Raw genomic sequence first — 72,089 nt, forward strand, 5'->3', positions numbered from 1 at the left:
GCATGACAATTACCCAAAACACCCCACCCAGGCAACTAAGGAGTGGCTCCGTAAGAAGCATTTCAAGGTCCTGGAGTGGCCTAGACAGTCTCCAGACCTCAACCCAATAGAAATCTGTGGAGGAAGTTGAAGGTCCGTGTTGCCCGGCGACAGCCTCAAAACATGACAGATCTAGAGAAGATCTGCATGGAAGAGTGGGCCAAAATACCTGCTACAGTGTATGCAAACCTGGTCAAGAACTACAGGAAACATTTGACCTCTGTAATTGCCAACCGAGGTTATATTACAAAGTATTGAGTTAAACTTTTTGATTGTCCAAATATTTATTTTCCGCAAGAACATACAAATAAATTGTTTAAAAATCATACAATGTGATTTCCTAGTTTTTTTTTTCAGATTCTGTCTCTCACAGTTGAAGTGTACCTATGATGGAAATTATACACTTCTCTCACCTTTTTAAGTGGGTCAACTTGCACAATCGGTGGCTGTCCAAATACTTTTTTGCCCCACTGTATATATAGACATAGATATAGATATATAGCTACAGTATTTAGGATACACGATATACATATAAATATATATATATATATATATATATATACATATGTTTAGGAGTCACAGTATATATAAATATATGTATATATATATATATATATGTATATATGTATGTGCATATATATATATATATATATATATATATATATAGTTGCTTGGGTTTGAAAAATCAAACGGAACCACAGCTAGACATCAACGTTGCAATTTACTGTGAAATTATCATCAGAATACAAAAGAAAAACCAAAAGATCTTTCCTTACATCCCCACCATTGTGTGCTGAGGCGCGCCCGTCCGGCGGCTGTGGCAATAGGAGATGACATCATTGCGTATAGCGCGGTGCACGTCATCGTGTTTACCATCACCATAGTAACCAAATTCGGTGCCCTTAGTACAAGAATAATAAAGTAGCATGAGAGAAAAGAGTACAGGAGAAGAATAATTTATACAAATATACAAATGATGCATAGTAAGAACGCACATAAATATAAATGCACATTAATATAGTGAGATGACACAATTGCACAGGAAAAAGCGAAAATTGTATAAAGACTAATATATGAAGAGCGCTACTGCCCATGTTTATAATGTTCCCTAATAGTGACAATATAACTAAAAAATAGTGCACTATGATTAATGCACAAGGAGTAAGCCAAATGATAGTGGCATACGATAATTAATACTAGTGCCATACATTAATAAAAGGAATAATGGTGAAAAATATGAGGAATACCGAACTCTCCATAAATAGGCCATGTCAAAAGCCAAAGCTAAAATGTTTAAAATAAAGGAGCGCTTGTTATAATTAGTACCGCTTATACCTGTAAAAAAATTGTGGGTTAATAATATATGTTTACAGCCCCTTTCAGAGGTATTTTGTTTAAGATGTGGAAGTGGAGTATGAGGATTCCAAATATGATGCGGTCCGGTACCCGTTACGGGTGATGTTCATGCGGAGCAGTCCCGTCCTAACTATCCCTGCTAACCCTACCTTACAAGGCGCTGACTGCGGCTCGCTTCCGGTGCTGGTTTCCTCGCCGCTTGTTAGCGGTACGTGTGCAGATTGCTCTGCCGGGCGTTCAGTGATGACGTGCGGCTGCACCTCCTTCCTCCGTCTCTCTCTCTCCAACGCGTTTCGGGGTTAAACCCCTTTCTCAAGGATGAGGGAGAACGATTTCCTTTTCCTTTTTATTTGTTAATTATTAAAAAAACGTTCAAAAAACTTTATTGTTCGTTCTGTTTAAAACCGGAAGTGGTCATTCCGGAAGTTGTGTTTTCAGCGGCAACCATGTGCCTAATTAATTTCGTTAAAAATATATTTTTTTTTATGGTATAGCGGTATTTTCATTAACTAAAATTAATATAGTAGATTAAAATTGAGTTTATGTAAATTCTAAACATATTAGGGTTTCAAAAAGGCGTTTATATCTATTTCCACATTTAGACCAGAGGGTTGCAATGTTTGCATAAAATAGATCCATTTGGTTTCTTTTCTTCTAAGATCTAAGCTCAGGTTACCTCCTCTCCAATTTTTTTGAACCTTTTGTATGCCCATAAATTTCAAGCTTGATGGTTCCTGTTGATGGTAATCTTTATAGTGTTTTGATACACTATGAGTCTCCAGGCCTTTTCGTATATTGTAGATGTGTTCTGAGATCCTGATTTTTAGTTTTCTTTTGGTTTGTCCTATGTACTGATATCCGCAAGGACATTCCAGAAGATATATGACTCCTTCTGAGTCACATGTTATTCTTTCTCTGACTTTATATGTTTTACCTGTAATTTTTGATTTAAATTCCGTTATAGGTTGAATGGAGTTTTTACTTGTCGTTTTGCATGCTTTGCAGTTCAAACAGAAAAAATTACCATTATTTTCTGTCCAAGTCTTTCTTTCTTCATGTAAATGGCTCCGTACTAAATTCTGTTTCAGGTTCTTTGCTTTTTTATATATTATTTGTGGTCTTGATTTGATGTATGGTGTCAGTTGTTTGTCCAAAAGTAAAATATGCCAGTGTTTCTGTAAAATGTCCTCTAAATGGTGGAATTGACTATTAAATTGGGTGATAAATGCTGTATTGTAGTTATTGTTGACTGGTTTATGATTGTATTGAATCATACTTTTTCTGTCCATGGTCTTTATTTTTTCTATCTCTTTGTTTAATATTGTTTCATCATATCCTTTCTTCATGAATTGGTCTCTCATGTTTGTACTTTGCTGATGAAAAGTCTCTTCTTGTGTACAGTTTCGTTTGAGACGTCTGAATTGGCCTCCTGGGATGTTTTGGAGCCAATTTTTATGATGATTACTTGTGCGATTTAGCATGTTATTACCACTGACTTTTTTTGTATGATTCCTTGTATGTAGTTGGTTGTTTTGCACGAAAATTTCAAGGTCTAAATATATCACCATTTGTTTACTGACTGTGAACGTGAATTCCAACCCGTAGTTATTATTGTTGATATATTGCAAGAATTCTGTAAGAAGGTAGGTCATCTATATATCTTTTCCACAAGATGAGGCTTTCTTGAAATGGGTTGTTATTCCAAATCTTCTCCTCTTCCCACCTAGCCACAAATAAATTTGCGTAGCTAGGCGCGAAAGAAGAACCCATCGCGGTTCCTTTCACCTGATTGTAATAGACTTCATGATCCCAAAAATAGTTCCTATTGAGTATGTATTGTATACATTCAATAAGAAAGTTTATCTGTGCATTGGGTATCTCTGTACTTGTTGAAAGAAAAAATCTGCTTGCTTCACATCCCAAATCATGATTTATACATGTATAGAGGGATCTTACGTCACAGGTACATAGAATATATTCTTCATGCCATTCAAAGGTATCAATTATCTGTAGAATGTGCAGAGTATCTTTGAGGTAACTCTTCTGTTGTTGAACCAGATCTTTCAGGAAAGAATCAACGTATTGGGAAAGGTTTGATGAAAGTGATCCTATCCCCGACACTATGGGACGGCCGGGGGGGTTAGTTAAATTTTTATGAAGTTTGGGGAGTTGATAGAAGGTGGGAATTCTAGGATGTTCAATGTATATGAATTCCTTTTCTTTCTCTGTCAATATTCCTATGTCTTTACCTTCTTCCAAGAGTTCCAAAAGTTCTTTTTGATATAGTCCCGTTGGGTCTCCTTTTAGAGTCTTGTAATTAACAAATAAAAAGGAAAAGGAAATCGTTCTCCCTCATCCTTGAGAAAGGGGTTTAACCCCAAAACGCGTTGGAGAGAGAGAGACGGAGGAAGGAGGTGCAGCCGCACGTCATCACTGAACGCCCGGCAGAGCAATCTGCACACGTACCGCTAACAAGCGGCGAGGAAACCAGCACCGGAAGCGAGCCGCAGTCAGCGCCTTGTAAGGTAGGGTTAGCAGGGATAGTTAGGACGGGACTGCTCCGCATGAACATCACCCGTAACGGGTACCGGACCGCATCATATTTGGAATCCTCATACTCCACTTCCACATCTTAAACAAAATACCTCTGAAAGGGGCTGTAAACATATATTATTAACCCACAATTTTTTTACAGGTATAAGCGGTACTAATTATAACAAGCGCTCCTTTATTTTAAACATTTTGGCTTTCTTAACATACGGAGCTGCTAATATACACAAGCGCAGTAAATCACATTTAATATCCAAAAGCCAAAGCTAATCAGAAAGAAAGCAAAGCAATACAATATGAAAAACATGCTAGAGGAAGACATCAGTAAGTCCCTTGGGGTTGATTACATTCAATCTCTTGATCCATCTAGCTTCACATCTTAGTAATGCTTGATTTCTATCACCCCCCTCCTTTATCTAGGGGGTATATGATCGATCATACAATATCTGAGGTTTGCTAGATATCTGAGGTTTGCTAGAGTGTGCCTAAATTCCACAAAATGGTGAGCCACTGGTTGTTCACTAGATCCACTGATAAGCGCTGCTCTTATTGCTGATCGAGGAACAGACATCCTTTCCTTAAATTTCCAAATAGTTTTACCTATATAGGATAGGCCACAGGGGCAGATGATCTGATATACGACATGTGTGGATTCACAGGTAAGATGGTGTTGAATCCGGATTTTAAAGCCCAAGTGTGGATGACAGAAAGTATCGCCCTGTCATTAGGTATTTGCAGGTAGTACAGGCACATCTAAAGAAGCCTTCTTTTTTGTTTGAAATGTCTGTCTTGACCAAAATATCCCTAATATTCCTAGATCTCAAATAGCATGGCATTAATTCCGTAACCTGTAAATTTAGATTCCTGTCTGGATGAGATGCCAATTCTGTTTTTTTTTTTTATTAGTAGCCTCTGATGCAACATTGTATTCAGATTACTGTGGTAATTTAGGATGTTTTTTCACTTTATTCTTATTTAGGAGACAAGATATATATATATATATATATATATATATATATATATATATATATAATTTCACATTTGGGCTTCAGACTGCACAGAGCTGAGTGAATACTGCTGGTACCCATAGGACATTGGGATAACTGGTAAAGACTGTCTAAACTAACCATTTAAAGATAGAGTCAGGACTTAATGTCTCAAGAAGTCCATATACTGAGAAATCAGTTTGAAAGAACATGATTCTGAAGAATCTAAATAGGACCATACTATATATTTCAACACAATTGTCTGATATTTCCTTTATTGTACTATACTAATCAGTCATCAATGAATGAAAACTATTTCTGTCATCTAGATATGAGAACTTAATGATTTAAAAAATAACACCCCTGAAGAAGTCGCCATAGACAAAACGCGTTGGACAAAAATGTGTTTATTTGTTCGTTAGTATGCTAACAAAAGTGAATGGGCATAAAAGCCTACAAGTTGTTTGATATCATTTTGGGTAAAAAGATGTTTGTGAAAATGAATTATTAATTAATTGATTGCTAATTGTTTTAAGTATATTTGAATAAAATAATTTTTTAATATATGTTAATACATTGGATGTATCTGTGTATAAGAAAGTAAAAGTTCATCCTCTGTTCACATATGTTCACATATACTTCTCAAAGGGTCCAGTAATAAGACTGAGATATGTCAAATTAGAGCGCTCCTTAGAAAAACCTTCGCAACATTTCATTGTTAGGCCAACATTGGCAAGGGACCTATTTCTGAGGAAGTAGCCCAAGAGAGTAATATTAAATTGGTTAATGCCAAGTGTTGTGGTTTACATTTTCCACAAACAATACATTTGAAGAAAATTACTGTGGTTTAAATCCATTTTACAACAATATAAAATAGCGCATGAAGGAATTTTTAACGTTTATATCTATCTATCTATCTATCTATCTATCTATCTATCTATCTATCTATATATATATATATATTTATTTATTTATTCAGGAGACATTGTATGACAGGGTGACAGGGTGGCGGATGTGGCTCATGCAGTGTATGCTATATTGGTGGTACTAAAACCTCAACAATGTAATTATATGTAAGAAAACAACCAAATTTATGCAGTCTATTGATTGCAATTCTAATTATGCAGTGTATCAATTTTACATGTGGTATCAGAAACATCAGGAGGAAGGTTTGTAATAAAATATATAAAAAAAAAAGTGAATGCCAGTGTGATATAAAAAGATAAAACATACTGTAATATATTTACATACATGAATTTTATTGAGAAACATTACATTATTCCTGTACACATAAAAGTGTATGGCACTGAAAGTGTTAATCGTGGGTGTGACCTTCTCAATCTACTTGCACAGAGGAAGACATACAGTACTGTACCGTACATGACTCTGGATGTTCAATCCTCTCTATTTCTTCCTTTGAAGTCCTCACCATCTGTCTATTGTTTCGTTGTGACCTTCCTGTTGCTGTCATTAATCACTTCCTACTGTAGGTCAGTTTCCTAATGCCATGACAACTTTTGCTGCCTGGCTCATTTATTTCCTATCCTTTGACCTTCCTATGCTCAAACTACAGTAGGTGAGATTAGAGATTATGTCAACATTTCATTGATAACCACACTGTCATCTCAACCTACAACCTGATCCCTCAGTTCTAAAGGAACCCTCTCAGCCTCTCTCTACAACTACCAGTCTATTTTTTATCCTGCCTCCAAACTGCTTGAAAGACTTACTGTTCTGTATGTATAACCACCTATCTTACTTTCAATCCTCTTACTCCCTTCTGGACTCTCTGCATTCAGGATTCTGACCCCAATATTCCTAGATAGTTCTCTTACAAAAGTGATCGATGACCTACTGTACTTACATCAAAGACTAAGGGGACATAACCATCAAAATAATATTTGCGCGCTATCCCCTAAAAACACCTATTTTTAGGTTGGTACTTGCAAATATGAAGCATCCCCTGGGTGTTTGTATGGGGCACCACAGCAGATATTGGAGATATTAGATCTTCAGATGGCATTAGCCATTGTAGTCCATGGGCTACATTACATAAAAGTTTCTGGGAGAGTGATCCATAAGTATCCCTTAGGATATGTTATATGGTCTATTTACGTGTGTGATACAGGATCCCGGCGGTCACATGTCCAACACCAGCATCCCGACAATTATAATGACAACAGTGGATGGGTTAATTATTTTACCCCTCCCCTGTCCCCTACCCTAACCCAAACCACCTGGGGTGGCGGCTAGGGCTAAGATAGTGAGTGTGGCGGCTAGGGCTAAGACTCGGGGGGGTAGGGGGTTTGCAGCTATGGCTAACCCCACTCTAGTTTCTAACACTAACCCCCCCTTCGCCGACATCCGCTTGATCGCATCCCCTATTTATTAATGTTCTATGATGACTTGTTTAATTTTTTTTTAGATTAATTTATTGTGCATATAGTAGATTTCATCTTTATTAACTTGTTGTTTTATGAATATAAAATGTATACAATGCCGTATCAATTTTGGGTGAAAGGTGTGGGTGCACGCAGGCCCGCTAAGGCACACCCTACACCTATTTTTTCAATACTCACCTGTCCAGAGTCCCCTGTCGATGGTAGTAACTCTTCACAAATCACTGGGAAAATGTCCACTGCACTGTGCCATTTCCCTGGAGATCTGCGAATAAGGCAATAGAGTCTGTGCCCCCTAGTGCTCAGAATCTACTGTGCTGCCCATCTGCTGGTTAGAGAGGAGAGGGCCTGGACAGAGGAGGCTATAAACGGGCCTCCTCCTCTATTAATACACCCATGAATGTATCGCCACGCATCTGTGATAAAGTCATTATGTCAACCCCCTTTTCATCTCCTTAGAGGAGGTTTATTAAAATTCTAATTACGTAGTTTTCCTATTTCCCACCTGCAGAATACATAAGTTAAATTTCAGCTTCCTAACATATCGGGAAGTAAGAGAATTAGGAGGACATTTACTAAGCAGTGATAAGCGGAGCGGAGAAGTGAGCCAGTGGAGAAGTTGCCCCATCAACCAATCAGCAGCTCTGTATCATTTTATAGTATGCAAATTATAGATGTTACTTCAGTGTTAATTGGTTGCCGTGGGCAACTTCTCCACTGGCTCACTTCTCCACTCTTATCACTGCTTAGTAAATGTCCCCTTTAGTGATGATTGAGTGAGTGAGTGAGGGCTTTCGCATTTAGATACACTATATACATTACATATGCCTTATTTTCAAGTAATTATTCCATTTCTGATTGAGTAGTACTTTCCAAACCAATTAAATGAACTCATTTTGGAATCTGCATTTTTGGTTCTGCTCTTAGATTTGGCATGATTCATGTTTCTGGACATAGTGGAAAAGCACTGACCTTTGTATAGCCTAACACAAAGTGATGTCTGTCCAGGATTAACTGAACATTATGATTGTGGCAGACAGCCTGTAAATGTTTTACTCTCTTTTTGCAACCAGCTGTACTGTAAGTACAATTTTAATAGTAGTCAATGTTTAATACATATTTAATAGTTTAATATGTAGTAAATACTACATAAACTGCATGATCTTCGTGTGGCTCCTCCTTACTGCTCTATAGTGAATGTACAGCTTTCACCTGTGTGTTGATCGCGTAAACCTGTAAGTTGACTACTAGTTGGAAGGGCAGCTGTGTATAGGAGGACTGGATAGTCCTGATTGCTATTTTAGGTAGATCTGAAATATTTGTAAAATACAGTAAAATATTTTGGAACACTAGACATCCTTGAATGATTTGGAAGGTAACTGGAAGGACTATGGGTAACCAAAAAAGTGAGGCACTGTGAGTGAGGCACTGTGGGGGAACTGTATTCAACCTTTGAGAGAGATAAAGTGGAAAAATAATCTACATTAACCAATCCACTTTTACCAATCATTTATCTAGCGCTGTCTTTGAAATGACAGATGCAAGCTGATTAGTTGCTATGGGCAAATTCTCCACTTTATTTCTTTTGAGGTTTATCCATTCCTGAATCAGTCCTTTGCAGACCACCGACCCTGGTTAGCACATACCTTGGTAATAGGGCTCGTATACCAGAGAAATTGGTCCGAAGGGATATAAAAACCCACCAGTACTGAATGTGGATGACTTGAAAAAATATTAGCGGATGAGGGGTGCAAGGGTGCAATTTAAGATGTCTAGAGTCCTTTTCAAGCCAACCATTCCAGAAAATGCCTCAAAGTCAGTTCATATCACTAGCATGAGGATAGACATAAGTAACAGATACAGGTGCAGATGTATTAATCTGGAGATGGCATAAGGAAGTGATAAACAAGTGATATGTGCAAGGTGATACACGCACCAGCCAATCAGTTCCTAACTGTTAATTTACATATTGGAGCTGATTGGCTGGTGTGTGTATCACCTTGCATTTATCACTGGTTTATCACTTCCTTATGCCTTATCCAGGTTAATACATCTGCCCCTCAGTACTAAGTGCAGAGTCACAAGGAGTCATTTTGACTTAGGCGCAAATAGATGCTACTGTATATTTGCCCCCATAAATCTAATTAATACCCATAGGTGGCATTGAAAATGTAAAAACACAGGACAGTGTCAATATTAAAAGCAGCATTACCTGACTACACTGAATTATCTGGCTGGATACACTTTATAAGTCTGATCTGAGTAACAAGTAGGTCTTTAATCAGTAATTACTCAGTCACCATTGTAAAACCAGATTTAATTAAGGCAGCCAACCTGTTAACAAGTGAAATATGTAAGTTATTAATATAGAGACAGCGCCACAAAATACTGTTAGCAAGATTAACCCCCTATATTAGTGCTAGATGGCAACAAAATCATTTAGTGCAGCAATTGTAAGGATTTAAACATTTTTTTGATGACAAACTGAGATATAGGGCCTAATTCAGACCTGATCGCAGCAGCAAAATTGTTCGCTAATGGGCAAAACCATGTGCACTGCAGGGGAGGCAAATATAACATGTGCAGATAAATTTAGATTTGGGTGGGTTATTTTGTTTCTGTGCAGGGTAAATAGTACTGGCTGCTTTATTTTTACACTGCAATTTAGATTTCAGTTTAAACTAGAGATGAGCGGGTTCGGTTCGTCGAGATCCGAACCCCCCTGAACTTCACCTATTTTACACGGGTCCGAGGCAGCCTCGGATCTTCCCACCTTGCTCGGTTAACCCGAACGCGGCCGAACGTCATCATCCCGCTGTCGGATTCTCGCGAGATTCGTATTCTATATAAAGAGCCGCGCGTCGCCGCCATTTTCACTCGTGCATTGGAGATTGAACAGAGAGGACGTGGCTGCGTTCTCTCCCTGAAAAGCTCCGTAATCTGTGCTCAGTTCGCTGCAAATATCTGTGCTCAGTGTGCTGCAAATATCTACGTTCTCTGCCTGAAAACGCTCCATATCTGTGCTCAGTGTGCTGCAAATATCTGTGCTCAGTGTGCTGCATTGTGGGGACCACCAGTATATAATTATAGTAGTACAGTACAGTAGGCCATTGCTGTATCTTGCAGCTCTGTGTCAAGTATACTATTTCTGTGCTGCATTATTGTGAGCAGTATATAGTAGGACAGTGCAGCATTTTGGTGACCAGCAGTATACATATAGTACAGTACAGTAGGCCATTGCTGTATCTTGCAGCTCTGTGTCAAGTATACTATCTCTGTGCTGCATTATTGTGAGCAGTATATAGTAGGACAGTGGAGCATTTTGGTGACCAGCAGTATACATATAGTACAGTACAGTAGGCCATTGCTGTAATATTGCAGCTCTGTGTCAAGTATACTATCTCTGTGCTGCATTATTGTGAGCAGTATATAGTAGGACAGTGCAGCATTTTGGTGACCACCAGTATACATATACAGTAGTACAGTACAGTAGGCCATTGCTGTATCTTGCATCTCTGTGTCAAGTATACTATCTCTGTGCTGCATTATTGTGAGCAGTATATAGTAGGACAGTGCAGCATTTTGGTGACTAGCAGTATACATATAGTACAGTACAGTAGGCCATTGCTGTGTCTTGCAGCTCTGTGTCAAGTATACTATCCAAATCTGTGCTGCATTGATGTTGTGAGCAGTATATAGTAAGACAGTGCAGCATTGTGATGACCACCAGTATACATATACAGTAGTACAGTACAGTAGGCCATTGCTGTATCTTGCAGCTCCGTATCACTTCAAGTATCCAGATCTGTGCTGCATTGTTGTGAGCAGTATATAGTAGGACAGTGCAGCATTTTTGGTGACCAGCAGTAGTAGTACAGACAGTACAGTAGGCCATTGCTATTGCTATATTACTGGCAAATAATTCCACACATTAAAAAATGGAGAACAAAAATGTGGAGGGTAAAACAGGGAAAGATCAAGATCCACTTCCACCTCGTGCTTAAGCTGCTGCCACTAGTCATGGCCAGTGGCGTAACTAGAAATTTTTCTCCCTCAAGCCAAAAAATCCTTCGGCGCCCCCCCCTCTCCATACACCCCGTAATTGGCACTAGCAAAGGTAGAAAAATGCGCGTGCCGCAGGCGCGCGCTGGCAAAAAGGGTGTGTGGCTTTGTCGAAATGGGCGTGGATGGCGTGGCATTGCAGGAAAAGACTACCTTATACCCCAGTTTTGCAACCTGCACGCCCAGACGTTGGCCACCACAGGAAAGAAAAATAATCCTGATTCATGCCCCTTACATTATTTGTCATTTTTCCTCCTTATAGTAATGCCCAGTATACATTATGCCACATACTGCAATGGTCCTTAGACATTATTCCACACACAATCAGTGATCGCGCTGAGCCAAAAAAAAAGTGGGTCCCAGGGACCCTTCACTTTTAAAAATTGGGGTCCTACCGGTCGTTTTCTGGGTCCCATCGGAATGAAGGTTCTTATTAATTTTAATCTTGTTTGGACACTACAAAAGTGTTGCAAGATGGGGGGGATGGGGTGACAATGCTGCTGGGCTCTGTAGCATGCAGGACACCCTGCACCAGAGCTGTAACTAGACATTTTGGTGCCCTTAGGCAGAAAGTGAATTGGCGTTAGACCACTTAGACCATAAAGAACAGGTAGTGCGCGCCGTAGGGCGCCGCAAAATTTTAGGGGCGTGGCTTCATAGGGAAGGGCCGTGACCACATAATAGTGTCAATTCCCATTACACCACACAGTAGTGGCGCTTATACACATTGCACCAGGTAGAACCTCCTATGCACACTGATCCAGGTAGATCACGTCATACACTTTGCTCCAGGTACAGCACGTCATACACTTTGCACCAGGTACAGCACGTCATACACTTTGCACCAGGTAGAGCACGTTATCATACACATTGTCGCTAGGTAGAGCACGTTATCATACACAGTGCGCCAGGTAGAACACGTTATACACACTGCGCCAGGTAGAGCACGTTATCATACACATTGCGCCAGGTAGAGCATGTTATCATACACATTGCCGCTAGGTAGAGCAAGTTATACACATTGCATCAGGTAGAGCATGTTATCATACACATTGCCGCTAGGTAGAGCAAGTTATCATACACATTGCCGCTAGGTAGAGCAAGTTATCATACACATTGCGTCAGGTAGAACACGTTATTATACACAATGCGCCTGGTAGAGCACGTTATTATACACAATGCGCCTGGTAGAGCACGTTATCAGCCACATTGCGCCAGGTAGAACACGTTATTATACACAATGCGCCTGGTAGAGCACATTATCATACACATTGCGCCAGGTAGAACACGTTATTATACACAATGCGCCTGGTAGAGCACGTTATAATACACATTGCACTAGGTAGAACACGTTATTATACACAATGCGCCTGGTAGAGCACGTTATTATACACATTGCACTAGGTAGAGCACGTTATCATACACATTGCGCCAGGTAGAACACGTTATCATACACATTGCGCCAGGTAGAACACGTTATCATACACATTGCGCCAGGTAGAACACGTTATCATACACATTGCGCCAGGTAGAGCACGTTATCATACACATTGCGCCTGGTAGAGCACGTTATTATACACATTGCACCAGGTAGAGCACGTTATCATACACATTGCGCCAGGTAGAACACGTTATCATACACATTGCGCCAGGTAGAACACGTTATCATACACATTGCGCCAGGTAGAACACGTTATCATACACATTGCGCCAGGTAGAGCACGTTATCATACACATTGCGCCAGGTAGAACACGTTATTATACACATTGCGCCAGGTAGAACACGTTATTATACACAATGCGCCTGGTAGAGCACGTTATTATACACAATGCGCCTGGTAGAGCACTGAGGCACATTGCAGTAACCACTCACTTATCACCTCCAGTTGCACGAAGGGGCCGTTTGACACAAGTGGTACCGCCCCCAGCAGCAACTCACTGACACTCACCATTTTTTCTGACAGCACAGTGCAGTGAGTGCACTGGCACAAGTAGCCAGCCTGCGCCTGTAGTAGCCGCAGCCTGGAGGAGCTCTATGTGAAATCGCAAGCAGAGGCTGTTCTCTGGCAAGAAGGAGCTCGTCCAATCGCTTCCCCTGACGGGCTGGCCACTGCGAAATATACCGATAATCAGTTCCAACTGTGTCAAAGTAGTGGAGCCCCAGGTGCAATGGGAAAGTCAGTGTCACTGCACAGTTGTACTGATTACTGGTATATTTAGCAGTGGCCAGCCCGTCAGGGGAAGCGATCGGAGGAGCTCCTTCTTGCCAGCCTCTGCTTGCGATTTCACAGATAGCTCCTTCATGCTGCGACGCCGGCTGGCTACTTGTGCCAGTGCACTCACTGCACTGTGCTGTCAGAAAAATGGTGTCAGTGAGGCCCTGACACTCTGAGCGGCCTCACATTGCACACACGGAGCTTGCAGCCCCCGGACATCCCGTATCTGCACCAGCTACTCCAGGTGAAGTGGGGCGATGCAGCACTGTCTACTGCTTACCTACAGCGGGAGCTGCGCAGCCCGGCCGGCTCCTGCTGGAAGGTAGTTGTCGGGTCTCGGTGGGGCGTTGAGCGGGTCCCGGGTAGGGGGGTGGCGGCGGGCAGATCCGGAGCTGTACTCCCAGTCGCAGAGGAGGGTGCTGGCGGCAGGGCGGCAGTGGAGCCGGATGAGCGGGGCCAGTCTGTCAGCCCTGCAGCACAGATTCATGTGCTGGCGGGGAGCAGGATTCAAAGCGGGAGATGCTGCAGGCTGTGATTGGATGGAGACTACAGGAGGTGATTGGCCGAGGAAACAGCCAGTCACCTCCTGCATTCCGCTGACAGGCTTAACACATGCAAACACATATTCAGATGAGCGCGTCCTGTGGGACCCGCTCATCTTCTAAATGTGAGTCCCGGGCGGCTGTTTCTGGGTAAAATACGCGCCATAGCGCGTTTTTGCGATCACTGACAATAATGCACATGACACAATATGCACACACCGTAATGCCCCCTACACATTATGCCACACACCGTAATGCCCCCGACACATTATGCCACACACCGTAATGCCCCCGACACATTATGCCACACACCGTAATGCCTGTGACACATTATGACAGGAATCGCAATGCCCGTTATACATTATGCTACACACTGCAATGCCCCTGATACATTATAGCACATACAATGTCTGTGACACAGTATGACACACACCACAATGATCCTGAGACATTATACCACATACCACAATGCCCGTGACATAGTCTACAACACACCGTAATGCCAGATACATTATGACACACACTGCAATGTCCGTGATACATTATGCCACACACCGTAATGCCCATTACACATTAAGTTCTACAGTAAGGCTTCCAATTACTTTTAAATTACCTGCTCGTTGCCAGGGGTTTCATGCTCTTGGTTCCATGCACGGTGCCAGGATGTCATGCTCGTTGCCAGGGGTTTCATGCACTGGGTGTCATGCTCGTTGCTAGGGGGTAGTGCTTGTTGCTAGGGCCGTGCTCCCAGTGCCACAGATGCTCCCAGTGCCAGATATTCCCCCACAGTGCCAGGTATATGCACCCAGTGCCAGATATTCCCCCACAGTGCCTGCTTCCCCCCCCAGTGCCAGGTATATGCCCCCAGTGCCGGGTATATGCCCCCCCAGTGCCAGGTATATTCCCCCAGTGCCAGGCATATGCCCCCCCCAGTGCCAGGTATATGCCCCCAGTGCCAGGTATATGCCCCCAGTGCCAGATATTCTCCCACAGTGCCAGATATCCCCCCCCAGTGCCAGGTATATGCCCCCAGTGCCAGGTACATGCCCCCCAGTGCCAGTTATATGCCCCCAGTGCCAGGTATATGCCCCCAGTGCCAGATATTCCCCCCCAGTGCCTGCTTCCCCCCCAGTGCCAGGTATATGCCCCCAGTGCCGGGTATATGCCCCCCCCAGTGCCAGGTATATGCCCCCAGTGCCGGGTATATGCCCCCCCAGTGCCGGGTATATGCCCCCAGTGCCAGGTACATGCCCCCAGTGCCAGATATTCCCCCCCAGTGCCTGCTTCCCCCCCAGTGCCAGGTATATGCCTCCAGTGCCGGGTATATGCCCCCCCCCCAGTGCCAGGTATATGCCCCCAGTGCCAGGTACATGCCCCCAGTGCCGGGTATATGCCCCCCCCAGTGCCAGGTATATGCCCCCAGTGCCAGGTACATGCCCTCAGTGCCGGGTATATGTCCCCAGTGCCAGATCTGCCACCCCAGTGCCAGGTATATGTCCCCAGTGCCGGGTATATGCCCCAGTGCCTGCTCCCCCGGCCCCCCCCTATGTGTTGGAGGGACACGAGCGCATCGCGCGTCTCTCCTGTGTCCCTCCTGGCTCTCCCCCGGCTGGTCTAATAAAGGAAGTGCCGTTCGTGAGCCAATCAGAGCTCACGAACGGCACTTGCTTCCTTAGACCGGCCGGGGGAGAGCCAGGAGGGACACAGGAGAGACGCGCGATGCGCTCGTGTCCCTCCAACACATAGGGGGGGGCCGGGGGAGCAGGCACCGCAGGGAGGGAGAGCCGGAGAGGAGATCGCAGATTGACATGCGGACGCTCGTCCGCATGTCAATATGTTCTAAATCAGTGGCGCCCCCGCAGCCCCTCGCCCCCAAGCCACCGCGAGGACTGCGGGGGCAGTAGTTACGCCACTGGTCATGGCCAAGATGATGAAATGCCATCAACGTCGTCTGCCAAGGCCGATGCCCAATGTCATAGTAGAGAGCATGTAAAATCCAAAAAACAAATGTTCAGTAAAATGGCCCAAAAATCTAAATTAAAAGCGTCTGAGGAGAAGTGTAAACTTGCCAATATGCCATTTACGACACGGAGTGGCAAGGAACGGCTAAGGCCCTCTCCTATGTTCCTCATGACTAGTGGTTCAGCTTCACATGATGATGGAAGCACTCATCCTCCCGCTAGAAAAATAAAAAGACTTAAGCTGGCAAAAGTGCAGCAAAGAACTGTACTTTCTTCTAAATCACAAATCCCCAAGGAGAGTCCAATTGTCTCGGTTGCGATGCCTGACGTTCCCAACACTGGACGGGAAGAGGTGGCGCCTTCCACCATTTGCTCGCCCCCTGCAAGTGCTGGAAGGAGCACCCACAGTCCAGTTCCTGATAGTCAAATTGAAGATGTCACTGTTGAAGTACACCAGGATGAGGATATGGGTGTTGCTGGCGCTGAGGAGGAAATTGACAAGGAGTATTCTGATGGTGAGGTGGTTTGTTTAAGTCAGGCACCCGGGGAGACACCTGTTGTCCGTGGGATGAATATGGCCATTGACATGCCTGGTCAAATTACAAAAAAAATCACCTCTTCGGTGTGGAATTATTTTAACAGAAATGCGGACAACAGGTGTCAAGCCATGTGTTGCCTTTGTCAAGCTGTAATAAGAAGGGGTAAGGACGTTAACCACCTAGGAACATCCTCCCTTATACGTCACCTGGAGCGCATTCATCAGAAGTCATTGACAAGTTCAAAAAACTTGGGTGACAGCAGAAGCAGTCCACTGACAACTAAATCCCTTCCTCTTGTACCCAAGCTCCTGCAAACCACACCACCAACTCCCTCAGTGTCAATTTCCTCCTTAGACAGGAAAGCCAATAGTACTGCAGGCCATGTCACTGGCAAGTCTGACGAGTCCTCTCCTGCCTGGGATTCCTCCGATGGATCCTTGAGTGTAACATCTACTGCTCCTGGCTCTGCTGTTGTTGCTGCTGGGAGTCGATCATCATCCCAGAGGGGAAGTCGGAAGACCACATGTACTACTTCCAGTAAGCAATTGACTGTCCAACAGCAGTCATCCTGTTGCAAAGTGGATAACTCAGGCCTTGGCAGCTGTGTTGGTGTTAGACGTGCGTCCACCGTTAGTTCACAGGCAATTAGAGAATTTCTTGAGGTAGTGTGTCCCCGGTACCAAATACCATCTAGGTTCCACTTCTCTAGGCAGGCGATACTGAGAATGTACACAGATGTCAGAAAAAGACTCACTAGTGTCCTAAAAAATGCAGTTGTACCCAATGTCCACTTAACCACGGACATGTGGACAAGTGGAGCAGGGCAGACTCAGGACTATATGACTGTGACAGCCCACTGGGTAGATGTATTGCCTCCAGCAGCAAGAACAGCAGTGGCGGCACCAGTAGCAGCATCTCGCAAACGCCAACTCGTTCCTAGGCAGGCTACGCTTTGTATCACCACTTTCCATAAGAGGCACACAGCTGACAACCTCTTGTGGAAACTGAGGAACATCATCGCAGAATGGCTTACCCCAATTGGACTCTCCTGGGGATTTGTGACATCGGACAATGCCACCAATATTGTGCGTGCATTACATGTGGGCAAATTCCAGCACATCCCATGTTTTGCACATACATTGAATTTGGTGGTGCAGAATTATTTAAAAAACGACAGGGGCGTGCGAGAGATGCTGTCGGTGACCCGAAGAATTGCGGGCCACTTTCGGCATTCAGCCACCGCGTGCCGAAGACTGGAGTACCAGCAAACACTCCTGAACCTGCCCCGCCATTATCTGAAGCAAGAGGTGGTAACGAGGTGGAATTCAACCCTCTATATGCTTCAGAGGATGGAGGAGCAGCAAAAGGCCATTCAAGCCTATACATCTGCCTACGATATAGGCAAAGGAGGGGGAATGCACCTGACTCAAGCACAGTGGAGAATGATTTCAATGTTGTGCAAGGTTCTGCAACCCTTTGAACTTGCCACACGTGAAGTCAGTTCAGACACTGCCAGCCTGAGTCAGGTCATACCCCTCATCAGGCTTTTGCAGAAGCAGCTGGAGAGATTGAAGGAGGAGCTAAAACGGAGCGATACTGCTAGGCATGTGGGACTTGTGGATGGAGCCCTTCATTCGCTTAACCAGGATTCACGGGTGGTCAATCTGTTTAAATGAGAGCATTACATTTTGGCCACCGTGCTCGATCCTAGGTTTAAAGCCTACGTTGTATCTCTCTTTCCGGCAGACACAAGTCTGCAGATTACAAATAAAGAGAAAGAGAATCGTGTCTTGCGCCCTAGTGGCCGCTTTGTACTATACTCTCAAGAGCACACATTCTTGAAACATACACAAATATAGAGACAAAGGAGTAGTCCACAAGCGCCTCTAGATAAACAAGCAAAAACACCCTCCAGGAGGTTTCCTCCCAGATTTAAACACTATGTTCGGACATAAAGTCTCCAATATTCGGCAATATTTCTGTTCCTCCAAAATAAGGTTCGCACCTCAAACTGACCTTCACTCAGTGTGGGATATACATCAAAAGGTATCTTTAGTTGTTCTTCCAGATTACTTCCCAATAAGCCAACTGGACACCATCCCGTCCCTTGTAATTGACACTCACCTCTGGTCTGTTCCCTATGTTCCTTGAACGGTTTCTTTATCACCACCCCGGTCTCATCCGGATTCCTAGTAACGGTCTCAATAACAGATATTGCAGTGTGTGCAGTAACTCAGAGGTGCGAAAAGGAATTTTGCAAAAAATTTCTCACATCAAGGTGATGTTTTTATTCCATAATTTAAAAGATACAAAACTAAAATTTAAAAACACAATTATGAAAACCTCCACTATGTTAAGTTTGTTCTGCTATATCCCCTCAGGAACCAATTGAATTCTTAATATGAATTCACGGACCATGCATAGGATTCCAGCAATTTAAGAACAACTTACATAAATGGAGTCATTAAGACAAGTACCAACGCGTTTCGGATATAGCTATCCTTCCTCAGGGCATATCTCAAAACAAACATGCTGGGCTTTTTATACCCACTGTTACACTCTCATGGTTCCCTCAACCAATCGGATTCCACATCATTAAATCCATATAAATCACTTATTTTTCACCTATAATATCAACACTAACTATTTACTTCATTCATATAACCTTAATTTCATACAAAGCGATTATATGAACATTACACAAATGTCCAAATAAAACTTTAAACCATAAATTGGTAATATACACTTCCAGAAGTGGATTCATTGAAATCCCCATTGTCCATACATTCCATAAGAGGGTAATGCAAACAGTCCGGATTTCCATGCCTTGTTTTTTTCACTACCCAAATCGCACAGGGATCCCTCCTGGCACCTATATAATATGTCAAGCTTTTTTTTTACATTAAGTAATATTATGTATTGTTTATGTCTTCCCCTTGGTCTGTATGAGCTGATTGGATTGCTCTAAGCAGAGAACTGTCAAGATGGTTCCAATACCGGGCAGTGTTTGCGTTCCAAAGACCGGATGCACTAGTACGTCACTTCCGGTTGCGAACGGAGGGAATGGGACGTTGTTTACAGGAATTGTTAAGACAGACACATTTCCTCTGGGACCTTTGTAAAGTGGACACACTGAAGGATGTCACTTCCGGAGGAGGGATCCCTGTGCGATTTGGGTAGTGAAAAAAACAAGGCATGGAAATCCGGACTGTTTGCATAAACATCCTAGTGATATTTGGTGGACCCCCTTTATTGAAGTAAACCTTAGTTACCTCTTATACCAGTAAATAAAGACACGGAGACATGATTTTGGCAGAAAAATTGCTAGCTATTTATTTGACCCTAACCATAGCAAAACCTGTAATTGGGAAAAATTTGTTAAGATGCCGAATCAGCCGGCATAATGGTGGCAGAAAAAAGAACGGCTCAATTAAACTATTGGTAAACTTAAATTGGTAAACTGACCGAAACCGTCCAGCACCCTATCAAAACCGGTAATAGGTGTCAACACAACCCCCACAGTGACTTCCCACCGCTCCTGGGTGCCCTGCCGCTGCCTCCCGGATGGGTGGTCGAGCGGCCATTAAGTCGATGGAGGTGAGTGCACCTAAACCATATAACACTGAAACTTACTACCTATAAAAAACCATACAACTACAAACTGCCGTTCTTATCCGCCAACAGCGAAGGACTCCATCCAAGAGTCCTCGCACCGCCACCATAAACTACCCTAACTCCTGCAACACTAGGAACAGATCCTCCAGGAAAAACATCATCCCCTCATTGGATAGATGCACACCATCAGGCCGAAAAAGGTGTTTGTCTCGGAACCGAATCCTAGGGTGGCGAACGACTTTACCTCCGTGGGCCAAGACCCACTTCGCCACCGCCCCATTCACCTTTATCCTGGCCTCATCCATTACGCGTCCGTCCTCCACACCTCGCCAACTCAACCTTGGCACCATCAGGGAAAATACCAACATACAATTGGTCCATGCTGCGGCCACTTTTGCCAGATCTTGTATCATAGCCCACCGTAGCTCCAAGGAAGTCCTCTTCCCTAGGTCGTTGCCACCTAAGTGGACAACCAAAACCTTGGGAACTCCATGCTTCCTGGCCTGACTGACCAGTCTACTCAATAGATCTGTCCACATCATACCTCGCCAACCAAGCCATCTGATTCCCTGATCTCTAGGAAACCTCTGAGAAGTATCGGAGGCCAAAAACCTAGCTGCCCAGAAGACATACGAGTGGCCGACCACCCAAACGGACAAGCCATCAGCGAAACAACCTGAATGGAAGGAAAAAGGGGTAAAATGTGTTACTATAATTCTACGCCATAGCATGTATTATGTTAACCTGAAGGATCTGCCAAAAGAAAAAATTTTTTTATTGCTTCCTAATGTCGCAGCAGTCACGGCCTAGCCGATCTCCCGAGCTCCTAGCCAATTTGAAGTAAAAGCATTAAGACATTAAGGGAAAGGCAAAAGAAACAAAACGAAATTTAAAAGGGGGGGGGGGGAGGGGGGTATAAAAAAGGGGGTAAAACATGAAATAACTCAGCTGGAGGTGAAAGCATAAAACCTGCTGAGGGACTTTGATAAGAACAGATTAGCCGAATTAATGATTAGAATTCAGTCCGTCAAGTCAGGCAAAAATCGCAAAATAACTCCAGACCCCCGCTGCCGGCTCACGCCCGCAGCGGCAAGTGGCTAATCCCTGAGTAGGATAACACACGGGTAAACGAACCAACACACAATGAACATAACATATGAATAAAATACCAAGCAAACGTTATCTTAATCTAACTTTTTGATGCAATCTACGCTTAAGCAAAGTATCTCAGGCGACTGGGCGAATGTACCGCTTATAACAGGACGACTTCCATCGTCCCACCGCCTGGATCTGGGCTCCCGAAAAACCCGCGGCTGCTGCTGCCGTAGCAGCCCCAATGCGGAATGAGTGTGTACCGAAATGGGAGGGGGAAAGGCCCAAGCTCGTCAGACAGCGACCCATCATCCACCGAAATTGGAACTTAGTTACTGGCCGCCCGTCGTAGTGCAACAACCACGACCCCCGACAGTCGGGCCTAACTGCCTCGTATTGTACTGCCAACCGTACTGGGCATATGCTCTCCTCAAGTGCCGGAACCAGGGTGACCCATCGGCCCTTCCCCACCTGGTCCGTCTTAGAGCGTCGCAATCTGCACAGCAAGGACCTCCCACTCACCACTACGTCCTCTACCAGCATGCGCGAATCAGTTTGTTTAGAAGGCGCTACCAACTCCGATATCCTAAAGGCGCCGTGGTAAGCCATAGAGAAAGCCAATCTAAAAAGCAGCGATTCGAACATAGATGATGCGATGGCTCCAACCGACCCAATGATGCCTGGCAGCAACGCCGCATCGATGGGCCGCCTTCTGTCAGGCGGCGTAGGTGCTACGCGCGCCCATCCTTTCATAGCCTTAAGCAGAATACCACTTTTCGTCAAGTCGGGAACCCCTTTAATTCTGCAGAAGAACGCAATGCCAGCCAAGTACCGGGACACCACCGCTCTAGACCTACCTGAAACATAAAGCTGCCAAATAAAAGAAAGCATCATCCGATGCCCGCTCTTACCTCGTTGCTTCCGTCCTCTAGCAAATTCCTCCCATTCGCTCCAGGCCTGCTTGTAAGCCTTAAGCGTGGATGGCGCGACCGAACGCAGTGCTAGACCTTCCAGTCCGGCTTGATGACCTGCCAGACATAACCGGGACAATGAAAACCTTGTTCCTCGGCCTCGGGAGCCAACCAGTAAAACCTCTCCCATTGCCCTCGCGATAGCGCGTCAGCGACCCCATTTTCTAGACCCGGTACGTGTTTTGCCCGAAACCACACATTCCTGCGCAGGCAAGTAAGCAGCAACTGCCCTAGCACCCGAAGCACTACCAGCGATTTTGCCCTCTGGTTGTTAATCGCATGCACCATGCCCAGATTGTCGCATCTGAACAGGATGCTGCGATGTGCTAACCGCTCGCCCCAGATTTCCAGCGCAACCATGATGGGAAAGAGTTCCAGGAGCAGAAGGTCCTTAGTGAAACCCGCCTGGTGCCAGTCTGCTGGCCACGATGCCGCGCACCAAGATCCCTCAAGAAAGCACCCAAAACCGGAGGCTCCTGCCGCGTCGGTGAAAAGCTGCAATCTGGCGCTGTCGACCGTTGGTGCCTGCCATATTCGCACACCGTTGAAATCCTCCAGGAACGAGGCCCAAACTGCCAGATCTCTTTTTATCTCAGCGGGCAAGCGTACGAAGTGGTGCGGCCTGGCACACCCCGCGGTCGCTCTTTCCAGCTTCCGGCAGAAAACCCTGCCCATTGGGATGACCCGACAAGCAAAGTTAAACATGCCCAGCAAGGATTGTGCCTGCCGCAGCTTAACCTTACGCGAACCCATGAATTGGCCAATGGCTTCGCGAAGCTTAGCCACTTTGTCCACAGGAAGGCGACATTCGCCTGACACCGTGTCGATCTCGATTCCTAGAAATGACAGGCAAGAGATCGGTCCCTCCGTTTTGTCCTCAGCCACTGGCACTCCGAAATGACAAAACAATGCTCGTATACTGAAAAGCAGGTTGCCGCACCGCGGCGAACCCGCCGGACCCGTACAAAGGAAATCATCGAGGTAGTGGGCAACACCGTGCCCACCCGACGAAGACTCCACGCACCAATGCAGGAAGGTGCTAAAACGTTCAAAATACGAGCATGAAACGGAACACCCCATCGGCAAACATTTGTCAATGAAATATTCCGATCCAATCCGGAAACCCATAAAACGGAATGAGTCCGGATGGAGGGGTAGCAACCTAAAAGCGGATTCGACGTCAATCTTTGCCATTAGGGCCCCAGCGCCGTAGCTGCGGACCAAATTAAGCGCCTCGTCAAACGACTGATACACTACCGAGCAATGACCCGGAGGTATAGCGTCGTTGACCGAGGACCCCGCTGGGTAGGAAAGGTGTTGGATCAGTCTGAAGGACCCGGGTGTTTTCTTGGGTACCACCCCCACCGGGGAGATGACTAGATCCGCCACTGGGGGTGTTGCAAACGGCCCCTCCATCCTGCCCAGCCTGACCTCCTTATCGACTTTTTCCCGCAACACTAAAGGCAAGGCCCGAGCAGACTGGAGGTTCCTCTGCGCCCGAACTGTAACATCGCTCGCAACAGGCAAGCGGAAACCAAAACTAAAACCTTCGTATAAAAACCTGGCATCCTCCCTATTCGGATACCAATCTAACCATTTACGCATAGCCTGTAACCTAATTGGCGTTGGTGCCCTGTGGAGCGCCCCCGCTGGGTGCCCCTCTCGAGTAGGATTGCTTAGAACGGGGACCCTGCCGAGTGTTCTTGAAGCAGGAGGAGGCAGGGTGGGAACCCCCGCAATGGAGGCAAGCGTGACGGAACCGACACTGCTTGCCGTAGGAACATGCAGCGTTGTTAAACGCGAAACATACTCCTTTCGTTGCGGGCTGTTTCCCAGCCCGGACGGCCGACCTACCTGGCTTGGCTGACCCGCCGTCCGCGCCGGGCGCATGGGCGGACGGCCCAGCACGGCGTCCGTCCGCCCCTGCGCTCCGGGGCTCCTTGTCCTGCAGCGAGGCCCTGGTGACCTTAAGCCATACCTCCACGTCCTTGAAACCGAAGTCCATAACGTACAACCCATCCTGCTTCTCTCTGAATTCCTCATCATACCTACGCCATTCGTTACCCGCCGACGTGCGTTGCATATCGTGCACGAGATGCAGGTACCGAATTACGTTCATATGTACGTCTGGCCTGTCTTCAATGTAACAAGCCGCGAAAACCAAAAACCCCGCCAGCCAGTTATCAAACGTGCGGAAAGCCTCGGCCCCTATGCCCTTCTTAGCGGTTGCTGCCTTGAACTCTTTTTTAGAGTCTTTAGTCAAGACGAAGACATCTACGTAGTCCCCCCTGCGAATCCTTTTGCTGCAGCTATCCCTAAGCCCCCGCATGACAGCAGTATATTCGCAGCGGACCACGCCTGGCAAGTCGCGTCGCTTCCTGGCCTTGCGAGATTCTTTGCTAAGCCGCCTTCGCCTCTTGCGTCTCTCCTGCTGCCCAGCCGCCTTCTTGGCGTATTTAGTCGCCCTTTTCTTCGCCTTCGTCGTGCTACTGACGTCGGACGCTGCCGACGAAAGGGAGGAGGAGGAAGAAGAGGAAGAAGAGGATGAAGGGGACGAGCTGCGCGAACTCGAGGGAGTACTTGAAACCGACACCGACTGCTCCGCCTCACCTGAAGCCGTAGATTGGTCGGATCCAGATTCATCCGGCGCGACGTACGTAACGTCCTCAGCTTCCGATTCCGGTTCCTCCGTATCCGCTTGAACAACTGCGGGCAGAAAAGGGGGAGAGGACCCAGACACAAACAAAGGCGTGCGCCCAGCCCGTCTAGGCGTGGGCGTGCCAGGTGAATGCACATTCCCGTCTCTCCGCGGCTGCTGCTGCAGCTGAGCCGCGGCCGCACCAAGCTCGCGGCACGCACGTGCTACCCTCTGAGCGGCTGAAACTGCACCGGCGCCCGATCCGCTAGGTATCCCCCCGGGACCACCCTCGAGCTCCGGGGCCACTGCGAGCGGACCCAATGCCGCCACCACTGTGGCGAGGGCCGATGCGAACGCGCCTTGCGTTTCATTGTGACCCCGCGACGTTGTAACGTCGTCTGCTGGCTGTCGTGAGGGAGGAACGCGCCGAGTGGACCCGCCGCTGGGCATAGGAAGCCATGACCCATCTGCACCGCGGCCCGGTCGGCCCTGTGGGGAAAGGCCCGCAATGCCAGAGCGCCTAACCCCGGAAGTCCACCCATCCATAAAACCTGTGCCTACCCGCCCAGGTCCCCTTGGGGTGCTGCCCGCCTCTTGCACTGTCCTAAGACTGGGGCTAGCCTGCCGCCTGACTGAGCCAGCTCGCTCAGCCCGGTAGCCCCCGCTCGGCGTGACTGTTAATGCCCGCGGTGCTGTGCCTTCAGCACCGCTGGGCGGATTCCCCCAAATACCTGGTTGATCTCCACCAGGCCTACTCCCCCCCCTCGCCCCGCCGGAAACTATCCGCAGCGAGGAGGGCTGAGGGGACACGGAACGCTGCGGCGTCGCTGCGCGCACCCGTGCGCGCGAGATGCCGCCGGAGCCGCGCGTGGGCGCGCGCGCCCCACCGCTTCCTGTCCGGGCGCCCCCCACTGTTGAAACCGCCTGTGATGCACTCCCGCTCGACGATCCCGCGCTGGGCCCAGCGACGGGCCCGGGCCGGATCGCCTCTGACACCTGCCCAGCTCTCCCCCCCCGCGTGGGGCCTCTAAGCGGCCCCGGCAAGCGGGAGTGAGCGGGCGTCGTTGCGGCGGGTGCCGCGAGGCGCGCCACCGTGCGCCCGTGAGCTCCTGCCGTCCCGTCACCCCTGACCGACCCCGGAGGCGAGGACTGTTGGTCGCCTCTCTCCGGGAGGTCAGTCCTCCGCACCGCCACATGCCGCCGACCGCGCTCGCCAGCCGATGCACCCGCAACCGCAGGGTCGCCGGAGGAGCGCGTCCTGCGCCCCGGAACCCCCGCTTGAGAAGCCCCAGGGGCAGTAACGGCCTCCTCAGCGCCGGACCTCCCTGCCCCGGGACCGGCCTCGCCGGACTGGTACCGGGCTGGCGCACCCGCGGATCGGCGTGGGCGGCTGGAGGCCATAATAATCAATTAGATAACTTTCACAGTGATTACTCTTAATAAGGGTGAAAAATCTGCCAGGCAGAACTCACCCAAGAAAATTCAGCAAACAAAGAGACCTAAAATGGCCACTCCAGCCTATATATACCTTAACCCTCCCCCTTTCCTAAGGCTGTACTACCTCACAGCTAGGTCCACCCCTCACAGGATGTTTAACCCATTCCTCTCCTATGTTAGTCAATTCTCTCTCCTTACCCTCTTATGGAATGTATGGACAATGGGGATTTCAATGAATCCACTTCTGGAAATGTATATTACCAATTTATGGTTTAAAGTTTTATTTGGACATTTGTGTAATGTTCATATACTCGCTTTGTATGAAATTAAGGTTATATGAATGAAGTAAATAGTGTTGATATTATAGGTGAAAAATAAGTGGTTTATATGGATTTAATGATGTGGAATCCGAATGGTTGAGGGAACCATGAGAGTGTAACAGTGGGTATAAAAAGCCCAGCATGTTTGTTCTGAGATATGCCCTGAGGAAGGATAGCTATATCCGAAACGCGTTGGTACTTGTCTTAATGACTCCATTTATGTAAGTTGTTCTTAAATTGCTGGAATCCTATGCATGGTCCGTGAATTCATATTAAGAATTCAATTGGTTCCTGAGGGGATATAGCAGAACAAACTTAACATAGTGGAGGTTTTTATAATTGTGTTTTTAAATTTTAGTTTTGTATCTTTTAAATTATGGAATAAAAACAACACCTTGATGTGAGAAATTTTTTGCAAAATTCCTTCCCGCACCTCTGAGTTACTGCACACACTGCAATATCTGTTATTGAGACCGTTACTAGGAATCCGGATGAGACCGAGGTGGTGATAAATAAACCGTCCAAGGAACATAGGGAACAGACCAGAGGTGAGTGTCAATTACAAGGGACGGGATGGTGTCCAGTTGGCATATTGGGAAGTAATCTGGAAGAACAACTAAAGATACCTTTTGATGTATATCCCACACTGAGTGGAGGTCAGTTTGAGGTGCGAACCTTATTGTGGAGGAACAGAAATATTGCCGAATATTGGAGACTTTATGTCCGAACATAGGCCCTCATTCCGAGTTGTTCGCTCGCTAGCTACTTTTAGCAAAAATGCAAACACAAAGCCGCCGCCCTCTGGGAGTGTATTTTAGCATAGCAGAATTGCTAACGAAAGATTAGCAATTCTGCTAATATTAGCAGAATTGCTAACGAAAGCAATTTCCTTGCAGTTTCTGAGTAGCTCCAGACCTACTCCTAGATTGCAATCACCTCAGTCCATTTAGTTCCTGGTTTGACGTCACAAACACGCCCAGCGTCCGACCAGCCACTCCTCCGTTTCTCCAGCCACTCCTGCGTTTTTACCTGGCACGTCTGCGTATTTTAGCACACTCCCTGAAAACAGCCAGTTTCCGCCCAGATACACCCACTTCCTGTCAATCAGCAGAGCGATTGAAAAGCTTTGTTCGCCTGTAAGTAAAATAGCATCGTTTTGTGTAAATTTGCTTAGCGCATGCGCCCCTCTGTGCACACGCATGCGCAGAACTGCCGGATTTTAGCCTATTAGCAATTCTGCTAAAATTAGCAGTGAGCGAACAACTCAGAATGAGGGCCATAGTGTTTAAATCTGGGAGGAAATCTTCTGGAGGGTGTTTTTGCTTGTTTATCTAGAGGCGCTTGTGTACTACTCCTTTGTCTCTGTACAAGTCTGCAGATGTTCAAAGACCTGCTGGTGAGACAGTTGTCAAGTCAAGCGGAACGTGACCCGTCAACATCTCCTCCTTCACATTCTCCCGAAACTGGGGGTGCGAGGAAAAGGCTCAGAATTCTGAGCCCACCCGCTGGCAGTGATGCAGGGCAGTCTGGAGCGAGTGCTGACATCTGGTCTGGACTGAAGGACCTGCCAACGATTACTGACATGTCGTCTACTGTCACTGCATATGATTCTGTCACCATTGAAAGAATGGTGGAGGATTATATGAGTGACAGCAGGGGCGGATCCAGAAAAAAATTACAGGGGGGGCACCATTAGGGACGTGGCTTCGTTGGAATGGGCGTGGCTTCGTTGGAATGGGCGTGGTATTGCAGGAAAAGACTACCTTATACCCCAGTTTTGCAACCTGCACGCCCAGACGTTGGCCACCACAGGAAAGAAAAATAATCCCGATTCATGCCCCTTACATTATTTGTCATTTTTCCTCCTTATAGTAATGCCCAGTATACATTATTCCACATACTGCAATGGCCCTTAGACATTATTCCACACACAATAATGCACATGACACAATATGCACACACTGTAATGCCCCAGACACATTATGCCACACACCGTAATGCCTGTGACACATTATGACAGGAATCGCAATGCCCGTTATACATTATGCTACACACTGCACTGCCCCTGATACATTATAGCACATACAATGTCTGTGACACATTATGCCACACACTGCAATGACCTTGAGACATTATACCACAATGCCCGTGATATAGTATACCATACACCGTAATGCCAGTGACACATACCGCAATGCCCGTTATACCCTATGCCACACACCGTAATGCCCGTTATATATTATGCCACACTGCAATGACCCTGAGACATTATACCACATACCACAATGCCCGTGATATAGTATACCACACACCGTAATGCCTGACACATTATGACACACACCGCAATGTCCGTGATACATTATGCCACACACTGCAATGACCCTGAGACATTATACCACATATCACAATGCCAGCGATATAGTATACCATACACCGTAATGCCTGTGACACATTATGACACACACCGCAATGTCCGTGATACATTATGCCACACACCGTAATGCCCATTACACATTAAGTCCTACAGTAAGGCTTCTAATTACTTTTCAAATACCTGCTCGTTGTCAGGGGTTTCATGCACTGGGTGTCATGCTCGTTGCCAGGGGTTTCATGCTCTTGGTTCCATGCACGGTGCCAGGGGTTTTCATGCTCAGGGTGTCATGCTCGTTGCCAGGGGTTTCATGCACTGGGTGTCATGCTCGTTGCCAGGGGTTTCATGCACTGGGTGTCATGCTCGTTGCCAGGGGTTTCATGCACTGGGTGTCATGCTCGTTGCTAGGAGGTAGTCCTTGTTGCTAGTGTCAAAGTCAGAAAAATGTCTTAGTGCACACTGCCATATTTGCACCGCACACTGGTCCGTGCTGCGCATGCGTACGCTCTCCCGTGGAAGCGCATACCCGCAATAGCGTGCACTCGCACGCGCAGTATGCGCATTTACGGTAGAGTTTATGTGATCGTAGCGTGCGACTCATTCGTTACAAAAGTTCACAATTAATGTAGTTTATAGATCATGTTCCCCTCAATAGTTTCTGTAAGTTTGGTTTAGATAGAATGTCCCTGAGCGGAGGAATCCCTCTTTGTATTGCACGAAGGGTCTAACAGGAGTCATACAGCAGTGTTTGATACCCATCGGAAGAGTATTTAATTAGCAATATTCCGGTGTTGGTTTGGAGCGTATTAATCGCTCGTGCGAATAGTTATGGACATAAGAAGTTTATGTCCATTTCTATGATTTGCACATACTCAGGTATGCGGCGGGAAACCCAGTTCCCCACCCACCTGAGCTGTTGGAAATCAGCACAGCCCACCTGTATGAATCAACCTATGACCTTTGGTTACAGTACAGGGCCGAATTCCTGTGTCCAATAAACTGTAGGATTGTAGGGACTAGGAGATTGCATTGTGTGTGGGGCATAAATAGGCAGACCGACCACATCCAGCTCTCACTCTCTCATCAACGGTTATCTGCTGATAATCGGGAGCTGGATATCGAGGCGCAGGCGATCATACCCTTTGTGCGTAAGTTCTCTCCGTAATCATTGTCTTTCTGTGAGCCAATATCTCTCTTTCTCTCTCTATCTCTCCTCTCCTCTTTTTCTCTTAAATACTTCGTAGTATTATTGTATTGTATTGTGTTAGACCAGGATAGCATTGTAGTTTATCCCTTAGTTAGGTGTTTGGTTAGGAAGTCTTTGTTATATTGTAGTGTATCATTTGTACTGTGTTACTCTTTTACAAGTATACTAGATATAATACAGATTATAGGCTTTGGAACCCTAAACCAGTATCAGTGTATTTACTGTGGTGTTGGGTGTTCACTTGAGCGTCGGTGACGCTCAAACAGCTTTGTAGATAGTCAGGTTACACAAGGTTGCATTTACACCCTGTACTCACATTAAGGTATTCTGTGTGTTTCATCGGTATAAGGTTTAATATCAAGGTATAGTGTTGTGAGCGTCTGCACCGCTGGTGACCTCCTCGTGGTCTCTAGCGTATGCTACGTTACAGCGAATCTTTCCCCTAGACATAACCAATAACGTGTCCTGTGATCACTGGGCCGTGAGCGAACGTGACGCTTGAGCGTCTCGCCTACGGCTGAGCGATCGTTACGCAAATAGCGTATCATTACGGTATTTCTTAAGTAAACAGCGTACAGTGTTCTTAGCTTCATAAAGGGTTGATTATACGACAAAGGAATTTAGCATTGTCAATTGCGGGCTCGTCCGGTCCTTTTCACATCTGCACTAGGTAGACCAGCAGACATTATCCCCCAGCAAAGGGTGGGAGGTTGTCTCACAGTTGCTGACGGGATAAGCGTCTGCTTCGCTTAGGTAAAGAGTGCTGAAGGAATCCGGTAACCGGAAGTAAGAACAAAACGCTTGTGTCTTTTTAAAACTGTTTATTTCTCTTCTGTCTTGCGTATACACGCACGCATATATATCTGCATTTCTGTTTCATTTTTTTCGTATATCACTATTCCTGTTTGCCAAATTTTATAGTTGATAGAAAGGGCTAAAAGGAGATTTGCTGTTATTTAATAATAGAGGTGATAATTAAAGTATAGAACAACACACGGCTTGTCCGAGAGACGAGGCAGCCAGTGTGCAGTGTGGATTGCGGTAGATGATCAGGGATCATCTACATTGATAAAATATATATTGTGTTACGGTGGATCCTTTGCATTGCGTACACGTGTCGCTAACAAAGACTAGCGTACGCAATCCGAAAGGCAGACGCACGCAGCGTACATTACGCAACGTAGCGTCTGGTTACGCCCACGTAGCTCAAGTTGTGATAAAGTTGAAGTAGCGCAAAAGCGATAAGTAGCGCAAAAGCGATAAGTAGCGCAAAAGCGATAAGTAACGCAAAGGCGATAAGTAACGCACAGCGGTAGATAACGCGACGCGGTAAATAACGCAAATCTATTTTTGGAAAATCTGAAATTTAGTTTAACAGATCCTGCTCCTAATTGGTAACACTCTTGGCCTGAAGACAATTTCTGCGCAGAAATAGACATAGAAACCAAGTGTACATGTGTTGAGTGAGTGTGTTTATACAATTTTAAAGGTGGAACCAAAAGGAAAGCCGAGTACTCGTAAAGGGACATACGTGTAAGTGACATATACGGTGGCTAGGGAGGCATCCCTGGTTAAAATAATAATTTGAGCATTAGAGTATAGCGGAACATAAGGTAACAAGACCAGGAGGTCATAAGGTAACAAGACCAGGAGGTCATAAGGTAAAAAGGTCCGCTATAAAAGTCCAGTGGCACAACGCCTGGGGTGTTGGTGCAGAACCCATATAGGCCATACAAGCTCTGGCTGGAGGAATCACAGCCGGAAACATAGATTCCATTGATCTTTCAGTACATGACAAGTAGTGCTCGTGTACTGAACGATTGGACCGCACGTAATTGTGTGCAGTAGTTAGTAATCTGACCTCATACCATTAGAGTAAAGTGGTCACAAACGCTATTTGTACATTCTGACGTGATTTGTGTAATTTTTTATTTTTTTGGGAAGGGAAGTTCGCTGGTCACTCAGGAACTATCCAACAACCGATACTTGCTGGGGACTGGTAGGTCCAGCACGCCCCAGTAAGTAAAGGTTCACAGGGGCCCTGGGTTGGGTACCACAGCTCTGGTTTACAGTGATTGCGGCATAGGCCAACGTGGGCGAGAAGTAAGTGGGGTACTTGATAAACCACCACCGCCGGCCTGCCCAAGGACATCTTGGTTTGTTTGTAAGGTTTCGCTGAAAGCCTTGATATTCAAGGAGGAATAAGCAACGCCTGCAGATTATGGGGGCCATTTGTTCCGGTAGGGGGCGATCAACCCAGGTTCAGGTTGATTCTGAGAACCGATCCATCGGGTCGGCACGATATGTGATGTGTAAGAAATATGGAAATCACGCTGAAGTTTTATGTGATGAATGGGAGAGCATGACTGTACAAGACAGGGACAAGTTCCCAAGAATAGGTAGCTTCAGTCCAGAGGTGTTACAAAATTTAAGGAGGAGGATAAGTCTCGTTGAACCAACGAAGAGACAAAATAAACATTATGAATATTTACAGTTATGGCAACAGGAAAGTGAATTACAAAGAGAGTCTATTGACTCTTCTGACTCTTATCTTGAGAGGAGAGACATGGCATCAGGAGAGGAGTTGATTGCGGAGAGAAAAGCACAAAAGTGGAACAATAAAAACGCTCTTAGCAACTGTAACATAGATTATAAGAATAAGTGTAATAAATGTAACTATGATTATTGTAATACTGTTGAATGTACAACTATTAACCTGTGCAAGTTGCCCCCCATGTCAAACCTCCCTCAGGAATACAAACAAGACAGTGAGCCCAGAACGATGTCAGCACCTCTTCCAGCAACCATCACAGAAGCCATCCAGGTGGACACGACCAAATTGGTAAAGGCAATAATCGAACCCCCTAACGGAGGGTCAGGTGAGGTCGTGTCCACAGGTACGTACAATGTTTCATATCACGCACAAACAGATGTACCCCATATTGTAAGGCCAACACAAGATGATGGAACTGAGCTCAATCTGGCCAGGGTGATCTCAGTCCCCAATGGGAAGACTGACGATCAGGGAATCATTCCCGTCAAGGACAGTGCAATGCGCTGTCTCTTGTCCCGGACCGAATTGAGATCAATTATGTCTGAATTTCCTGATCCTAGGAAAAATCTAGCCAAATGTCAAAGGTTTATAAAAGAACTAGGAAACGCCACAGAACCCACCAACAAAGAGTGGCGGACAGTGCTGAGGGCATGTTTGCCCTCCAGGGTTGACCCTGAAAAGTTCATTGCTGATTGTAAATTAAACACAGAGGTACCTTGTACGGAGGAACACAATCAGGAATGTATTAGGCAGATTAACCGACAGTTAGGAATATATTTCCCAGCTGCTGTCAAGTGGAATGAAATTTTCTCCATAAGACAAAACGAAAGGGAAAATGTTTCTAATTATTTCAATCGAGCACTGCAAATAATGGCTGGAAACACTGGGATCACGGACATCAAGACAAATGCACAACATAGAAGAATAGCGGTTAAGGTATTAATGAATGGTTTAAAAGATGAATTAAAAACAAGGGTACAGACCACCAACCCAAACTGGAGAGATATCTCGGTGACTGCACTAAGAGAGGCCGTCATCAATCAGGATCAGAATATCACCAGATACAGAGAGTCACAAAGAGATAAGTTAATGGCAGCAAAAATACAGGCCCAAACCACAAGACCACCCCAACAAAAGCCCCACACCCCTGCGAGAAATCCAGATATGGTAGTCTGTTACCATTGTCATAGAAAGGGACACATTGCAAGAGATTGTAGATCACGAGAAAGACAACACCATAGTCATAAAATCCAAGGAACCAGGGAAGTACAGGGGAAACGATTGATGATGATGAGCATCCGAGCGTTTGAGGAGGCATCAAATCAGCCAAGACCCCATTTCACTGACACTTGGAGGGAGCCCAGGATTTGTTACCATTGTAGAAGAGAAGGGCATTATGCCAGTAACTGTAATAACCCACATAAAGTTAGACCCCCTAGACATGAAAATGAGCATGAATATAACACACCAAATTACAAGCAGGGATCATATGGGAAGAATTTTGGGCCACACCCATAACACATAGGCAGGAAAGGTGATTGTTAGGAATGGAGGCAAGCCTGAGGTAACGGTTAATGAAGTGAGAGGTCATTCACTGAAGACACAGGAATGACCAGGTTAAACGTTGTAAATGTATTTGTGAAAAATGTTTTCCTCTTGTCTCACTCTCTATCCCCATCTCTGACGATTATTGGTAAGAATTCAAACATTGCATATTCGCTTGGTCCTTGTAGAAGTCTACCAAACCCCAGCATGACCTAACCACCACAATGTATTCTGGCCAGATACAGACAGTGGAATAATGCAAGTGCTGGTGGGGAGGGACTGCTCAAGGAGACCATTAGACACGTAGATACGACAGCCTGATGGTCTGACAATGTTTTTCTAATGCTAACAATGTTTTCTTACAATGTTTAAAATGCTTTGTTTCTCTTCTCTTATTGGTGGTTATTGTCGGGTTATGTAAGGTATATATGCACATGAATTGTTCTCTATCTCTTTTGTTTTTTATTTTCTCTCTCTTCTCACTCATGTTTCCATGGTTTAAAGATGCTATGTCACCCCTCAGTTGGACCAATGGTAATGCCAGATTTTTGCTCCTTACAGAAAGATCGTCGGTTGGGAAGGAATATTGCATCACAAGAATGATCGTTTTGAAGACTGAGAGACAACACCTTTGAGAGGACAGCAGAACAAGAAGAACAACAAGACGAGAGAACTTATTATCGTAACGAGTTCTCTCCCCCTCAAACTGATTTTTCTATACCCCATTTACAAATTTCTTCTTTTCTCCTCCTGTAAGATGGACTTGCCCCAGGAGACTGTGATATGGATTTTTCCCGTTAACCATGATGTTGACCAAAGCAGTCTGTTTCGGTGAGAGTACCAGTGAGGTCGAGAAAGGATCCAGAAAGGTCCTGATGACTGAGACGGAGGTGTAAATTTCCAATAGCAACCCAATCACCAAGCAAAGGCGAGTACCGGGCACGATCTAACAACCATGTTATTTGTAAACAACTGTGAAGGAATGTTAGTTCAAAAAGAAAGTTGTATCTGTAGGCTCTGTAACAAAGAAATGCCAATCTAGGTTTAATATCCATATGGACCGGCATCCATTGAGTGACAATCACTCCTTAGTGGGTAACGTATCAGACCAAACAGATTGTTGGGTATGCTCTCAAGTACCTCAGGGTCACAGCAAATCAGGGCTAGTACCATTTCCTTTAACGTTAGGGGAGGTACTTGAGCTAAGTGGTGGGAGACCGGTGGACCGGAGGTTTAACATCTCCAGCCCTCCTAGTTTGAAGCTCCACCAATACCATGTGGATAGGTCCCTCATATGTTTTAACATCTCCAATCCCAGAAAACCGGGAAATTGGGAAGTGTCATGGAGCAACCTTACCATGACCTTTTCACACAGAGCAGATAGAATGCCTACAGATACAGAGCTCGTACGCCACATAGCCAGTAGAGGAAAATCATTCCGGTATCGATATACCTTAGGAAATAGGATTACTAAAGTTGGAGAGGTATCACCAGGATACTGTGCACATATCGTACAAACTGATACGTGCATTAGACAGATGGAAGAATTAGGGTCAGGAGATTTCACCTGGAAGGTTTGTAACATGGTCATGTCCTTCTCCGTCCCTTATGTTCTCCCCGATGATGCATATTTCATATGCGGGAGAAAGGCGTACAAGTGGCTTGCCCCAAACTCTGAAGGATTGTGTTATATTGGAAAAGTATTGCCTGAAGTGATGACTTTTACACATGACAAAATGAAGGACATACACTGTGGTGCCCAAGCTCCTTATACTCACACTCACTACGAGCACCGGGTTAAAAGACAACTGTCAGAAAGGTTAGAGCATCCGGCCTCTGATCTTATCCATGAATCCACCGGGATTCAGGTTCTGGTAGCGTTAGATTTCACTCGTACCGCTCGAGGAGTGATGAATTATAGATACATTTCCGCACTCGCCAATTTGTTAGATAATATCACTGAAATGTATGATGACACGTTTAGATACACTGGAAGAGAACTTCAAGCTTATAAAACAGAACTAGTTCAGCATAGAATGGTTCTTAATTATCTTACAGCAGTAACAGGCGGATATTGTGTTACATTGGCAACACAGTACGGCATAAAGTGTTGCACGTATATCACAAATAGCACCGAGGATCCGGTAGAGGTCATAGACCAAAAGATGGATGATATTCTCCAATTGAAGTGGGAATTTCGTCGAAAACACAATCTCACCCTTGCTGCTGTAGGTAATGAGCTGACTGGTTGGGTGTCATGGTTGAACCCGCGAAATTGGTTCTCCGGTTTGGGAGAGTGGGCTCAAGGAGTCATAATGGATGTTGGAAAGTTTCTCCTGTGTATCTTAGGTGTTGTTATATCTATTGGATTGATATTTAGATGCGGGCAGGCTTTGATGAGGTGCAAACAAAGTACAAAAGTGATGAGCTTGAGGAGTGAGGAAACTGTAATTAACCTGGATTTGATTTATGACCCAATGCTAGAAACCATGACGTAATGATGTAATGAGTATACGGTCCGTCTTTCACCCATTTCTATGTTTTCCTCCGAGGTACAAAGACCCACGTAGACGAAGGATTTGATGAGCCAAGGGGCCGACAACGGAAAGATGGAAAGAAGAAGAGCAGACGACCTGATAAACAAGATTTTGATGGACAATGCCATGGGTACCCCAGTTTCCCTAGGAACTTTAAAACCACGCTAGCCCAACATTTTTTGTAAATCCATGGACGTTGTATGCTTTACTCACGATTTATGAGCAAAAGCACAAAGAAGAAGACTCCAATCAACCGACACCAATCAAGACCTCAATCGACGAACGTACATTACCCTGACATAGAATATCATTGCATTTTTCGTAAGTGTTCTTTATCTTCATCTCTGCAACCCTCAGGCAATAACACACATAGTCGATAGGGAATACAGGCACAGATAGCAGCAACCACATACCCCCCCCCAATTCATGTATCATCAACTAAAATGTGCATCCCCATTGTGTTACAACCACAGCCGAAATGAGCTCGGTAGAGTTTGACAGCCCATCCACAGACCTGTACCACAGGATAAGAAGGAATTCAAATGTATACTTCGCAATACCTCGAAGCTTGATTTACCACACGTACGGCACGATGATACATGACCCTCCAAACATGGACTCATACACACATGCTTCTGCTTTCTCACTAGGTCATACCCTCTTCACACCTTCTCCTCTCTCCTCCCCTACCCAACCATGGAAATCAATTAACCCCTGACTTACATTTTTCTCCTTAAATATTTTGTGGCAGTTATTATTGACTGCCAAAGGGTGGACTGTCAAAGTCAGAAAAATGTCTTAGTGCACACTGCCATATTTGCACCGCACACTGGTCCGTGCTGCGCATGCGTACGCTCTCCCGTGGAAGCGCATACCCGCAATAGCGTGCACTCGCACGCGCAGTATGCGCATTTACGGTAGAGTTTATGTGATCGTAGCGTGCGACTCATTCGTTACAAAAGTTCACAATTAATGTAGTTTATAGATCATGTTCCCCTCAATAGTTTCTGTAAGTTTGGTTTAGATAGAATGTCCCTGAGCGGAGGAATCCCTCTTTGTATTGCACGAAGGGTCTAACAGGAGTCATACAGCAGTGTTTGATACCCATCGGAAGAGTATTTAATTAGCAATATTCCGGTGTTGGTTTGGAGCGTATTAATCGCTCGTGCGAATAGTTATGGACATAAGAAGTTTATGTCCATTTCTATGATTTGCACATACTCAGGTATGCGGCGGGAAACCCAGTTCCCCACCCACCTGAGCTGTTGGAAATCAGCACAGCCCACCTGTATGAATCAACCTATGACCTTTGGTTACAGTACAGGGCCGAATTCCTGTGTCCAATAAACTGTAGGATTGTAGGGACTAGGAGATTGCATTGTGTGTGGGGCATAAATAGGCAGACCGACCACATCCAGCTCTCACTCTCTCATCAACGGTTATCTGCTGATAATCGGGAGCTGGATATCGAGGCGCAGGCGATCATACCCTTTGTGCGTAAGTTCTCTCCGTAATCATTGTCTTTCTGTGAGCCAATATCTCTCTTTCTCTCTCTATCTCTCCTCTCCTCTTTTTCTCTTAAATACTTCGTAGTATTATTGTATTGTATTGTGTTAGACCAGGATAGCATTGTAGTTTATCCCTTAGTTAGGTGTTTGGTTAGGAAGTCTTTGTTATATTGTAGTGTATCATTTGTACTGTGTTACTCTTTTACAAGTATACTAGATATAATACAGATTATAGGCTTTGGAACCCTAAACCAGTATCAGTGTATTTACTGTGGTGTTGGGTGTTCACATGAGCGTCGGTGACGCTCAAACAGCTTTGTAGATAGTCAGGTTACACAAGGTTGCATTTACACCCTGTACTCACATTAAGGTATTCTGTGTGTTTCATCGGTATAAGGTTTAATATCAAGGTATAGTGTTGTGAGCGTCTGCACCGCTGGTGACCTCCTCGTGGTCTCTAGCGTATGCTACGTTACAGCGAATCTTTCCCCTAGACATAACCAATAACGTGTCCTGTGATCACTGGGCCGTGAGCGAACGTGACGCTTGAGCGTCTCGCCTACGGCTGAGCGATCGTTACGCAAATAGCGTATCATTACGGTATTTCTTAAGTAAACAGCGTACAGTGTTCTTAGCTTCATAAAGGGTTGATTATACGACAAAGGAATTTAGCATTGTCACTAGGGCTGTGCTCCCAGTGCCACATATGTCCCCAGTGCCAGATATTCCCCCACGGTGCCAGGTACTCACATGCCCCCAGTGCCAAATATAGCCCCCCCCCCATGTGCCAGGTACACATATACCCCCAGTGCCAGATATTCCCAGACAGTGCCACATATGCCCCCAGTGCCAGATATCTCCCCCACCCAGTGCTTTATATGCCCCCAGTGCCACATATGCCCCAGTGCCACATATGCCCCAGTGCCAGATATTCCCCCCCCCCCCCAGTGCCACATATGCCCCCAGTGCCAGATATCCCTCCCCTGCCAGTTATTCCCCCCAGTGCCACATATCCCCCCCCCAGTGCCACATATGCCCCCAGTGCCAGATATCCCCCCCCCGTGCCAGATATGCCCCCAGTGCCAGATATTCCCCCCAGTGCCATATATGTCCCCAGTGCCAGATATTCTCCCCCCCCCCCTCCCTGCCAAATATGCCCCCAGTGCCAGATATCCCCCCCCCAGTGCCAGATATGCCCCCAGTGCCAGATATTCCCCCCAGTGCCATATATGTCCCCAGTGCCAGATGTTCTCCCACCCCCCCCTCCCCCCCTCCCCCCTCCCAAATATGCCCCCAGTGCCAGATATAACCCCCCAGTGCGTCCCTTCCTCCGCCGCCGCTCCCCCCGCTCCCCTGCTGTTAGGAGGGACACGGAGGGCACAGTGCGCGCCTCTCCTGTGTCCCTCCTGTGTCTCCGGCGGCCGCGGGTCACTGTAATAAAGGAAGTGCTCACGAACGGCACTTCCTTTATGAGACCAGCGGCCGCCGGAGACACAGGAGGGACACAGGAGAGGCGCGCACTGTGCCCTCCGTGTCCCTCCTAACAGCAGGGGACGAAACGAGACCGCAGACTGACATGCGGACGCTAGTCCGCATGTCAGTCTGCACTAAAAATGACAGGGGGGGCACGTGCCTTGGTGCCCCCCCCTAAATCCGCCACTGAGTGACAGCATCCAAGTAGGCACGTCAGACAGTCCGTACATATACTGGCAGGAAAAAGAGGCAATTTGGAGGCCCTTGCACAAACTGGCTTTATTTTACCTAAGTTGCCCTCCCACAAGTGTGTACTCCGAAAGAGTGTTTAGTGCCGCCACTCACCTTGTCAGCGATCGGCGTACGAGGTTACTTCCACAAAATGCGGAGAAGCTGATGTTCATCAAAATGAATTATAATCAATTCCTCCATGGAGACATTCACCAGCAATTGCCTCCAGAAAGTACACAGGGACCTAAGATGGTGGATTCCAGTGGGGACGAAATAATACTCTGTGAGGAGGGGGATGTACACAGTGAAAGGGGTGATGAATCGGACGATGAGGAGGAGGTGGACATCTTGCCTCTGTAGAGCCAGTTTGTGCAAGGAGAGATTGATTGCTTCTTTTTTGGTGGAGGCCCAAACCAACCAGTCATTTCAGCCACAGTCGTGTGGCAGACCCTGTCGCTGAAATGATGGGTTTGTTAAAGTGTGCATGTACTGTTTATACAACATAAGGGTGGGTGGGTGGGAGGCAGAGCCGGATTAAGAGGGGGTCACAGGGGGTGAGTACCCCGGGCCCCCCTTTCTCCATGGGCCCCCTGCCCGGAGCTGTTCCGACACAATTTTTACAGCTTTTGCGTTAGCAGTAGCATACCCAGCAGCAGCGCAGTTGGCTCACTGCTGCTAGAGACAGTAGATTGTATAAATCTGCTCCGCACTGCTAGAGAGGCCTGTCCGGAGTCTGCTCATGTAGCATTGCTGCATGGGTGTGAGGGACTGGGAAGGCCAGGCACCTGACCGGGCTACTGGGCTTACGCCTGCACCTGTTCTGGAGGACAAAATGTATCGGAAGCTATAATGTATTGGGTGAGCTGGCAGGGGAAGCTGGTATGTGCAGGCTTAAGGCCAGGGGTGGTTTGGCCCACCAGAATCTTAGTGGCAGTTTCCGCTGTGTCAGGAGGACATGGCAGTGCTACGCGTTCCCCTCCGACTCATCACTACTGCTACGATCGGAGCTCTGCTCCTGACAGGCAGCGTTTGGAGCTTTCAGCTCACTTTACAGTCAGCTGGGGTGGGCTGCTACATGCTGCTGTGTGGAGGTTGTGCTACACTTGGCAAGTTGGTGGAGACTGCAGCCAAGAGATCTGTAGCGTATGCTCCCAGGGTCACAGGCAACAGGTGGTCCCTGATTTCAAACTTACTGCTGCTGTCCAGACTCCAGCATGAGCCAGCCCCTTTTACCCAGTAGTGCTGTGCTTACAGTGGCTGGCTCCTCCCCTAGGACCAGCCCCTAATGAACTGCACTTCTTTACAGATTAGCTTCTCCTCTCCTTTCTCCCATCATCCACTCTATATTTACACTACAGTCTACTACACAGCATCCTCTCCTCTGTACTCATGGCTGCCTCCATGGCATTAACTCCAGAAAACCAGGTAAGTTCTGAAGGGGGGAGAAGCAGTGGCCAGTACTTTATCCTCTACAGTAACTGATTGCACTAGTACACTAAGGAGAGGGGTATGAGCTTTTGTGTGTGCCATTGTTTTATCCTCAACAGCAACTTATTACACTGCTACTGTTCAAGTGGGGGGAAGGGGGGGGGGGGGGGGATCAGTGTGTGTGTGTGTGTGTGTGTGTGTGTGTGTGTGTGTGTGTGTGTGTGTGTGTGTGTAGGTCAATGCACAGAACTTGTCACTACATTTTCATCAACAGTAACTTACAGCACTGGTCTGTATAAATTTTGCCTCATATATTTTGTTACTATATTGAGGGGTTCGGTATGATATATCTGTAAACAGTATGCTGGCTGTCAGTATAGCGACAGCGGCATCCTGTCTTTTGGAATTCTGGCAGCGAGTCCCCTCGCAGGCTCGCTGAGCTCACCACACTTCGGTATCGGTATTTCACCGGCTGATGGGATTCCGGCATCAGTCTCCTCAATGGCCCTCATTCCGAGTTGTTCGCTCGCAAGCTGCTTTTAGCAGCTTTGCATACGCTAAGCCGCCGCCTACTGGGAGTGAATCTTAGCTTATCAAAATTGCGACCGACGGATTCGCAATATTGTGATTAGACCTCTCTTAGCAGTTTCTGAGTAGCTCCAGACTTACTCGGCATCTGCGATCAGTTCAGTGCTTGTCGTTCCTGGTTTGACGTCACAAACACACCCAGCGTTCGCCCAGACACTCCCCCGTTTCTCCAGCCACTCCCGTGTTTTTTCCGGAAATGGTAGCGTTTTTTCGCACACACCCATAAAACGGCCAGTTTCCGCCCAGAAACACCCACTTCATGTCAATCACATTACGATCACCAGAACGATGAAAAAGCCGTGAGTAAAATACCTAACTGCATAGCAAATTTACTTGGCGCAGTTGCAGTGCGGACATTGCGCATGCGCAGTTAGCGGAAAATCGCTGCGATGCGAAGAAAAATACAGAGCGAACAACTCGGAATGACCACCAATGCCAGGATTCCAACAGCCAGCATTTTAAGTGCATCCCATATTCACGTGTGCAAAGAATTCTGTGAATTGATTTAGATTTCTTTTGAGAGAGTACTGGAGAAAATACTTGTAAGGTGACTGAGATGTTCTCCCTGCTGTGTTTTAATGCAGCTTATACTTATTTTTTCTTTTTTCTATTTACTTGGCCCATACTTGATATAGTTGTAATACAGTGATTAACACATGCTTGTGTCATAATAATATAATAATATGTGGTATTTTGGTTGAAGTGGGGTACACTGATTTAGCATAGGTAAACTCATACCTTTATCCCTTTGACGAGTTACCAACTGCCAGTGACTGACAGTTCGTGAATGAGAGACTGACTTTCCGTGAACCAGGAGACACCACAGAGAGACCAACTGTCCGTGAGACTCACTCTCTAACTGTGACTGACTGGACTGAGAGACGACCCCCAAGGTTTTCTGCAGACCGTTTTTCACTTACTGAGAAAAGGCAATGTTTATTTATTTTGCTGTGAATGACAACGTGTGTATTATTTTTCTTGTGCAATATTTTTCATCTGCGCATGCGTCTGAGTTGCTGTTATGCACACCAGTGCCTGCAGGAAAGTACTGGTGTCAGAACTGTTATGCACTCCAGTGTCTGCAGGAATGTACTGGTGTTTGAACTGTTATGCAAAACAGATGGACTCACAGACAAACTGGGGGATATGACATAACGTACACAGAAGGTGATAGAGTAACAAAATACACACAAAGTGAACAGAGAAGCCCAGAGGCTAAGGAACTGGGTATCTCCCTTGTATTAGAACTGCTCAGATGGAAAAGCAAGATGTTGTGTTTTAATACGTAGAGAACCCGAAATGCTGTTGCTAAGGGCAACAGCAAAACCCTAAAGGGTTACCAACGGGTGTGGCAGTAAACTCCTTGGTCAGAGATGGAATGATAGACACAAGGAGAATCTCCACAATCCTAATTCTCACTTGCAGTGCACAGGTTTTAGCTTACTGCCACTAAACTGACCCCTGACACCTAGCACAGTGAGACAGGATTAGACAGGCAAGTCTTAGAATACAGCCGCAAACTTGCTAAGTTCACAGAGTAGTAACAGAACCCCAGCAAGCTAAACGACTGACTCCAGTCTTACTGCTAGGTCTGGATTGGCAGAGTGTAATACCAAATCCCCAGGCCTATTTGCAGTAAGCAACAAACAAATACAAAGCTACACAGTACTGGCTAACTTTCATGAACTGACTAACCAACAAAGATTCAGCAGCATCTGCTTACCATGAAAAGAGGCCTTATAAAGCAGGTGCTGTCCACGCCCCACTCAGACCTCACAGACTCTGAGCACAAAAACCAGCACCGGATCCCCTGCCGTGCACAGAGCCTATAACCACTGCACAGCAAAAGACCCGAACCGGAGTATCAGCTGCGCTCAGGTTACTCCACTAGCACTTGTCTCCCGGTTGCCATGACGACGTGGCAGCACAGGGCAGGAGACCCTAACAGTACCCCCCCTCTGACGAGGGGTCAAAGAACCCCTACCACCGGGTTTATCGGGGAACTGCGAGAAGAAAGAGCGTATCAGTCTGGGGGCATGAAGATCACAACTGCGCACCCACGACCGCTCCTCCGGGCCATACCCCTTCCAGTGCACCAAAAATGACAGCCGACCCCGAACCACCTTGGAGTCAAGAATCCTTTCAACAACAAACTCCCTCTGGCCACGTATCAGAAGAGGGGAAGGTCTTCCACTGGAAGAAGGATTACTAATCGCCCGTTTTAAAAGGGAACAATGAAATGTTTTATTGATACCCAAAGAACGGGGCAGATCTAACTGAAATGCCACCGGATTGATAACCCTGGTGATCTTATAAGGGCCGATGAACCGGGGCCCTAACTTATGAGATGGCTGTCTCAACTTCAAATTCTTGGTAGACAACCAGACAAAGTCTCCTAATTTGAAGCTGCAGGGTCTTTTCCGCTTATCAAAAATCCTTTTGGTCACTAATGACACAGACACAAGGGCTTTCTTCACTTTCCGCCAAATACCTCTAAGGACCGAAACCACAGAGGAACCACCAGGCTCCAGGGGGTCAAAAGAATTGGCCTTAGGATGATGCCCATACACACAAAGGAAGGGAGAGATCCCTGTAGCAGAGTGAGCCGCGTTGTTATAGGCAAACTCCGCCATGGACAGATGAGCAACCCAGTCAGTCTGACACTTGGAGACATAACACCCGAGGAACTGCTCCAAGGACTGGTTCACCCTTTCAGTCTGCCCATTAGACTGCGGATGGTAGCCTGACGACAAGCTGACAGAAATCTGCAGATCGGAACAAAATGCCCTCCAGAATTTGGCCACAAACTGGGATCCGCGGTCAGAGACCACATCAAGTGGCAACCCGTGGAGACGCACAACATGCAGCATAAATAATTCAGACAGGCGTCTGGCTGATGGCAGCCCAACCAGTGGAACGAAGTGCGCCATCTTCGAAAACCTGTCAACGACAACCCAGATGGCTGTCATCCCCGAGGATTTGGGCAAGTCCACCACAAAATCCATTGAAATGTGGGTCCATGGCTTAGATGGGATAGAGAGTGGATGTAATGGGCCAACAGGAACCCCTCTAGGAGTCTTATTTCGGGCACTGATGTCACATGCCCGAACCCACTGATCCACATCCTTAGCCACCGAGGGCCACCACACCGCCCTAGATAGCAACTCCCGAGTTCTGGCAATACCCGGGTGACCTGCCGACTTCTTGGCATGGAATTCCAGGAACACTCGCTGTCTTAACCTAGGAGGCACAAACAAAAGACCTACCGGAAGGTCTGGAGGAGCCTGCTCCTGTGCTCTAAGGACTAATGATAAGAGGTCCTGGGTAATGCCCACTTTAATACATGATGGGGAAACAATGGGCAACGGCTCCTCGGTGGTCTCCTGGATTGGAGCAAAACTCCGCGAGAGCGCATCAGCCTTGATGTTTTTTGACCCAGGGCGATATGTTATCAAAAAATTAAAGCGAGCAAAAAACAAAGCCCATCGTGCCTGCCTGGCATTGAGACGCTTCGCTGACTCTAAATATGCCAGATTCTTATGGTCAGTGAGAATTGAGACCACAAACTTAGCCCCCTCAAGCCAGTGTCTCCACTCCTCGAGTGCATCCTTAATAGCCAACAATTCCCGGTTACCCACGTCATAATTCATTTCGGCAGGCGAAAATTTACGGGAAAAGTAAGCACAGGGATGAAGGCGATTATCAGACACTCCCATCTGAGAAAGCACTGCCCCAATACCCATCTCAGAGGCATCCACCTCCACCACAAAAGGACGCTCTGGATCTGGGTGTCGCAGCACCTTGGCCGAAACAAATGCCCTTTTGAGACGGGCAAAAGCCGCTTTAGCCTCACAAGACCAGTGAGCAACATCCGCCCCTTTCTTAGTGAGTGCCACCAAGGGCGCCACTATAGACGAAAATCCAGCGATAAATCGTCTATAAAAATTTGCAAAGCCCAGGAAACGCTGAAGCGCCTTCAAACTAGTGGGCTGCACCCAATCCAGGACTGCCTGTACCTTGGAACCCTCCATTTGGAAACCTTCTGGGGAGATAATATATCCTAGAAATGCGATTTGCTGAACTTCAAATTCGCACTTCTCCAGCTTCGCCCCAAGCCGGTGGTCTCTGAGTTTCTGGAGGACTAAGCGTACATGCTTCTGATGTTCCTCCAGGGAATGGGAGAAGATTAGGATGTCATCTAAGTATACAACTAAGAATCTATCCAAATATTCCCAGAGCACATCATTCATGAAATCCTGGAAGACTGCCGGGGCATTACAGAGCCCAAAAGGCATCACCAAATATTCATAATGCCCTGAGTGGGTATTAAAGGCAGTCTTCCATTCATCCCCCTCTCTTATTCGGATTAGATTGTACGCACCGCGTAGGTCAATCTTAGAAAAAATGGTGGCAGTACGAAGCTGGTCAAACAAGACCGAAATGAGAGGCAGTGGGTATGAGTTTTTAATCGTGATACGGTTCAATTCCCTGAAGTCGATGCAGGGTCGCAACGAACCGTCCTTTTTACCCACGAAGAAGAACCCCGACCCAACTGGAGACTGTGAAGGTCTGATAAATCCCTTAGCCAAGTTCTCCTGAATGTACTCTGCCATAGCCTGAGTCTCAGGACGTGACAGGGAGTACAACCTGCTCTTGGGAAGCTTAGCATTTGGCAACAAATCAATGGCACAGTCATAGGGGCGATGGGGAGGTAGTACCTCTGCAACTTTTTTGGAGAACACGTCCGCAAAATCTGCATAACACCCTGGCAATCCTGGCAAACTTAGCTGCGAGAGCCTGACTGGAAGGCTCAAGCAACTCCTGAAACAATCAGTACCCCAACTAAGAATCTCCCCAGAGACCCAGTCAAATTGAGGATTGTGGGCCCTTAACCCGGGTAACCCCAACACCAATGGGGCAAAAGTACAGACAGTCACATAAAAGGACAATTTTTCAGAGTGTGTGGCTCCAATAAACAAAGAAATCTGGCTAGTGCAAGAGGTAATTTTACCTTGGGATAATGGTTCCCCGTTTAACCCACAAATCTCAATTTCCGATGCCAAGGGTACTAAGGGAACAGAGTGTTTCAGGGCGAATTGGCGGTCCATAAAAACCCCGTCGGCCCCACTGTCCACAAAGGCCTCAGTCTTGACAGTTTGACCGAGGATCTTCAAGGTCACCGGAATGATAAAAGTCTTCTTGGGAAATTCTGACTTCTGGCCTGACAGGATATTTCCCATCACCCTCAGGCCCTGAAGTTTTCCGGCTTTTCTGGGCATGATACTACCACATGACCTTTATTCCCACAGTACAAACACAACCCCTGCTGTCTCCTCCGCGTCTTCTCACGCGAGGAGAGGCGGGTAGCCCCAATCTGCATAGGCTCCTCAGAAAATTCCTCAGAGTCTGAGGTTCCCTTGGGAAGGAAGGAAATCTCAGTCTCCCTTTCAAGCCTACGCTCTCTCAGCCGTCTATCCACCCGGATGGATAACTGCATGAGCTGATCCAAGCTATCAGGCAAGGGATATTGTACCAGTTGGTCCTTTATCTGGTTAGAAAGACCTCTTCGGTACTGGTGTCTCAGGGCTGGGTCATTCCACTGGGTATCATGGGCCAACCTCCGAAACTCCGTACAGTAAACCTCAACTGGCCTTCGCCCTTGCTTAAGGATCGAAATCTGAGCCTCGGCTGAGGCCGTCTTGTCAGGGTCATCATACAACATGCCCAGTGCCGTAAAAAAAGCATCAACACTTTTAAGCGACGGACAGTCAGGCTGCAACCCATATGCCCAGACCTGTGGGTCTCCTTGTAGCAAGGAAATCACTATGCCCACCCGCTGAATCTCCGACCCAGAAGACTGAGGCCTAAGCCGGAAGTATAGCTTGCAGCTCTCCTTGAAACAAAAGAACTGCGAGCGATCTCCAGAAAAACGATCCGGGAGATTTACTTTCGGCTCCTTAACCCCTGCAGGTGCTGCTGCTGCGGGAGCTCCGCCAGCAGCCTGGGAGGTGTGCATTTTAATGGACAAATCATTAAATTGTCGAGTCAGGACCTGCACCTGATCGACCACCTGTTGCAACGTATTTTGAGGGGTATGCTCCATATTCCCACAAAATTTCAACAGGAGTATTAGGCTGCTGAATATGTTATGCACACCAGTGCCTGCAGGAAAGTACTGGTGTCAGAACTGTTATGCACTCCAGTGTCTGCAGGAATGTACTGGTGTTTGAACTGTTATGCAAAACAGATGGACTCACAGACAAACTGGGGGATATGACATAACGTACACAGAAGGTGATAGGGTAACAAAATACACACAAAGTGAACAGAGAAGCCCAGAGGCTAAGGAACTGGGTATCTCCCTTGTATTAGAACTGCTCAGATGGAAAAGCAAGATGTTGTGTTTTAATACGTAGAGAACCCGAAATGCTGTTGCTAAGGGCAACAGCAAAACCCTAAAGGGTTACCAACGGGTGTGGCAGTAAACTCCTTGGTCAGAGATGGAATGATAGACACAAGGAGAATCTCCACAATCCTAATTCTCACTTGCAGTGCACAGGTTTTAGCTTACTGCCACTAAACTGACCCCTGACACCTAGCACAGTGAGACAGGATTAGACAGGCAAGTCTTAGAATACAGCCGCAAACTTGCTAAGTTCACAGAGTAGTAACAGAACCCCAGCAAGCTAAACGACTGACTCCAGTCTTACTGCTAGGTCTGGATTGGCAGAGTGTAATACCAAATCCCCAGGCCTATTTGCAGTAAGCAACAAACAAATACAAAGCTACACAGTACTGGCTAACTTTCATGAACTGACTAACCAACAAAGATTCAGCAGCATCTGCTTACCATGAAAAGAGGCCTTATAAAGCAGGTGCTGTCCACGCCCCACTCAGACCTCACAGACTGTGAGCACAAAAACCAGCACCGGATCCCCTGCCGTGCACAGAGCCTATAACCACTGCACAGCAAAAGACCCGAACCGGAGTATCAGCTGCGCTCAGGTTACTCCACTAGCACTTGTCTCCCGGTTGCCATGACGACGTGGCAGCACAGGGCAGGAGACCCTAACAGTTGCACCATGTATACATCCCGATGGTGTTTGTACAGAGTCATGCTACAGAGTCAGACGGATGTACCAAGAAGTGTATTAGAAATGTGAAGGGCATTCCTAGGCGGGGGTTGGCTAATCAGACAAAGTAGTAGCGTAGTATGGGTGTGATACTGTAGGTACACAGGCATGTTGCTAATAGTGGTTGTGTATAGAGATGCTGAGTTGCTCCCATTGGAGACCATACTCGGATGACCTGCACATAGCATAAGGCTGGTGAAAGTGCCAGTGGTGCAACTGATGGTGGTGTTGATGCACAAAGCATGATTGCAGAGCCTGTACACACTGACAGTGGGCATCTCAGTCCTTGCGCTATAGAAGGGCGGTGTAGCAGTATTACCATAAAGTTGCCGACGCAACCGCAGCAAAAAACGCAAGGAAGGCCATAACTGTGTCCATCTCAGAATCAGGCCCTGTGAGGAGAGAGCATTCCTGCTCCCTCAACAGACTCCGCCCCCTCAAAATATCCCATCTCTAATAGAGCTGCTTCCTGAAATCTCCAGGGCTGATTTCCCAGCCCAATCCACCCCTGCTGGGGACCCTGTCATTTGTGGGGCACGCATCATATGGATCTGTATAGAGAGGGACAGAGGCTGCAGCAGGAGCTTGCCATGACCCTGCCACATGCAGAGATCCATCCGAGCACATCTTCAGCTAGGAGCAGCAGCTAGGAGCACTGAGTCCTCTTCTTGCAAGTACCCTGATTCATGTATTACTGTGTCCTAATCCTCCATTCTCCCCATCATCACATAACTGCTGCGTACTAGTCCCAAGGCTTGGAGGAAACCTTTTCTTCCCCACTCCAATCAGCCACCACCAGCTATAACAGATGCTGCAGCTCAGAGAATTGTGTGTTCATGCCAGGAGCAGCCTAGAGCACTCCACCCTGGATGGAGGTGTGCAGCCCTCAGCAGCCATTGCCACCTCTCCCCTTAGGCATTCTGCAGTCTTCTCCAAGCTTGAGTGGGTGCATCCTACAGCTGGGAGCTGATATCACCCTAGGACCATCAGTATGCCCTCTATGCCACCCAGGTCCCACTTCCTTAGGATATGACTTCTCCTCTGTGTTTGCCCATCCCAAAGCCCATGCTCTCTATAAGTGTCTCATTGTCTAGGTTGTTTGCTGCACCTTTACAGGAGACATTACATTCCCCATAGAGAACCCGAGGAAGTAGATGTACTTGGATCTACAAGGTGAGTTCTGTGCCATTGTGCAGGTAGGACCTGCGCTGCTGATTCTGCCTCATGGGGTAGGAGGCACACACAGCGGGCACATCCAGGGAGGTAGAACAGACAAGAGGTGGAGGGCCCCCTATCTTAAGTGCCCTGGGCCCCCCGAAGGCTTAATCCGGCCCTGGTGGGAGGGCCCAAGGACAATTCCATCTTGCACCTCTTTTTTTTATTTATCTTTACATCATGTGATGTTTGGGGCCAATTTTTTTAAGTGCCATCCTGTCTGACACTGCAGTGCCACTCCTAGATGGGCCAGGTGCTTGTGCCGCCCACTTGGGTCGCTTAGTTTAGTCATCCAGCGACCTCGGTGCAAATTTTAGGACTAAAAATAATATTGTGAGGTGTGAGGTGTTCAGAATAGACTGGAAATGAGTGGAAATTATGGTTATTGAGGTTAATAATACTATGGGATCAAAATGACCCCCAAATTCTATGATTTAAGCTGTTTTTGAGGGTTTTTTTTTAAAAAAAACCCACCCAAATCCAAAACACACCCAAATCCGACAAAAAATTTTCAGGGAGGTTTTGCCAAAACGCGTCCGAATCCAAGCACATGGGGGGTCATTCCGAGTTGTTCGCTCGCAAGCTGCTTTTAGCAGCTTTGCACACGCTTAGCTGCCGCCTACTGGGAGTGAATCTTAGCTTATCAAAATTGCGAACGAAAGATTAGCAGAATTGCGAATAGACACTTCTTAGCAGTTTCTGAGTAGCTCCAGACTTACTCGGCATCTGCGATCAGTTCAGTCAGTTTCGTTCCTGGTTTGACGTCACAAACACACCCAGTGTTCGCCCAGACACTCCTCTGTTTCTCCAGCCACTCCCGCGTTTTTCCCAGAAACGGTAGCGTTTTTTCGCACACACCCATAAAACGGCAAGTTTCCGCCCAGAAACACCCACTTCCTGTCAATCACATTACGATCACCAGAACGAAGAAAAAACCTCGTAATGCCGTGAGTAAAATACCTAACTGCATAGCAAATTTACTTGGCGCAGTCGCACTGCGGACATTGCGCATGCGCATTAGCGACTAATCGCTCCGTTGCGAGAAAAAAATACAGAGCGAACAACTCGGAATGACCCCCATGGTTTTGTCCATTAGAGAACAATTTTGCAGCTGCGATCAGGTCTGAAATAGGCCCATACTCTGCAGTAGTTAGAAATTATTAGAGTATCAAATAAAATCACAAATATGTGAATGTGTCATTGATTACTAGTGCCAGTACCAGGATGGCAACATATACAAGCCCTGATTCTAATTTGGAAGTAAAGCAAAAAAAGCAAGTAACTTTGGGGCATACTTGCCTACTTTTGAAAAGTAGTTTCAGGGAGATTTTAGGTGTTAGCAGAATGTGCTGTGTCACTGATGGGGTGGGTCTAGCTCCACCTATGGGCGTATCTATTGCCACTCAGGGGTGTGTCCTGCAGTGTCACATGAAAACTATAGTATGAAGTTGCGTGTACAATTTGCAAATAATAAGATTTTACTTACCGGTAAATCTATTTCTCGTAGTCCGTAGAGGATGCTGGGACTCCGTAAGGACCATGGGAAATAGACGGGCTCCGCAGGAGATAGGGCACTTTAAGAAAGCTTTGGATTCTGGGTGTGCACTGGCTCCTCCCTCTATGCCCCTCCTCCAGACCTCAGTTAGGGAAACTGTGCCCAGAGGAGATGGACAGTACGAGGAAGGATTTTTGTAAACCTAAGGGCGAGATCCATACCAGCCACACCAATCACACCGTATAACTTGTGATAAACTACCCAGTTAACAGTATGAACAACAACATAGCCTCGGGTCAACTGATAAACTATAACATAACCCTTATGTAAGCAATAACTATAAACAAGTCTTGCAGAAGAAGTCCGCACATGGGACGGGCGCCCAGCATCCTCTACGGACTACGAGAAATAGATTTACTGGTAAGTAAAATCTTATTTTCTCTAACGTCCTTGAGGATGCTGGGACTCCGTAAGGACCATGGGGATTATACCAAAGCTCCCAAACGGGCGGGAGAGTGCGGATGACTCTGCAGCACCGATTGAGCAAACAGGAGGTCCATCTCAGCCAGGGTATCAAACTTATAGAACTTTGCAAAGGTGTTTGACCCCGACCAAGTAGCTGCTCGGCACAACTGTAATGCCGAGACCCCTCGGGCAGCCGCCCAAGAAGAGCCCACCTTCCTAGTGGAATGGGCCTTAACCGATTTAGGCAATGGTAATCCTGCCGTAGAATGCGCCTGCTGAATCGCGTTACAGATCCAGCGAGCAATAGTCTGCTTTGAAGCAGGAGCGCCAACCTTGCTGGCCGCATACAGAACAAACAGAGCTTCAGTCTTCCTGATCCTAGCCGTTCTGGTCACATAAATCTTCAAAGCCCTGACCACATCCAGGGACTCGGAATCCTCCAAGTCCCGTGTAGCCACAGGCACGACAATAGGTTGGTTCACATGAAAAGATGAGACCACTTTTGGCAGAAATTGAGGACGAGTCCTCAACTCTGCCCTATCCACGTGAAAAACCAAGTATGGGCTTTTATGTGATAAAGCCGCCAATTCTGAAACACGCCTTGCCGAAGCTAATGCCAACAACATGACCACTTTCCACGTGAGGTATTTCAACTCCACTGTTTTGTGTGGTTCAAACCAAGGTGACTTGAGGAAACGTAACACCACGTTAAGATCCCAAGGCGCCACCGGAGGTACAAAGGGAGGCTGAATATGCAGCACTCCCTTCACAAAAGTCTGTACTTCAGGAAGAGAGGCCAATTCTCTTTGAAAGAAAATGGATAAGGCCGAAATTTGGACCTTTATGGACCCTGATTTTAGGCCCAAATTCACTCCTGTTTGAAGGAAGTGAAGTGGACGGCCCAACTGGAACTCCCCCGTAGGAGCAGCTCTGGCCTCACACCAAGAAACATATTTTCGCCATATACGGTGATAATGTTTCAACGTCACGTCTTTCCTAGCCTTGATCAGGGTAGGAATGACCTCCTCCAGAATCCCTTTTTCCTTTAGGGTCTGGCGTTCAACAGCCATGCCGTCAAACGCAGCCGCGGTAAGTCTTGGAACAGACAGGGCCCCTGCTGCAGCAGGTCCTGCCTTAGAGGAAGAGGCCACGGATCTTCTGTGAGCAACTCTTGCAGCTCCGGATACCAAGTCCTCCGTGGCCAATCTGGAACAATGAGGATTGTTCTGACCCTGCTTATTCTTATTATTCTCAACACCGTGGGTATGAGAGGAAGAGGAGGAAACACATAGACCGATCTGAACACCCAAGGTGTCACCAAAGTGTCTACCGCTACCGCCTGAGGGTCCCTTGACCTGGTGCAATACCGCTTTAGCTTTTTGTTGAGACGGGATGCCATCATGTCTATTTGAGGCAGTCCCCACCGACCCGTGATCTGTGCAGAGACTTCTTGATGAAGTCCCCACTCTCCCGAATGCAGGTCGTGCCTGCTGAGGAAGTCCGCCTCCCAGTTGTCCACCCCCGGGATGAACACTGCTGATAGTGCGCTTACATGGCCTTCTGCCCAGCGTAGAATCCTGGTCGCTTCTGCCATGGCCACTCTGCTCCTTGTTCCGCCTTGGCGGTTTATATGAGCCACTGCCGTGACATTGTCTGACTGAATCAGAACCGGTTTTCCCCGAAGCAATTCCTCCGCTTGACGCAGGGCGTTGTATATGGCCCTCAACTCCAGGACGTTGATGTGGAAACAAGTCTCTAGATTTGACCAGAGACCTTGGAAATTTCTTCCCAGTGTGACTGCTCCACAGCCTCGGAGGGTTGCGTCCGTGGTCACCAGGACCCAGTTCTGAATGCCGAACCTGCGACCCTCTAGTAGGTGAGCACTGTGCAGCCACCACAGGAGAGATACCCTGGTCCTGGGAGACAGGGTGATCCTTTGATGCATTTGTAAATGGGACCCGGACCACTTGTCCAAGAGGTCCCATTGAAAAGTCCTCGCATGGAACCTTCCGAAGGGGATGGCCTCGTATGAAGCCACCATCTTCCCCAGAACCCGTGTGCAATGATGCACTGAAACCTTTTTTGGCTTTAATAGGTTCCTGACCAGGGCTATGAGCTCCTGAACCTTTTTTTCTGGTCTGTGTCTAGAATCAGGCCCAAAAAGGTCAGACGCGTTGTAGGGACTAGCTGGGACTTCAGTATATTGAGAATCCAGCCGTGTAACTGCAACGTCTTCATGGACAGAGACACGCTGTCCAGCAACTTCTCCCGAGATCTCGCCTTTATGAGGAGATCGTCCAAGTATGGGATAATAGTGACACCCTGCTGCGCAGGAGCACCATCATTTCCGCCATTACCTTGGTGAAAATTCTCGGGGCCGTGGAAAGCCCAAACGGCAACGTCTGAAATTGGTAGTGACAGTCCTGCACTGCAAATCTCAGGAACGCCTGGTGAGGGGGGAATATCGGAACATGAAGGTAAGCATCCTTTATGTCCAGAGACACCATCCAATCCCCCCCCTCCAGGCTGGCGATGACCGCCCTGAGTGATTCCATTTTGAACTTGAACCTCTTCAAGTACAGGTTCAGGGAATTTAGGTTTAAAATGGGTCTGACCGAACCGTCTGGTTTCGAGACCACAAACAGGGTTGAGTAATATCCCTCTTCTTGCTGGAGATGAGGAACTGTGACAATCACCTGTTGAATATACAATTTTTGTATTGCTGCCATCACTAGCTCCCTCTCTGATGGGGAAGCCGGCAGAGCCGATTTGAAAAACCGGAGAGGAGGCAAGTCTTCGAATTCCAGCCTGTATCCCTGAGAAACAATCTCTAATGCCCAGGGATCCACCTGCGAGTGAACCCAGACGTGGCTGAAAAACCGAAGACGAGCCCCCACTAGATCTGCCTCCCCCCGGGAAGCCCCACCGTCATGCGGTGGACTTTGCAGATGCAGGGGAGGACTTCTGCTCCTGGGAACTAGCTGTGTGCAGCTTTTTTCCCTTGCCTTTTCCTCTGGCAACAAAGGACGATCCCCGTACCTTCTTGCTCTTATTGGAACGAAAGGACTGCATTTGATAATGAGGTGCCTTTTGTGTATGCTGCGGGGGAACATAAGGTAAGAAATTCAACTTACCAGCCGTAGCAGTAGAGACAAGGTCCGAGAGGCCGTCTCCAAACAACTCCTCCCCTTTGTAAGGCAAGGACTCCATATGCCGCTTTGAATCGGCGTCTCCCGCCCACTGTCGGGTCCACAAGAGCCGCCTAGCAGAAATAGACATAGCATTTATTCTGGAGCTTAATAAACAAATGTCTCTTTGAGCATCTCTCATATACAAGGCAGCATCTCTGATATGCTCTATGGTCATTAAAATGGCATCCCTATCTAAGGTGTCAATCTCCGTAGATAAGGAATCTGCCCATGCCACAACAGCACTACAAACCCAGGCCGACGCCATAGCCGGTCTAACAATAGCACCTGAATGAGTGTAAATGTGCTCCATGGTAATTTCCTGCCTGCGATCAGCAGGATCCTTGAGGGAAGCCGTATCCTGAGAAGGCAGTGCCACCTTTTTGGATAAGCATGTCAGTGCCTTGTCTACTTTAGGCGAAGATTCCCATCGTATCCTATCCATTTGTGGAAAAGGATACGCCATAAGAATCCTTTTGGGAACTTGTGGTCTCCTATCTGGAGATTCCCAAGCCTTTTCGCACAATTCGCTCAGCTCAAATGAGGACGGAAAGGTGACCTCAGGCTTTTTCCCTTTATACATGTGTACCCTCGTGTCAGGGACATGGGGTTCCTCAGTAATATGCAAAACCTCTTTAATGGCAATAATCATGTACCGATACCTTTTGCCACCCTCGGCTGTAATTTTGCATCTTCATAGTCGACACTAGAGTCAGTATCCGTGTCGGTATCTGTGTCATCGATCTGGGATATGGTGCGCTTCTGAGACCCCGAAGGTCCTGGCGCCACAGGGACCGGCATGGTCTGGCTACCTGACTGATCCCTAGCTTCAGCCTTGTCTAACCTTTTATGCAATAGATTGACATTTGCATTTAAGACATTCAGCATATCCACCCATTCCGGTGTCGGCGTTGCCGACGGCGACATGACATTCAAGCACTCCCCCTCCACATTAAGCGAGCCTTCCTCGTCAAACATGTCGACACACGCGTACCGACACACTTCACACACACAGGGAAACTCTTTTCTGAAGACAGTATCCCCTTTAAGGCCCCTTGGAGAGACAGAGAGAGAGTATGCCAGCACACACCCCAGCGCTATACCCCTGGAAAAAAAACACAGAATGCCCTTTTCCAGAAGCGCTGAGTAGTAATAAAACACCAATTATGTGCCCACCCCCTTTCACCATGTGTAAAGCAGGGGAGAGTCCGGGGAGCTTCCTCTCAGCGGTGCTGTGGAGAGAAAATGGCGCTGGTGAGTGCTGAGGGAGAAGCCCCGCCCCCTCGGCGGCGGGCTTCTGTCCCGCTCAAAGTTATTAAAAAATGGCGGGGGCTCTTTTATATACATGTACAGTGCCCACCTGTACATGTATATTGTCTTTTGCCATAAGAGAGGTGTTATATTGCTGCCCAGGGCGCCCCTCCTGCGCCCTGCACCCTTACAGTGACCGGAGTGTGTGAGGTGTATGGGAGCAATGACGCACAGCTGCAGTGCTGTGCGTTACCTCAGTTAAGCTCTGAAGGCTTCTGCCGCCTGAGACGTCTTCTGACTTTGTTTCTTATGGCTCTGTGAGGAGAACGGCGGCGCGGCTCTGGGAGTGAACGCCCAGGACGAACCTGTGTTCACCCCCTCTGGAGCTAATGGTGTCCAGTAGCCGAGGAAGCAGAGCCTATCATTTAAGAAGGTCTGCCCCTCTCTCCTCAGTCCCTCGATGCAGGGAGCCTGTTGCAAGCAGTGCTCCCTGTAAAAACATAGAAAAAATCCAAACAAAAATGCTTTCTAGGCAGAGAACTCAGGGGAGCTCCCTGCAGTGCACCCATTTCCCTCTGGGCACAGTGTAAAACTGGGGTCTGGAGGAGGGGCATAGAGGAAGGAGCCAGTGCACACCCAGAATCCAAAGCTTTCTTAAAGTGCCCTATCTCCTGCGGAGCCAGTCTCTTCCCCATGGTCCTTACGGAGTCCCAGCATCCTCAAGGACGTTAGAGAAAACATTTTTTCCTTTTAAGTGAGGCCACCGAAGGAGAGTTTGGCTTCCTTTTACACTTACCCAAGACCCAAATGCTGACAGGAGAAAGGGAAGCAACTGGGTGCCGAGTGTCACAGACATTACCTGCCCCCAGAGAGAGTCATGGATGGCTATCAGTGAGTGCCCTTTTAGAGTGCAGTTAATGCCTGTGACACTCAGCACCCATTTTCTTCCCTTTCTCTTACCCATCCACCATAGACCCCAGTTATGGTGTAACTCCCTTACATTTAAGCTGTCCACTGTGGCGGAGAAGAGGCCACCACTGCTGCCTCCGCTCAGACTGTTCTGCTGTGCACTGCTAGCTGGCGGCCACTGCTACCCCAACCCTTGGTGGCTTGCTGTTAAGTAACATGATATCACATGTCATGATGTTGTAACATTCCTGTGCAGACCCTGTGTAAAATTCTCATCTCTCTTCCCACTATTCCTACCATCTTCCCTTTCACTGTTTCCCCCTATTCTTCCACCTATTCCTCCCATCTCCCCCGATTCTTTTCCTGTCTCCCCTTTTTACAACTGTTTCAACACTTTTCTTACCTCATTATTGGTTTCCTTCACTTCTCTCCCCTCTGTCTTTTTTGACATACCTAATACTGTATGTTCAGCCCAAATTACACTGAGTTTTCTAACTGTGCTGCCTAGGTATTGGAGGCCACAAGGGCACTCCAACAAATAGACCACTCCCATGGTGCATGTGTCAAAATATTTTGCAGAAGTCCACAACATTGACCTAGAGTAACTGCCTTGAAATTCCTTGGAAACAAGAAGGTATCAAAACCATGGAGAGGAGGGGATTATGTAACCCAGATATCCAAGGAAGAAGATCCAAGTGGATCTATCATCTTAAAACTCTCCATCCCCTAGGTCTGAATATAGATTTTGATCTTGTTTTCTTCTGTAATATAGGGTTTCCAGCGATGCCTGTAGTAAAACACCTCCTACAGTATATTTGATCCTTCCTGCACTCCCCAATGACCATAAATCTATTATCATTATAACTTGATCATGCCTGCCATTACGAAAAACCACTCTTTTAGTGTTCTCTAACAGGTTTCCCATAAAAGTATATATTTTTCCACAATAGATAAAGGCAGTAATAGAAAGCTTTCTATCTATACCTACTATATTGCAATATCTCTATGGTCTATTATACATATTTCAATATTCTAATATCCACTTTGGCCACTATATGAAGAGGGACCACAAAATACATTATATGGACAAAAGTATTCAGCCACACCTGTTATTTATTGAATTCAGGTGTTTCAATCAGACCTGCTGTAAAAGGTGTATAAAATCAAGCACCTAGCCATGCAGCCTCCACAACAGCAACTCTGCCACAAAGCGGTAGACCACGTAAAACCACGGAGCTGGGTCAACAACTGCTAAGGCGCGTGGTGCATAAAGTCGCCAACGCTCTGCTGATTCTGAAATTCCACTGGTATCAATGTAAGCACAAAAACTGTGTGGCGGGAGCTTAATGAAATGGGTTTCCATGGCCGAGCAGCTGCATGCAAGCCTCACATCACAAGTCCAATGCCAAGCATGGGATGGAGTGGTTTAAAGCACACCGACACTGGACTGTGAAGCAGTAGAAACGTATTCTGTGGAGTGACGAATCACACTTCTCTTTTTGGCAGTCAGATAGGCGAGTCTGGGTTGGGGAGAAAGTTACCTGCCTGACTGCATTGTGCCAACTGTGAAGCTTGGTGGAGGAGGGATAATGGTATGAGGCTGTTTTTCAAGGTTTGGGCCTTTTCTCCAGTGAAGGGCAATCTTAATGCTTCAGCATACCATGACATTTTGGTCAATGCTATTCTTCCAACTTTATGTCAACAGTTTGGGGAAGGCCTTTTACTATTCCAACATGACTGCCCCAGTGCACACAGCAAGGACTATAAATAAATGGTTTGAGGAGTTTGGTGTGGAAGAACTTGACTGGCCCACACACAGCACTGACCTCAACCCCATTGAGTACCTTTGGGATGATCTGGAACGGAGATTACGAGCCAGGCCTACTCGTCCAACATTAGTGCCTGATCTCATAAATTCTCTACAGAGTAAATGGAAATACAGAAACACTCCAAAATCTTGTGGAAAACCTTCCAAGAAGAGTGGAAGCTGTTATAGCTGCAAAAGGGGGACCAACACCATATTAAAGTATATGTATTTGAATACAATGTCATTACAGTCCCTGTTGGTGAAATGGTCAGGTGTCCGAATACTTGTGTCCATTTAGGGGTGACATCTTTATTTGTCAGAAAGATGGCAGCTTCCGACAGAAATAGGTCGGAAGGGGTTCCGACCTATTCATTAGAGGCAGTTTTTTTCCAACAAGACGGGAATTCCCGACTTGTCAGAAAACACGTGGATCGGCGGAATAGCAGCCGATCCGCGAGTTTCTGTTGGAAATGGGGCTAATCAGACAGGTTTTGGCCCCCTTTCCGACAAACTCAATCCGACTTGAAAACAAGTTGGATTGAGGTGAGGAGTCGGGGAGCGGTGCTGCGGGCTACGGGGATGAGAGGTACCTTGCCTGGCTGTCCCCTGGCCAGGCACCTCTCTCCCTGCAGTGCCTACCCCCCCACCGCAGACATGTCCTCCCACCGCCAGCTCCCCCCATGACTACCAATCTCAGCTACCCCCGCCTCCCAGCTTACCCCTGCCATTGTTACTCCCCCCACTGGCCGCCGCCATCTGCGCCCCCCCTGCCGCTGCTGTCAGCGCACCCGGGAATTGGGATCAGTGCAGTAGGACAAAACTCACCCGATGAGCACTGGGATTGCAGACGTTTTTCTTGGCTGTTCACTCATAACCTTACTGGTAGCAGAAAACGGTAAGTGGGGCACCGCTGAAACTATTATTTATAGTGATTGTTTTGTTTTGTGTTTTTGCTGCCCTGCAGAACTCCTAAATGAGCGGACTGTATTTTACACATCCTTGTATTGTTCATTTTTCAGCCCATTAAGGTGTCCTCTCTTCTAATTAGTTGTCTACATATCTATGGGCAGCACGTACAGTGTAATGGCATGCATTACTGCCTCAAAGCACTGAGGTCATAGGTTAAATTCCCACCATGGCCCTGTGTGGAGTTTGTTTATTCTCACCGTGCTGGCATGGGTTACCTCTGGGTACTCTGGTTTCCTCCCGCAACCAAAAATATACCGGTAGGTTAATCCAACAAAAAATTCCCCCTAGCGTGAATGTGTGTGTTCTTGTACATGTGGTAGGGAAATTAGATTGTAAGCCCCACTGGGGCAGGTACTGATGTGAATGGCTGAGTATTCTCTGTATAGCGCTGCGGAATATGTGTGCGCTATATAAATAATGGTAATAAAAATGTGCTTTTGATTGCTGGTAATTTGCACTTGTTTCCATCTAGCAAACAGCTTGATGTTACATTTTACAGTATATTTTAATTGGTTTATAAGAAAAAATAAGAATTTACTTACCGATAATTCTATTTCTCGGAGTCCGTAGTGGATGCTGGGGTTCCTGAAAGGACCATGGGGAATAGCGGCTCCGCAGGAGACAGGGCACAAAAAGTAAAGCTTTAGGATCAGGTGGTGTGCACTGGCTCCTCCCCCTATGACCCTCCTCCAAGCCAGTTAGGTACTGTGCCCGGACGAGCGTACACAATAAGGGAGGAATTTTGAATCCCGGGTAAGACTCATACCAGCCACACCAATCACACCGTACAACTTGTGATCTAAACCCAGTTAACAGTATGATAACAACGGAGCCTCTGAAAAGATGGCTCACAACAATAATAACCCGATTTTTGTAACTATGTACAAGTATTGCAGATAATCCGCACTTGGGATGGGCGCCCAGCATCCACTACGGACTCCGAGAAATAGAATTATCGGTAAGTAAATTCTTATTTTCTCTATCGTCCTAGTGGATGCTGGGGTTCCTGAAAGGACCATGGGGATTATACCAAAGCTCCCAAACGGGCGGGAGAGTGCGGATGACTCTGCAGCACCGAATGAGAGAACTCCAGGTCCTCTTTTGCCAGGATATCAAATTTGTAGAATTTTACAAACGTGTTCTCCCCTGACCACGTAGCTGCTCGGCAGAGTTGTAATGCCGAGACCTCTCGGGCAGCCGCCCAAGATGAGCCCACCTTCCTTGTGGAATGGGCCTTAACCGATTTAGACTGTGGCAGGCCTGCCTCAGAATGTGCAAGTTGAATTGTGTTACAAATCCAACGAGCAATCGCCTGCTTAGAAGCAGGCGCACCCAACTTGTTGGGTGCATACAGTATAAACAGCGAGTCAGATTTTCTGACTCCAGCTGTCCTGGAACATATTTTCAGGGCCCTGACAACTCCTAGCAACTTGGAGTCCTCCAAGTCCCTAGTAGGTGCAAGGCACCACAATAAGCTGGTTCAGGTGAAACACTGACACCACCTTAGGGAGAGAACTGGGGACGAGTCCGCAGCTCTGCCCTGTCCGAATGGACAAACAGATATGGGCTTTTTTGAGAAAAAACCACCAATTTGACACTCGCCTGGTCCAGGCCAGGGCCAAGAGCATGGTCACTTTTTATGTGAGATGCTTCAAATCCACATATTTGACTGGTTTTAAACCAATGTGATTTGAGGAATCCCAGAACTACGTTGAGATCCCACAGTGCCACTGGAGGCACAAAAAAGGGGTTTGTATATGCAATACTCCCTTGACAAACTTCTGGACTTCAGGAACTGAAGCCAATTCTTTCTGGAAGAAAATTTACAGGGCCGAATTTGAACCTTAATGGACCCCAATTTGAGGCCCATAGACACTCCTGTTTTCAGGAAATGCAGGAAACGACCGAGTTGAAATTTCTTTGTGGGCCTTCCTGGCCTCACACCACGCAACATATTTTCGCCACACGTGGTGATAATGTTGTGCGGTCACCTCCTTTCTGGCTTTGACCAGGGTAGGAATGACCTCTTCCGGAATGCCTTTTTTCCCGTAGGATCCGGCTTTCCATCGCCATGCCGACAAACGCAGCTGCGGTAAGTCTTGGAACAGACATGGTACTTGCTGAAGCAAGTCCCTTCTTAGCGGCAGAGGCCATAAGACCTCTGTAAGCATCTCTTGAAGTTCCGGGTACCAAGTCCTTCTTGGCCAATCCGGAGTCATGAGTATAGTTCTTACTCCTCTACGTCTTATAATTCTCAGCACCTTAGGTATGAGAAGCAGAGGAGGGAACACATACACCGACTGGTACACCCACGGTGTTACCAGAACGTCCACATCTATTGCCTGAGGGTCTCTTGACCTGGCGCAATACCTGTCCCGTTTTTTGTTCAGACGGGACGCCATCATGTCCACCTTTGGTATTTCCCAACGGTTTACAATCATGTGGAAAAAACTTCTCAATGAAGTTTCCACTCTCCCGGGTGGAGGTCGTGCTGAGGAAGTCTGCTTCCCAGTTTCCATTCCCGGGATGAAAAACTGCTGACAGTGTTATCACATGATTTTCCGCCCAGCGAAAAGTCCTTGCAGTTTCTGCCATTGCCCTCCTGCTTCTTGTGTCGCCCTGTCTGTTTACGTGGGCGACTGCCGTGATGTTTTTCCCACTGGATCAATACCGGCTGACCTTGAAGCAGAGGTCTTGCTAAGCTTAGAGCATTATAAATTTACCCTTAGCTCCAGTATTTTTATGTGGAGAAAAGTCTCCATACTTGATCACACTCCCTGGAAATTTTTTCCTTGTGTGACTGCTCCCCAGCCTCTCAGGCTGGGCTCCGTGGTTACCAGCATCCAATCCTGAATGCCGAATCTGCTGCCCTCTAGAAGATGAGCACTCTATAACCACCACAGGAGAGACACCCTTGTCCTTGGATATTGGGTTATCCGCTGATGCATCTGAAGATGCGATCCGGACCATTTGTCCAGCAGATCCCACTGAAAAGTTCTTACGTGAAATCTGCCGAATGGAATTGCTTTGTAGGAAGCCACCATTTTTACCAGGACCCTTGTGCAATGATGCACTGTTTTTAGGAGGTTCCTGACTTGCTCGGATAACTCCCTGGCTTTCTCTTCCGGGAGAAACACCTTTTTCTGGACTGTGTCCAGAATCATCCCTAGGCACAGCAGACGTGTCGTCGGGATCAGCTGCGATTTTGGAATATTTAGAATCCACCCGTGCTGATTGTAGCAGTATCCGAGATAGTGCTACTCCGACCTCCAACTGTTCCCTGGACTATGCCCCTATCAGGAGATCGTCCAAGTAAGGGATAATTAAGACGCCTTTTCTTCGAAGAAGAATCATCAATTCGGCCATTACCTTGGTAAAGACCCCAGGGTGCCGTGGACAATCCAAACGGCAGCGTCTGAAACTGATAGTGACAGTTCTGCACCACGAACCTGAGGTACCCTTAGTGAGAAGGGCAAATTTGGGACATAGAGGTAAGCATCCCTGATGTCCCGGGACACTATATAGTCCCCTTATTCCTGGTTCGTTATCACTGCTCTGAGTGACTTCATCTTAATTTGAACCTTTGTAAGTGTTCAAAAAAAATTTTTTAGAATAAGTCTCACCTAGCCTTCTGGCTTCAGTACCACAATATAGTGTGGAATAATACCCCTTTTCTGTAGTAGGAGGGGTAATTTAATTATCACCTGCTGGGAATACAGCTTGTGAATTTTTTCCCATACTACCTCCTTGTCGGAGGGAGACTTGGTAAAGCAGACTTCAGGAGCCTGCGAAGGGGAAACGTCTCGACATTCCCATCTGTACCCCCGGGATACTACTTGTAGGATCCAGGGGTCCTGTACGGTCTCAGCGCCATGCTGAGAACTTGTCAGACGCGGTGGAACGCTTCTGTTCCTGGGAATGGGCTGCCTGCTGCAGTCTTCTTCCCTTTCCTCTATCCCTGGGCAGATATGATCTTATAGGGACGAGAGGACTGAGGCTGAAAAGACGGTGTCTTTTTCTGCAGATGTGTGACTTAGGGTAAAAAACGGTGGATTTTCCAGCAGTTGCCGTGACCACCAGGTCCGATGGACCGACCCCAAACAAGTCCTCTTCCTGTATACGGCCATACTGTGCCGTTTGGAATCTGCATCACCTGACCACTGTCGTGTCCATAACATCTTCTGGCAGTTATGGACATCGCGTTTATTCATGATGCCAGAGTGCAAATATCCCTCTGTGCATCTCGCATATATAGAAATGCTCTATAGTCAATAAAATACTGTCCCTGTCAAGGGTATCAATATTTTTAGTCAGGGAATCCGACCAAGCCACCCTAGCTCTGCACATCCAGGCTGAGGCGATCGCTGGCCGCAGTATAACACCAGTATGTGTGTATATACTTTTTATTATATTTTCCAGCCTTGTCAGCTGGTCCTTGAGGACGGCCCTATCTATAGACGGTACCGCCACTTGTTTTGATAAGCGTGTGAGCGCCTTATCCACCTTAAAGGGTGTTTCCCAACGCGCCCTAACTTCTGGCGGGAAAGGGTATACCGCCCATAATTTTTTATCGGGGGGAACCCACGCATCATCACACACTTTATTTAATTTATCTGATTCAGGAAAAACTATGGTAGTTTTTTCACATCCCACATAATACCCTCTTTTGTGGTACTTGTAGTATCAGAAATACGTAACACCTCCTTCATTGCCTTTAACGTGTGGCCCTAATAAGGAATACGTTTGTTTATTCACCGTCGACACTGGATTCAGTGTCCCTGTCTGTGTCTGTGTCGACCGACTAAAGTAAACGGGCGTTTTAAAACCCTTGACGGTGTTTTTGAGACGTCTGGACCGTACTAATTGTTTGTCGGCCGTCTCATGTCGTCAACCGACCTTGCAGCGTGTTGACATTATCACGTAATTTCCTAAATAAGCCATCCATTCCGGTGTCGACTCCCTAGAGAGTGACATCACCATTACAGGCAATTGCTCCGTCTCCTCACCAACATCGTCCTCCTACCTGTCGACACACACGTACCGACACACAGCACACACACAGGGAATGCTCTGATAGAGGACAGGACCCACTAGCCCTTTGGAGAGACAGAGGGAGAGTTTGCCAGCACACACCAAAACGCTATAATTATATAGGGACAACCTTATATAAGTGTTTTCCCTTATAGCATCTTAATATATATATATAAGCATATCGCCAAATTAGTGCCCCCCCTCTCTGTTTTAACCCTGTTTCTGTAGTGCAGTGCAGGGGAGAGCCTGGGAGCCTTCCCTCCAGCCTTTCTGTGAGGGAAAATGGCGCTGTGTGCTGAGGAGATAGGCCCCGTCCCTTTTTCGGCGGCCTCGTCTCCCGCTCTTAACGGATTCTGGCAGGGGTTAAATATCTCCATATAGCCTCCGGAGGCTATATGTGAGGTATTTTTAGCCAAATTAGGTATTCATTTGCCTCCCAGGGCGCCCCCCTCCCAGCGCCCTGCACCCTCAGTGACTGCCGTGTGAAGTGTGCTGAGAGGAAAATGGCGCACAGCTGCAGTGCTGTGCGCTACCTTTAGAAGACTGAGGAGTCTTCTGCCGCCGATTCTGGACCTCTTCTTACTTCAGCATCTGCAAGGGGGCCGGCGGCAAGGCTCCGGTGACCATCCAGGCTGTACCTGTGATCGTCCCTCTGGAGCTGATGTCCAGTAGCCAAGAAGCCAATCCATCCTGCACGCAGGTGAGTTCACTTCTTCTCCCCTAAGTCCCTCGTTGCAGTGATCCTGTTGCCAGCAGGACTCACTGTAAAATAAAAAACCTAAGCTAAACTTTCCTAAGCAGCTCTTTAGGAGAGCCACCTAGATTGCACCCTTCTCGGCCGGGCACAAAAATCTAACTGGCTTGGAGGAGGGTCATAGGGGGAGGAGCCAGTGCACACCACCTGATCCTAAAGCTTTACTTTTTGTGCCCTGTCTCCTGCGGAGCCGCTATTCCCCATGGTCCTTTCAGGAACCCCAGCATCCACTAGGACGATAGAGAAATGACATATTGATAGAAAAACTATCCAGTTCATCTTGATTGTATTACAAAAGACCCACAGAGAATACAGAAACAGTGACCTATGTATCTCCTCACTGTCTATAATACATTGTTGCATATATGTGTCTTTTATTAAGGATTATTTGTAAATCATTTATACATAGGGGTTACAGTCCTTGATGTTAGAAATTTTCTAGCCGACATAGCACTAACTATATTGTCCATGTTTCCCCCCCCCCCCCATTAAGGATCTGGACCCGGATGTAATGCCGTCTCAGTTGACCGGAGGTGCAGGTTGCCGGCCGAGCTTGGAAAAAAATTTTTCTTTTAAAGTGCCAATTATTTACAAGGCAAAACCATGCCTTGTAAATGATTGGCACTTTAAAAAAACATCTGAGTTCAGCCTGCAACCCGCACCTCCGGTCAACTCAGACGGCATTACAAACCCGCCCCCTCTGTTGCTTTTATGAGCACAGGTTGCTTTGAATCATAATTTAACTATATCCAAAGTTCTTGTGTGTTAGAAAATTTATATTTTATCTTTTCTACATGACCAAACAATTTTACCTGATTTTTGCTAATAAAAAAAGAAATATTCTTTTTAATAGCCAGTAATTTCTCATAGAAGTTAAAATTGAAATTTATATTCCCACTTAGCTCTCCCTATATTTCTTTATGGGGTATGATATGCATTACTGGCGGTCAGGATGCCGGGGGTCAGAAGACCAACCGAAGCATCCCATTGGAGAGAATCTTGACAGGGGCTAGGTAACTATACTTACCCTCCCCCAATACTCACCTAACCCTAACCTTCCCCAGTGGTGCCTAAACCTAACCCTCCACAGTGGTGCCTAAACCTAACCACCCCTCCCCACAGCCTAACCCCCCTCCCCCCACAGCCTAAGCCTTACCCTCCCATCCCCACGGCCTAACCCCCCCCCCCCCTCCCTCCACAGCCTAAGCCTTACCCTCTCTTCTTGCAGCCTAAACATAACCGCAGCCAAACCCTAACTGTCCCTGGGGATGCCTATTGGTATTGTGGCATCTGCATTAGAGTTTTGGTGCCGGCATCCAGACCATATTTCTTCTTTATGTACACTCATCCAAAAAAAGATGGGAACCCAAGCTTGTATCTGTTAAGAGGGAAGTTCTTTATAGGCAGTAGCTTGGTCAGGAAAATACTGCACTAGAATGGTGTAAAAAGCTGAGATTATTTTTTACAGTACAAATAAATAAATTGCAATAATTATGGGAGCATGGCCTGGCTCCAGCTTTGTGGCTGCTTTTTGGGGGGCTTATTCCCCCTCACCTGAGCCTTTCTGTGGGCTCTCCTCCGATTGTACCCCGGGGGACTGTTTGTTGACCATGAGGGGCCTGTCCTGCCATTGTACTGCGTTTGGCCTACCTCGTCACAGGGTCCAGAGTTTGCAGTTCGGGTCCCTGTCGGCGACCCGTGGTCTCTCCTGCTGCCTGCTGCTTCCATATTCCGGCGGTCAAGCATCAGCTTCACACTGCTAGCAGCTCCCAGTCAGAGCCGGCCTTAGGCATAGGCAAACTAGGCAAATGCCTAGGGCATTTGGTATGCTTAGGGGCACCAATAGCTACTGCTGATTAAAATGATATGTGGCATGCCTATATTCTGTGTGTGACTGCGGCTATATCTGCATACAAAATGCTACGTTGCAGTGTATTCCTGGAAATCACTGTAATGTAGCATTTCGTATGCAGATACAGCCGTAGTCGCACACAGAATATAGGCATGCTGCATATCATTTTAATCAACAGAAGCTGCTTGTGCATCCTAGCCACATAGTAATGCAAATAATATGATGCATTTTCATAAACAAAAGGCGCCCAACGTTAGCAGAGCTGCCAGCTAACTCATGCCAGGCATCTCCTGCAGAACCAGCGGCAGTGCTAGGGGGCACCAGCCAAAATCTTGCCTAGGGCATCATATTGGTTAGGGCCGGCTCTGCTCCCAGTGATTGCTGCATGCTCCTACTCCGTGGGTGACGGCCCCCTCCTTAGAGCCTCCGGATCATTGCCAGACTCTCAGCGGCTGGCTCCAGTCCAGCGCCTTACATGCACCCGAAGGTACTACCAGGGCTCTCTAACGGGGTTCTACCACGTGGGGGATGTAAGAGTCTGCACTGGCTTGGGCCGCGGTGGAGCTGCAGCATATGGCCAGAGCCAGAATGCCTGGATCTGAAAGCTGGATCAGTGCTACTAGGTGGCTCGCACATGCGCAGTTCAAAATCTCATGGAGGGACTCTACAAAAAAAAAAACGGGAGGACTAGCAGGGTTTGCGGGGCAGCGGGAGGGTAAAGTAAAAAACGGGAGCCTCCCGCTAAATGCGGGAGAGTAGGCAAGTCTGCTTTGGGGCAGATGTATTAACCTGGAGACGGCATAAGGAAGTGATAAACCAGTGATGAGTGCAAAGTGATAAACGCACCAGCCAGTCAGCTCCTATCAATTTGCATATTGTATCTGGAACAAATAGTGTTGCCATGCAAGCTTAGCACATGCATTTGTATTAATTCTGTGCGGTATAAACACTGGCTGCTTTATTTTAACACTACAATTTAAATTTCAGTTTAATTTCAGTTTGGATACACCCCACCCAAATCTAACTCTCTCTGGGATGCGGTATGTTACATCTGCAGCACCTGCAGTGCAACATGATTTTGTCCCGGGTACACAGTTAATTGCTTTATTTCCCCCAACTTACAAATCAGAATCAGGCCAGATTCAGACTATGGGGTGTATTCAATTATTGTCGGAAACTGCTGTCTTGACGGAAAGATGTCAGTTTCCAACTTTTTTAGGTCGGAAGGGGTTCTGACCTATTCAATGATGGCTCAGTTTTTCCGACAAGCCGGGAATTCCAATTTGTCGGAAAGCATGTGGATCGGCAGCTCCACGTGTATTGTCTGAAACGCGGCCAAATCCGACAGGTTTTAGCCCCGTTTCCGACTAAGTCAATCCGACTTTAAAAAAAAGTCAGGTTGGCATTGTCAGGAACGGGGCTAAATACTTAGATGTCATTGAATACTTAAATGTGGGATCCTTTCCATCGGACTTTGGAATCATGGGAGCTTCCGAAAATGGAGTCTAGCTTGTGTCCCATGTGGTTTGTACAAGTGCCCATATTCTCACACACACACACACACACACACACACACACACACACACACACACACACACACACACACACACACACACACACTTAGACGTTTCTTCAGATAGACATTTCTCCAGTATTAATTAGTAAGTCTAGGGTTTCATTTGATTAAGTCTGTGATTTGTCGAGAGCATGAAGTAATATTTCCCCAATAAAAAATAAATATACACATACAGTACATACACTTGTCACACTTGTCTTTCATACAATTTCTTTCTTTTATAGTTTGAACCTGTGAAAATATTCTATGGTGACTTGCTTTGTATTTGACCAATACTGTATAATGATAAATGTGAATTTTATGGGTGAGATTCAAATTATATATCACGCCCAATTTACTTTCTAAAATGATCTCCGTTATTGCGCATATTGCGCCCTTAGTGATCAGGTTTAGCTGTGTAAAGGGTTGGGTGCCTCCCTACTCCGGATGTAGCGATGCCCCTGATGGCAGAAACAGAACGGGTGTGGAAAGGGGTGAAAATAATTGAATCCCGCCCTATGAGTATCAATTGTTTGTGGAAATACATTCTTACGTTTTACATTCTATATGACTGGTGTGCATTCCTCCATGAATAGAATATTCCTAATGATTTAAAGATATATTTCTAGGTACAACCTTTGCGAGTATATTATCAAAAGGTACATAATTAGTGAAAAACTATTATAAATCACTAAATGGTTAAAATTATAAATTTGCTTCAAAGATATGCAATAATGTGATACAAGCAATGGGAACAGACAGAAAGGAGGAAAAGCAACTCCCTTTATCATGAACACAGATGGCTGCATACGCAGATCTGCATTCATCTCCGCACATGCTGGAAGCCACCCAGCACAGGGCAAGGCCCCCCAGCATGAGTGAGGCCACCCTCCGATGCATCCGTATTTAGATTGTGGAGGCATCAGATCTAAGGTTGACCCCTGGTAGTGCATCCTTGCTGCGCTGTTAGGCAGTAGGCGGACATCTTTTTTTCAGCGCGGCTGCGTGATGTCCCCAAAAACGGTCTCGACATGCTCCCGTTCAGTATGCCCTGCCCCCCAATGCCACAATGACGCCCCTCCAACGGTCGCTGCTGTCAATCACACTGCAGCTAAACCTTCCTGGATCGAGAAGGATATAAATACATTACAGAGTGTAAATCACAAAACTTACCCGGAAAGCCTAAAAGATCTTTAAACCTCCTAATGCTAATGTGTGGACCTCCATTCTAACAGTAAAACATTCTATACCCTTAATACTAAGAAATAATGACACGGAGAATTGAATTTGGCAAAAAATTGTTAGCTATTTATTCAGGGCCGGTTCTGGCGCTCTGTGCGCCCCAGGCGGCAATAGGGGGCGTAGCTTCGTACAGGGGGCGTGGTCATTTACGCCCCCTGTACAGACTGAAATGATGTGCGGTGCGCGATGACGTCATCGCGCACCGCACAGCAAAGGTCTGCTCCACGAAGGGAAACTAGACGCGTAGCGTCTAGTTTCCCTTCGTGGAGAGGTCCTTTACTGTGCGGTGTGCGATGACGTCATCACGCACCGCACAGTAAAGGACCTCTCCACGAAGGGAAACTAGACGCGTTCGGAAGGCGGCGCCCCAGGCAAAAGTCCTGCTTGCCCGTGGCAAGATCCGCTACTGTATTTATTGTACCCTAACCACTAGAAAAACCTGTAAAGGAAATATTAAATTAGCATGTAATATCAACCGAAATATAGTGGCAGAAAAAAGAACGGCTACAACCCACTGAAGATAACCTCAGAAACATTAAAACTCAAACAATCCTAATCTACCACAAAAACCATACATAGGTACTACGTGCCCAACTCAGATCTCCACGCTGACTACCCACCCTGATGGGTGATGATGCTGCCCCCTGTTGGGTGATCTAGCGGCCTTAAAAGTCAATGGATGTGAGTGCACCTAAACCACACCAATACTGTAAAAACTGTGACTAACAAGTCAAACTAGAACTTGCCGTTGTTTTCCGCCAACAAATAGCCAACGAAAAACCACAACTAACAACCTAAAGCCAAAACACTCCGTGCCAAACAATCTACAAATTGGGGTGGGAGGGCGGGAAGGCAAACTAAAAGAGACCCCTAGATGACCTATACATCCCTATATATACTGATCCCTCCCCTATCTACCATTGGCTGTAACCTTTCCTAACAATTTGGTCCACACTCATCACAGGAGGTTTAACTCTCTCCATTCCCATGTCTGTCATGACTTGAATTTGGCAGAAAATTGTTAGCTATTTATTGTACCCTAACCACTAGAAAAACCT

The sequence above is a fragment of the Pseudophryne corroboree genome, chromosome 11, assembly GCF_028390025.1.
Source record: "Pseudophryne corroboree isolate aPseCor3 chromosome 11, aPseCor3.hap2, whole genome shotgun sequence".
Classification (NCBI taxonomy): domain Eukaryota; kingdom Metazoa; phylum Chordata; class Amphibia; order Anura; family Myobatrachidae; genus Pseudophryne; species Pseudophryne corroboree.